Source organism: Schistocerca cancellata, chromosome 2, assembly GCF_023864275.1.
Source record: "Schistocerca cancellata isolate TAMUIC-IGC-003103 chromosome 2, iqSchCanc2.1, whole genome shotgun sequence".
In the NCBI taxonomy this organism is placed as follows: domain Eukaryota; kingdom Metazoa; phylum Arthropoda; class Insecta; order Orthoptera; family Acrididae; genus Schistocerca; species Schistocerca cancellata.
The window spans coordinates 1,080,004,810-1,080,076,898 of NC_064627.1; positions in this window are offsets into that span (position 1 = coordinate 1,080,004,810).

Consider the following 72,089-nt stretch of genomic DNA (forward strand, 5'->3'; position numbering starts at 1 on the left):
GCGGCTTGCGCTAGGGTCTTCTACTTGCATCGCTGATATCGACATTCGGCTGTCTTGCTATCTTTGACTGCGCCCCCGGTAGTTTCCCGCGTGAACGTGTGACGAGTGAGTCTCCGTTCGGCGTCCAACGAGCCAACTTGTGTTGAAACCAAGCCGTCGTCCATAACCGTGATGCATGGGCCTCGCCGTGCCCACCGCCCTTGTGTTTTGTCGCGCTGGATGTACGGTGCCGATCGTTGGGCGCCTTGAGTTGCAAAATTGTTGTGGGCTCGTCGTCTCACGCCGAACAGCTTACCAGCTCGTAATTTGCAAGCTCCCTGTTACGTATGACTTTTATTCTGTGTTTAACTAAGAAGATTGTTGAAACTTATTGCAGCATGGGTAGCTGCCGGAGATGATTCCACAGTAGCTACTATAAGGAGGCTGATGTTCCTCATTTCGTTTCTCATCATCTGTGGAGTGTGTGTTTTAAGTGATTGTCTTGCAAATTTTAACTTGTTTTAGGACATATTGACCGCTTGTGGACTGGTTGCCGTTGTGTAGCCACCCGGCAGCCGTAAAGTTAATCTATGTTTATTTAATGTTGGAAGTGCCTTAAGGCAACTGGAAATGATCTCTAAGTTTCCTGCTAATTTACTAGGAGACGGTTAATGTTAGATTATTGTTCCATAAGAATTTGGGAGCATGGTTATTATATATTCCAGTGCGGCTGTGATTTGGCCTTGTTTTCACTGCAGTCTATTTGTGCTGCAGGCCATTTCTTAAGTCTGTCTCGTTTCCTGGCGTCGGTTCGGTTATGGATTGTCAGGACCGCTCTCACTGTGAGGCCGGTAGCACTATATAAGTATATACCGCCTGTTAGTGAGCCTCTGCACAAGCCGTGGAGAGTCGGCGCTCGTATTGTCTGCTGGCCGTAGCGTTACTGCTTCCAAATACCGCTGTGGGCCTTAACGCCGTTCTCCAAAGTTAAATGAGGCCACTTTGTTAGTATTAACGTTTCTGTAAGTTATTTTAGTGGTTGAGTTATTACTATCAATTCTTATTTAACACTTATGTTAATCATTTATGTATCTTTGAAGAAAGTGCTACTTGTTATTTTTCCTGTGCGCCACTTTTGCGACCTTTGTTGGCCCACTTTGCATTTTTAGTATATGCACGTTTCACTGTGGACCTTTATGTGGGCAGACTAGGTGTTGTGTGATGTCCTTCGGTTAGTTAGGTTTAACTAGTTCTAAGTTCTAAGGGACTGATGAACATAGATGTTAAGTCCCATAGTGCTCAGAGCCTTTATGTGGGCAGTTCAGTTTTATTAAGCTTTAACATCTTTGCTTGTTTTTTTTTTTTTTTTTAATGAAGTTGTGGTATTATGTGGCTTTGTAACTTTGGGTTGGAAGTGTATAGTGTTACTAGTCTTTGAGATATGGTTAAACAAGAAAGATTGTTTATGACTGATTATTCACCGTACCTGCTATCTATGATTTTGGTTGCAGACGGAAAGTGAAGATTTGTATATTGCATCAGTAAGAGGGCAAATGTCCGAATATAAGTTTATAATAAAGTCTGTTTTGAATCACATTAAAATTGTAAAACAATGACATGCTTGTCCATCTCCAGTGATCCCGGTCTTCCTGTGTCCTTTAAATAACTGTAATGAGATTGTAATTTGGATTTTATAAAGAATTGAGTAGTACAACGGTTCACACGACACCATGCAGCGCGGTACAGATGGGCCCAACAACAAGACGAATGTACCGCTCAAGATTGGCATCACGTTCTCTTCACCGATGGGTGTCACATATGCCTTCAACCAGACATTCATCGAAGTGTTTGGAGGCAACCCGGTCAGGCTGAACGTCTTAGACACACTGTCAAGCGAGTGCAGCAACGTGGAGGTTCCCTGCTGTTTTGGTGTGGCATTATTTGGGGCCGACGTACACCGCTGGTGGCCATGGAAGGCATAGTAACGGCTGTACGATACGTGAATGCCATCCTCCAAGCGATAGTGCAATCATATCGGCAGCATATTGGCGAGGCATTCGTCTTCATGGACAACAATTCGCGCCCCCATCGTGCACATCTAGTGAATGACTTCCTTCAGGATAACGACATCTTTCGAATAGACTGGCCAGCATGTTCTCCAGACATGAATCCTATCGAACATGCCTGGGATAGATTGAAAAAGGCTGTTTATGGACGACGTGACCCAGCAACCACTCTGAGGGATCTACGCCGAATCGCCGTTGAGGAGTGGGACACTCTGGACGAACAGTACCTTGATGAACTTGTGGATAGTATGCCACGATGAATACATGCATGCATCAATGCAAGAGGACGTGCTACTGGGAATTAGAAGTACAGGAGTGTACAACAATCTGGACCACCACCTCTGAAGGTCTCGCTGTATGGTGGTACAACATGCAATGTGTTGTTTTCATGAGCAATAAAAAGAGCGGAAATGATGTTTATGTTTGACCTCTATTCCAATTTTCTGTACAGGTTCCGGAACTCTCGGAAACGAGGTGATGCAAAATTTCTTTTGCAGTGTGCACACTCACCATCATAGGATAAATAATGACCAAATAGAGGAAGCAGTTTTTTTCGTTTGTTACATTTACCATGTTAATAAAGGAGCATAAACCAGTTTTAAAAAAGGAAGACAGAATATAGTTAATGATAATCATGATTCTTTTTTTTATTGTTGAACAGAACTGTTACGGAGTCTCATGCATATACATACAGTATTACCCAATCGCAGTCACGGGAAAAACCGTCACTGCGTAGTTGCACAATACATTCCCTTCACGTCCACAAGTTGCCTCTATTTATAAACTCCGTGTGCGTGGAGCTTGGTAGAATTTTTTGACCACAACATTAGGCGCACTGCTTCTAACATTTTTGTGCGCCGTGAGACATGCACACTGGTCGCCCCTTCCTCCTTTTCTCGCTGTTTTTATTGCTTGATAGTTGTTGTAAACTGTTAGTTCGTTTGACAGTATTGTTTAGAGCGTTTTAATGTACAGTATATTTTCAGATTTGTTGTTTGTACACGAGCTGACATTGCTTATTCTAATCAGTTAGTGTGTAACTCACATATGAGTTTCGTTTCTGGTTTTCAGGACTCTAAATGGAATCTCATCGTGTGATAAAGTTTTCTAGTAGTGCCAGCAAAAGCAAAGCACAAAAGGAACTAGCTGAGAAAGTGCCAAAATTGACTTCGTATTTTATGAATAAAGATTATTCCACTGGTAACGTTAGTAAAGCTTGTACTGAACCAGAACCTCCTATACCGAAGAGAGTGTTTGACAACTTTCAGTGAATCTTAAATTGTTGTAGAGCAGTATTTTGTAAGTAAGGTTATGATAAATGCGAATGTAGAACCAGCTATCACAAAACCGAAACCGGTGACAGTACTGACAATGAGTTAGAGAAGTTCCCGACATTGAAGAAAGATCCGACCAAATGAAAAACGTGAAAAACAAATTCGTAGAAATCTATTCAGTGAAGGGCTTAGGCTGCTTTAAGAACAATTTACACAATCTATGTAGCTGTGAACATTTCTACACATCACAAAATAAATTCGCACACAAAAATTTGTTCTTTAGAAAACGAAGAGAAAAAGGAAAGAAAATGGCCTTTTTACCTCGAGTCTACAGGAAATGTATTTTGCATTTTCTATGTTATTGAATGGCAGCTTGGTCTTGACAACATGAGTACTCATTTTTCAACCTGTCGATTTTCTGACTAGAAGAAAGGGGAAGAAAAGTGACGTCTCATTAAGACAATAATCATCGCAAAAATTCTTGCGACCGAAGAACGAGGAATATATCTACAGTGGATAACAGCATACGATTAAGGCAGAGGAAAATTATTGGCAAGAAGTGCTTCGGCACGTGGTAGCAGTGGGTAAGTATTTGGCAAAAAGAGGAGTTGCTTTACGTGGTGGTAACAAAATTTTTGGAGCACTAAATAACGCTAACTATTCAAGTTCTCTTGAAATATCTTGTGATTTTGACCTATTTTTGAAACAAAACATCCAAAAATATGGCTCTAAAGGTCGTGGTCAACAGTGATATTTGTCCAAGACTATTTGTGAACAATTCGTCGGCCTTATCGGAAACAAAGTACTGAGCAAAATAGCTGGCGAAATTTAAACAGCAAAATACTACTGACTACTATTCAACGGTAGACAGGGCAGATGAACCTCAATTAGCCCTTGTGGTAAGGTATTGGTTGAGTGAAGAGTTCACGAAAGATTTTTGTGTTTGTTGCCATATATAGTCATTGGAGAGAAAGTGTTAGGAAATTTATATCTGATCTAAAGGAAAATACAGTATTAGGATAGAAGATCGTGAAAGGAGTCTACTGGGATACACTTGTATGTGATACCCGAATATGATAATATAACGTCAGCATTTATGTCACGTAAAACTAGACAACTCTGAGACACAAAGATGATTCCTGTCCAATTTTTACTGTTAAGATCAGCATTCATGTATGTAGGAAGGCCACTTTGAGCCTCCGATTGATATTTTCTACACAATTGATTTAAATATTAAGATTAGCATGTATTCCATGTACAAGGACATCTGGAGCCGTTCAATTCTTAATTTTACTGTTAGGTTTTTTTTAAGTAATTATGTCACAATATTCTATATACAAGACCACTGAGAGCCACAGCATAATATTATGAACCACTGGTGTTCTCAGTGTTATTAGGTTATTCTGTGTCTAATTGGCAGCCTGATGGCACACGTATAGATTTTGTGTTATTCAGAGTACACTTTCAGATTTGCCAATTCACTCTGATGTAAAGCATTGTTGCGTCATCCAGTCTGTAATTTCATTAGGGTACTGAACTTTTTATGATCAGGTAGATTAGTTGATGCTGACACAGGTAGAAATGGTCACGTTCCAATACTAACGTTTGCTACCTTTTCATACCTTCCATTATCCGGTCTCCTGCCTCGGTTCATGGTATTGGAACAATTTATTACTGGTATTTGTATTTGAACCATATACGTATTTTGGATCTCAGAAGAATCTCTAATAAGAAGAGCTGTGATGATGCTGGTCATCACAATACAGCCAATACGATGATCACCAACTATGTTGTTGTTGTTGTTGTTGTTGTGGTGGTCTTCAGTCCTGAGACTGGTGTGATGCAGCCCTCCATGCTACTCTATCCTGTGCAAGCTTCTTCTACTGCCAGCAGTTACTGCAACCTACATCCTTCTGAATCCGCTTAGTGTATCCATCTCTTGGTCTTCCTCTACAATTTTTATCCTCCACACCGCCCTCCAATGCTAAATTTGTGATCCACTGATGCCTCAGAACATGTCCTACCGAACGGTCCCTTCTTCTTGTCAAGTTGTGCCACAAACTCCTCTTCTCCCCAATTCTATTCAATACCTCCTCATTTGTTATGTGATCTACCCATCTAATCTTCAGCATTCTTCTGTAGCACCACATTTCGAAAGCTTCAATTCTCTCCTTGTCTGAACTATTTATCGTCCACGTTTCACTTCCATACATGGCTACACACCTTACAAATACTTTCAGGAAAGACTTCCTGACACTTAAATCTATACTCGATGTTAACAAATTTCTCTTCTTCAGAAATGCTTTCCTTGGAATTACGAGTCTACATTTTATATCCTCTCTACTTCGACCATCATCAGTTATTTTGCTCCCCAAATTGCAAGACCCCTTTACTACTTTAAGTGTTTCATTTCCTAATCTAATTCCCTCAGCATCACCTGACTTAATTCGACTACATACCATTATCCTCGTTTTGCTTTTGTTGATATTCATCTTATATCCTCCTTTCAGGACACTGTCCATCCCGTTCAACTGTTCCTCCAAGTCCTTTGCTGTCTCTGACAGAACTACCATGTCATCGGCGAACCTCATAGTTTTTATTTCTTCACCATGGATTTTAATACCTACTCCGAATTTTTCTTTTGTTTCCTTCACTGCTTGCTCAATATGCGAATTGAATAACATCGGGGAGAGGCTACAACCCTGTCCCACTCCCTTCTCAACCAATGCTTCCCTTTCATGCCCCTCGACTCTTATAACTGCCATTTGCTTTCTGTACAAATTGTAAATAGCCTTGTAACCTCCCCCTCACTTATCGACCTTAATGACAGTGAAAAATTAAACCGCGTGTACCTAATGGAAATTTGGGAAAAGCAATCGTACAATGCCCCACATATCTCGAAGTTGACAAAGATCTGTTTTGTGCCGGTTTACTGGTCTTCCCAGTAGCACCGATAATTTTCACTCCTGTTACTGGCATAACTACGATGCCAGGTGTGTCTTTCAGTAACTCAAATATTTTCCCAGATACAGCAATCAATTCTGCACCGGTGTCATTCAACACGTTTAGTTGTAGTTCGTGCATATTAACAGACACTACTATCTGTCTACTCTTATCCTCGACTGTTTCTTTATTTTCCCACAGTAAATCCTCGTCTATATCCAGGTCATTCCAAAAAAACCATCCGGCTTTGATCCTAAAGCCGGCTTATCTGGCGGCCTTTTCAGTCTCTGTTCACATACAGTTTTAATTTCAACACGTTTGTCCTGAGGCTTAGCCTGTAGCTTCGCCTCCAATACCGAAACCTTTTCCTGTAACTCGTCAACTAGTGAGTGTTGCTTTGCTATCAATTCATTAATTGTCACCTTCGTTGATTCCACTTTGGTCAGATTGATCTCACCTGCCAATCTACCTGGAGGAATGTGCCCAGTAGTATCTGCAATTACTTCCTCTGGATCTGCGCAACCCACACTGTTACCGTCTGACCGTATAACGTCAGCTCTAACCTCATACACGCTGTAATCTACGTGCATTTCTACCAATCGTGTCCGGCTATCACTAAAATTTTCGTAATTTTTCTCCTTAATACTCTCGCAATGTTTAAACTGGAGATTTGCGTCGGATGGGTCGGCTACTTCTACCACTATAACTTTCGGTAAAGTCTGCCGGTTAGGGCCAGAACTTTCCGTTACTACTTCAACATCCAACTCCTGAGGGACGAAACACGACGAATCTTGCTCGTGCTCCCCATTAACATCAACTGTTTCTGGTAAAGTCTGCCTGTTAGGGCCAGAACTTTCTATCATTTCACAAACACTATCTTCCTGCGGGACGAGACGCGGAAAATTCTGCACGCGCTCCCCGTAAACACTTCTCCCATACAGGCCCCTATAATCTCTCAGTTCGTCGTATAAGCGACCGAACTGCCTTAACCAGACCTCATCCCTCTCTGCATCCCCTCGCTCGATGACGGACGTTTTATCCGACATCTGATCTTCTCTCAGCACTTGCGAATCATTCTTAAACTCAATCTCCAGCTCCGCTGCGGGTATTACAGCTGCCACTTTATAATCGATTTCCGGAACACTACTTAAATTGTTCTCACTGACAGTGAATGTACTTCCTACTGCCGTGTATACAGCTGATCTACTACTTGTGGGCGCACTCCTTTCTCCTAACACTGGCACACTCTCCCGCTGTTGATTATTCCACACGGAATTTTCGTAACGACGACACCTGGGTTTTCTTCTGTTATTGGGCCGCCAAAATTTCTCCACGCCCGGTCGGCCCCTCACCGGCGCGGCTAATGGTTTCCCTGTCTCGTCCCAGCAGATCTGCTCCCCGGATGCTGCTGAGGCGGCTTATCGCACCCTCTGGCGTTATTACTATCCTGTGAAGCCCGTATCACGTTAGTGTGATACTGGTTTCCGTCATTCCTGTTATTATTTGCATTGTACCGATTGTTATTACGGTCCGAACCATTATTGTTATTGCTGCCATGGTTGCGGTATGCATTAATCCCATGGTTATCGTTGTTGTGGTTGTTGTGGTACCCGTTGTTGTTACCACGGCCTCCACCACTGTCGCGATTATTGCGCCAATTGTCCTCGTCCTCTTTCCAGGAAATCATTGATTGTCCTGTAATTGCTTCCTACGTAGCGTTTTGTATCATCTGGAAGCTTCTTGTAGAGTTCCCAGACTATTTCGCATTCTGTGCGGCGATCACGCAAATATTAAAACTTGCGGATCCAGACCTCACAAAACTCCTTCATCGAGCCGCGCGAATTCGCATCGAAAGGCCTCGATACGACAAATTCGCGCCAGACTCTTTGTTGTTTTTGCTCTGACCAGTATTGAGCCAGAAACAAATTTTTAAATTCGTCGAAAGTCAGGTTCGTAATGTCGAGGTTTAAGCCCCAACGCTTGGCATCACCAGGCAACACGTCAATAACCGCATTAATCTTCCTCTCATTAGTCCATGATCAGGGTAAAACTCTTTCACAATTTTTAATGAAATCCGTCGCATGTATACCGCCTTTATTCAAGGGGTCGAACCGCTCCTCTTTCGTCAGCAATTCCGAACTATGTGCACAGATTGGCAGATAGCTCTGTTTTTCGTCAAGTTTCTTTTCTAATTCCGACACTCACGTAATTACTTGGCAAGTGGTTGTCGCAAGCGTTTCTACTTCCCTTTTTTTTCCTTCGCCGGTATTAGCCCGCTTAGTCACTTTGGTATCTACTTCGGATACTAAAGCCTTTAAAGTTTCCACCTTCTTTTGATCCTCTTTTTTCACTAATTGAATTTGTTCTGTCACCTTATTCTGGATGATCGGAGCAACTGCTTCTCCTACAATTTCCTCGATTCTGCTAATTTCGGAATAAAAACGAGTATTTATGCTCGCAATTACCGCTTGAACGCCTATCATTTCCTGTTTAAGATTACCGATTTCGTTTTAATCGGAACAAAATCTTCTTTGATTTAATCAACTTTTGTGTTAACAACTCCAACATTGTTGTTAACAACATTAATTGCTTTATTCTGATTGTCTAGCTTCCGTTCAATTTTTTCAGACTTACTTGTGATTTCGTTAATCAAAACATTCAGTAAATCAGTTAAATTCCCGGAAACTACTGGTTTTACTTCCGTAGCGGCTTCCTCTTTAATTGTCCCCCCGTATTCGTCATCAAGGGATTCACATTTGATTTTCACTTCCAATTCCGAAACATTTTCTAAAGTTTGGAATTCCATTTCAGCTCTTTGTTGCGTTTCGGCGGGTCGCGTCTTTCATGCTAGCCGCCTGCCCCTGAACAATGGGTACCGCGGTGCGCGTTTCCCACTGTTCGACCGATTGTTCCGTATCCAAGTCTACCAAATTTTGGTAATTGTTGCCTTCACTCATTTTAATAATTTTCAATATAAATGATAAATCTCAAATCTAATTAGGATTCCTCCCACTACTTAATCTCGCTGACGTAACAACCTGTTTGTAAGCAGTACTTTGTTACGAGATTTGCACAATACAAAATTCGTGTCCAGAACAACCTCAAATCTGAAGATTGTCCTGTCACCAGGTCGCCACGTGTAACCTCCCCCTCACTTATCGACCTTAATGACAGTGAAAAATTAAACTGCGTGTACCTAATGGAAATTTGGGAAAAGCAATTGTCACCGAAGTTAATCTTTCGCTAAAGAGGGAGGAAAGGGTTACATTTAAATGAAAGGAAAAATGCAAATGAAATTGATGGAAATTAATTTTGAGTAAAGGGTAAAATTAATAAAGAAAGTAAATGTGCGGTCGTCACGTTAACGATTAATTGGCGTTAATTAGATGTTTGAGATTTGGGGAAAATTACGGTCGCCAGTCCTATGGACAACTACTACAATAATTGTAAAAGAAAGGTTATTGCACATATAATTAGCACTAGAAGTACGGCAACTGAAGGTTGACACGTGTAGTGTGTAAACTGAAAGTTTGTCAGAAGTCTATATTTCGATACACTCTGACTTAATTTAGCAAAAGAATTAATAAAACCGGAAAATTGAAAGTTAATTTAGTGACTAAAGTTAATAGTGAGCTTTGTTTCTGAAGCACATCGAAATTCAGTAAAATACGGTTAGTCTTGGACTACCTCAACAATCATTTCAAAAGCTACTTGAATCTACGCAATTTAGAAATAAGAGATTTAACTTTGAACTTGAATTAAATGACTCTGAACAATTAACAACAGTAAAATTTAGTACGTACCAAGCTGAGCTGCAGTCACAGATAAGCTAAAATACGGTAACAAAACTCGCACTCTTAATTTGTGCTTGTGTATTCTAAATATTGCAGCCAGCTATGCATACCTTAACTGGACTTTGGAATTAAAGCAGTGAAATCGAAATGATGCTGGCGTTTGAATTTCAACGACACTCGGGTTCATTCCGGAAAGGGAAGGGACCCTGCTTGGTAATGCAATCGGGACAATGAGCAACAAAGGTTCATGCTACATTGCTGTAATTTTGTGATTTGAACAGTTTGAAAAGCTGAGGACTGCCACACAGTTCTAAAACTTTACGTGCTTCCAGTCTTCCATGTTGGTTGATTGTAGGTTTGAAGCCGTCGATTGAGGAGGTGGCGACAGTCACTCATTGTCGGCCGTTGCTGTTGCAGAAGCTGGATGTTGGCGCGCCTTCTTCTCGACACGGTCACCAGACGAAACGGGCTCTTGATGTGCGCCAGCTAATGCTTCCCGTCCGCGACACCATGTCAGAAACTATTATCGCAAGTCGAGCGCAATTACATGCTGCCCAACCCCGAAAGCGCGGCAACTCGCGGGAGCTTCCCACAACACACCTGCTCCACTCCAGCCAGAACCCCTCTGCTCAGCCCGCGCTCAACGAGGCAGAGTTAACACTACCAAAGATCCTACACACTTTGATTCTCCACACGACCTATCGATGTAATCGTTCGATAGCAGTTTTCCCTAGGCAAGACCCAGCGTAAAAATACAAATAATATTTACGAAACAAACCAATTATACATCGACATAAATGCATAAATATATATATATATACAAATAGTAAAACAATTACAATATGTAAAGACACAGAAATGTCATATATCCAGGTACCAAAAATAAGGAAAACAAATTTAAAGTACAATAGATGGAAATAGGAGGATGTGCATTTCCGGCGTTACAGCCTTACGCTCCCTGTATTTTACCCCTGCCACCTTTAAAATTTGAAAAGGAGTATTCCAGTCATCATTGTCAATAGCTTTCTCTAAGTCTACAAATGCTAGTAACGTAGGTTTGCCTTTCCTTAATCTTTCTTCTAAGATAAGTCGTAAGGTCAGTATTGCCTCACGTGTTCCAACATTTCTACGGTATCCGAACTGATCTTCCCCGAGGTCAGCTTCTACCAGTTTTTCCATTCGTCTGTAAAGAATTCGCGTTAGTATTTTGCAGCTGTGACTTATTAAACTGATAGTTCGGGTAATTTTCACATCTGTCAACACCTGCTTTCTTTAGGATTGGAATTATTATATTCTTCTTGACGTCTGAGGGTATATCGCCTGTCTCATCCATCTTGCTCACCAAATGGTAGAGTTTTGTCAGGACTGGCTCTCCCAAGACCGTCAGTAGTTCTATTGGAGTGTTATCTACTCCCGGGGCCTTGTTTCGACTCAGGTCTTTCAGTGCTCTTTCAAACTCTTCACGCAGTATCGTATCTCCCATTTCATCTTCATCTACATCCTCTTCCATTTCCATAATATTGTCCTCAAGTACATCACCCTTGTATGGACCCTCTATATACTCCTTCCACCTTTCTGCTTTCCCGTCTTTGATTAGAACTGGGTTTCCATCTGAGCTCTTGATATTCATACAAGTGGCTCTCTTTTCTCCAAAGGTCTCTTTAATTTTCCTGTAGGCAGTATGTATCTTGCCCCTAGTGAGATAAGCCTCTGCATCCTTACATTTGTCCTCTGGCCATCCCTGCTTAGCCATTTTGCTTTTCCTGTCGATCTCATTTTTGAGACGTTTGTATTCCTGTTTGCCTGCTTCATTTACTGCATTTTTATATTTTCTCCTTTCATCAATTAAATTCAATATTTCTTCTGTTACCCAAGGATTTCTACTAGCCCTCGTCTTTTTACCTACATGGTCCTCTGCTGCCTTTACTACTTCATCTGTCAAAGCTACCCATTCTTCTTCTACTGTACTCCTTTCCCCCATTCCTGTCAATTGTTCCCTTAAGCTCTCCCTGAAACTCTGTACAACCTCTGGTTTAGTCAGTTTATGCAGGTCCCATCTCCTTAAATTCCCACCTTTTTGCAGTTTCTTCGATTTTAATCTACAGTTCATAACCAATAGATTGTGGTCAGAGTCCACATCTGCCCCTGGAAATGTCCTACAATTTAAAAACTGGTTCCTAAATCTCTGTCTTACCATTACATAATCTATTTGATACCTTTTAGTATCTCCAGGACTTTTCCATGGATAACCTTCTTTCATGGTTCTTGAACCAACTATGGTTGTTGGTAATTTCTTGGAGTACCTAATGTTATCTACGCACATAACTGAAGCAAATAAGACGTAGTTCAGATGTCTTGGTACACTGAATGCAATCCACAGATGTTGAACCTGCAAAAAAGAAAATGATTTGATGATGCAGTCACTTCTACATGCTCATAGGCTTCCGCCTTAACTCTTCCTTTCCCTTGCCCGACTCTATACCATTATCTTGACGTTTAGGATTGTATACTGATTTTGCTTTACATGATTTATTTGTCAGCAACCTTGTTTACGAGGTAATTTACTCATATTATAACCAGATTATGATTACTACTAGTACACCTGAGCAGTCTGAATACTTTCAAGTTTAATTATATTACACAGCTAGATTTTTTTGTACATTCATGGCATGTTACGTTTTAACGGTCCTTAGTATTACACTATAATGGTTCTATACTACAAAAGATTTCTGCTTATCAGTAATGAGATAAATTTACCATGCATTTGTTGTATAAGTTAGTATATTAGTCAGCTGAAAATTTGTAATTGTTGAGTAACTTCGAATGCACGGAATCTGATTTCACCTTAAGGTTAGTTCGATATTTCCCTTTTGTAATGTTTCTAAGATCTGTTAAAACAGGTACATGTAATTTAATGATTCGTATTTATGCCCTTTTAGTGAGGTTAGATAAAACTTGCTTTATAAATCTCATTGATTGTGAATTAATTAGTAAAAACATGTAATGTTTCTGCGTTATGTAATTTCAGATGTCAGATTTTTTGAAAAGCCAAACTTAACTTGGAATACAATTTCACTAAACAAATCAGTGCTACTAATTCACCACAATCAGTACCGCCTCCCTGTCCAGGCCATATGTTTTTCAAAGACGCTGGATTTTTCTTAAATGTATTCATTCAGCAGCCATATGAATTTCATGTACATTTCAAAATATTACGGCCAGCATTGCACATTTCAGAGCCTGTAGCAAACACATTTTATTTTCTTCATGAGACCTGAATATATCGCGTTCCACCGTTGCTGGTTTAGAGGTAAGACAATTTTATTTATTTGTTACGTGCACAGGGATCAGTTTTGAACAGGGCCAGAGGATTCATTGCCTAAGGGGCTGAGTGTGTTTTGCAGTGACGGTATTTCTTTACTGGTATTGCGAGTTGCATTGACCAATCAATTCGTATGAAGTTTTTGCTAACAATAACACAAAGTACGCCACCTGCAGCTATAACACGCTACACGGTCACTCGAGTTTAGTATCCATTCCTCAGGCACACATTCATTAAGCGTGCACAAAAAAGAAAGCTTTTTGAAGAACGTTACAATCGCTGTTCTCGATCCTAAGATAACGCCAATTACTATGTGGGAAATACTTAGGTTTGACTGCAAAGCTAAAGGAATTGAATTCATTTGCTTTTTACGTGTCCTGTGTTGCGCACTAGTTAAGCCTCGTGGTCCATAACTGTGCAGAGGAATCCCTGTAATCAACAGTTCTTTTAAAAATTTTACGACGACTATGTGACTTTTTTGTAGCTACTACACATCGTTGGCACATTCTTGTAAAGAATAATGAGCGACTTACGTCATTGTCGGATGCTAGATGGTCGCACCGTGGGGAAGCAATATCAGCTTTTGGACGGAATCTCGATGTCGATTACGTATCACTTAAAAAAATCGCCGAGAACAAAAAAAAAATATAGCAACAAGAAATGAGGCTGAAGCGCATCGGAAAATAAATTAAAAAACTAGAGACACCGATATTGGCTGTTTCCTGGGAAGACGTGTTGTCTTGAATGGGCAAAAGTAACAAATACACTCCTGGAAATTTAAATAAGAACACCGTGAATTCATTGTCCCAGGAAGGGGAAACTTTATTGACACATTCCTGGGGTCAGATACATCACATGATCACACTGACAGAACCACAGGCACATAGACACAGGCAACAGAGCATGCACAATGTCGGCACTAGTACAGTGTATATCCACCTTTCGCAGCAATGCAGGCTGCTATTCTCCCATGGAGACGATCGTAGAGATGCTGGATGTAGTCCTGTGGAACGGCTTGCCATGCCATTTCCACCTGGCGCCTCAGTTGGACCAGCGTTCGTGCTGGACGTGCAGACCGCGTGTGACGACGCTTCATCCAGTCCCAAACATGCTCAATGGGGGACAGATCCGGAGATCTTGCTGGCCAGGGTAGTTGACTTACACCTTCTAGAGCACGTTGGGTGGTACGGGATACATGCGGACGTGCATTGTCCTGTTGGAACAGCACGTTCCCTTGCCGGTCTAGGAATGGTAGAACGATGGGTTCGATGACGGTTTGGATGTACCGTGCACTATTCAGTGTCCCCTCGACAATCACCAGTGGTGTACGGCCAGTGTAGGAGATCGCTCCCCACACCATGATGCCGGGTGTTGGCCCTGTGTGCCTCGGTCGTATGCAGTCCTGATTGTGGCGCTCACCTGCACGGCGCCAAACACGCATACGACCATCATTGGCACCAAGGCAGAAGCGACTCTCATCGCTGAAGACGACACGTCTCCATTCGTCCCTCCATTCACGCCTGTCGCGACACCACTGGAGGCTGGCTGCACGATGTTGGGGCGTGAGCGGAAGACGGCCTAACGGTGTGCGGGACCGTAGCCCAGCTTCATGGAGACGGTTGCGAATGGTCCTCGCCGATACCCCAGGAGCAACAGTGTCCCTAATTTGCTGGGAAGTGGCGGTGCGGTCCCCTACGGCATTGCGTAGGATCCTACGGTCTTGGCGTGCATCCGTGCGTCGCTGCGGTCCGGTCCCAGGTCGACGGGCACGTGCACCTTCCGCCGACCACTGGCGACAACATCGATGTACTGTGGAGACCTCACGCCCCACGTGTTGAGCAATTCGGCGGTACGTCCACCCGGCCTCCCGCATGCCCACTATACGCCCTCGCTCAAAGTCCGTCAGCTGCACATACGGTTCACGTCCACGCTGTCGCGGCATGCTACCAGTGTTAAAGACTGCGATGGAGCTCCGTATGCCACGGCAAACTGGCTGACACTGACGGCGGCGGTGCACAAATGCTGCGCAGCTAGCGCCATTCGACGGCCAACACCGCGGTTCCTGGTGTGTCCGCTGTGTCGTGCGTGTGATCATTGCTTGTACAGCGCGTGTGATCATTGCTTGTACAGCCCTCTCGCAGTGTCCGGAGCAAGTATGGTGGGTCTGACACACCGGTGTCAAAGTGTTATTTTTTCCATTTACAGGAGTGTATTTGCAAACACCTGGACTGGACATGATGACCTGGTGTCAAACGTTTCGGTCACTGAATACGTTTTTCAGATGTTTAGGGAAAATTTTGGTGATAGTGAAAACCAAGCTACAAGCTTAAATGAGCATGTGTATCATGATATAGCGACGAAAGGAAACATGAAGTAAGAAGAATTTCTAATGGTGAAAAATCACAAAAACTGAGTGGACATGACGCTCTTATGACAGTTCCTGATAAGCTAAAAGGGGAAGTAAGAAAGTATGAAGAAAAGTACTGCGATGTAGTCGGTCTTTTCCCACCTTTAACGAACATAGTAAAGAAAGAAGCTAAAGTACTCTTTACAGAAACGTCAAAACTTCGTGAAAAATACTGAGGTGACCTCGATGAAGAAGGTTTTCTTTGTGAAATTCTTCATTTTAGTGAATATTTGAAGAGTTCCCTTAAAGAAAGGCTGCTAAACATTTCACTAGTCGAATTATTTTAATTAATGGTTGGAAATGATCTTGGCGATTCTTTCTCCAAATGTAATTGATTACAGAATTTTTCTCTGAATTCAAATCGTTAATTGTGAAGCTGAGGGCGGTTTATCCCAACTAGCCCTTATCAAGACCAAATTTCGTGCTGCAGGGTAAGAAGAACGCATTTCCGCTCTCCCCCCGTTATCAGCTGAAAATGAGCTGACCAATCCACTTGACTTCCAGGATGTGATAGAGGACTTCCCCAGGACGAAAGTGAGGAAAAGAAGTTTTTGACATACTCGTTTTTTGTCTATTTACATAATAGGGCAACTTCGTGAGTTCTTTCTGTAAACACAACTGGAAATTTCCTATAGGTATAGTATCATCTAATACATAGCGTATTTGATGCCGTAGAAGTATGTGCATTCTCTTACCTTTCCTACTGTACTTTCACAGAAGTTTATTAAGCATATGCGAGGTAAGCAAGGGACACACATTTTTTGTAGCTCCGGGCCTCCACTTGGGCTAACCCGGCCCTGGCGTGCGGTTAGCACATCTCTCCCACGGCAGTTGTCGGGTTTACAGACGCAGTGCTTCTCATTCAAGTATCTCCTCAGCTAGCATCACAAGAGTGAAACCCGTGCCACTCCTCCCATTGAGGAAAGTCGCCTGGCAGTACCGAGAATCGAACACGAGTCTTCCGTGTGGAAGGCACTCGCTCTGACCCCTCAGCTACAGAGGCAGCCCATACTCTCATTGCTTTCAATGTAAAGTAATGAAGTGTTCATCTGGCCACCCCGTAGTAATTCTGTTTGAATTACGTTACCCATTTAAACCATAACATTAAGTCTCTTAATGGTTCTAGCTCACCCTCACATCACGACGGTTAGGAAAAAGAAAATGTATAATCAGTATTAAATTTTTGTATTTACTACTTTAGTAGCACGCCCGCTTCCACATTTCTTCCAAATTATCATACGAAGTGACTCAAACACAGCACAAATTCTCTGCTGTACGTAGTACTAGAATCTTATACTGGGACTTCTCTACAGACGTAATAGACATTGCCCACCGGATAAGCTCTCATTTCGACAAACTGACTTAGCAAATTCATTCAATAAATTACCAAAAACTTTTCAGCGTGTTGTGTTCTATTCATTCAGCTGATTTCAATGTGTACATTCAGTCCCAAGTAGCTTTATAAGTTCCGTAAATACATATTTGATGTGAGTTAATAAAAGGAACATTGTCAACTGCATAATGATACTTCTGTAGATTTTCTCTCCTACTTATATCTGACTTCCCTCCTGATGTTGTAACGCATACCCAGTCCTCTTGTCTGTAGTTGCAGTTTTAGTTTGCCACATATCCACATCTACATCTGCACACATACTCCTAAAACCAACGTACAGTTCACGGTGGAGGGCACATTGTGCGACTACTAATCATACACCTCCTCGAAGCTTCTGTGAATATCTTCTTCATTCCTTATCGCATCAATCCTGTCAATTTTCAAGACCACATTTGAAACTCTTGTATTACGTTTTGATTTCCCCCTTAGTCAGTGATTCATTGACATGCGATGTTGGGCTGAAAACACACATTCTCAGAAATTTCTTGCTAGCTTTATGGTATATTTCAATATTATCAAATTTCTTTTGGCGTGGATTCTCTAAGTCACTCATTATTCCTACTTTCATAGATTCATCCATTATTTGTTATTTTTCTTCGAATGTAATAAAATTGCTGTTTTTAGATGTTGATCTATAATTCCATTTCAGTTATTCCTTCCTTCGTTTACTCTAAATCCATATTCTGCACTTCGCAGGCTGTTCATTCCATTCAGAATATTCTGTAATACTGCCTTGCATGCACAGAGTACAGCAATGTCATCCGTGAATCTAATCACTGAAGTCCTTTGAAGCTGAATTATAATGCGATTCCTGATCCTTTGATTTATTACCTCCACAAGTTCTTCGGTATAGACGTTGAACAGTAGTCGCATTTCTGCCTCACACCCTTATTATTCGAAGAACATTTTTTGTAACCTGCATTGTTACTGATTCCTTTTGCTTTCTTTATCTATTGTGTATAGCCAATTTTTCCCTCGTTTGAATAAATTCACATTAATATAATGTGTGTTTAGAGACCTCTCCACTGTACCTTTCCTTCGGATAAAGTTGACGTGATCACTACAGAAGGTTGGTCCATTCTTCCGCTCTCCAGGTAACGCTGCTCAGCTGTACGTCCAAACGCCAAGAAGTCGCCCTCTGTGGACAGGTAGTAAACGGGGTCCAGTGACGCACGGCGGACGTCTCTTTTCCACGAAATGTTTTTGCTTCTCAAAGGCGGCTCCCGGCACGGGAGCAGACTGCGATGCTCGACTTGTTCTGAAAAGGGGGAACGACAGAAGTGCCGGCGACTGTTGCTCCTCTTCAGGGCTTCCTTTGCAGACTCCCGTGTGCTTGAATTGCAAGCACTCTGAGTAGGAGCGCGATACAGAAGTCGAGCTCCTTTTGCAGACGTACCTGAACTGCTCAGATTCAACTCTGTATCATTGACTCCGAAGGTCTCCACATGGTGGAGGAACTATCTGATGACGTGGTAGTAGGAAAACGGGGATTCAGTATTAGAGATGGAGTTTGAAAGACTTTTGGAAGATATGCTATCAGACATTGCAAAAGGCGTAGATAACACTCGTATGGAATTTTATAAATCATTGGGGGTGTGGTAACCAAATTTTGCTCATGTTAGTGTGTAAAATCTATGACGCTCAAGATATACAATCAGACTTTCGGAAGAATACCGAAAATAATAACGGCAGATAAATGCGAACCCTTCCATCTTAACAACTCACAACCGAAAATTGTTTTGACTAGAATAATATGCAGAAATATCTGATTTTAATTTTTACTTCTCCTGTTTGCTCAATCAACCCTTCCTACAACAAACATTTTGCTTTCGATTTCTTCACATTTTTGTTGTATACATATTGATTTTGCTTTCCTGCACTGCTTAAGGTTACATTCCTAAGATACCTACGCTGCTGTACTTTTCTGAACATTTTTCTGTTCTCTTTCTTCGTCGATCAATTGTAGAGCAGTTATTATCGTCCTTGGTTCCTTCGCATTTACCGTTCTTGTACATATGTCTCTGTCCAGCGTCTGTTATTACTCCTTCCTGGAATTTCACTCCTCTTAATCTAAAATGCCTACTGTGGTATTCATTATCTCCACACAGAACTTCAAACACAACTCTTCATTCCTCAGTGCTGCTTCTGTTTCCTGCTTGTTACCACTCTGACCTTTTCGGACGATTCACTGAAACTTGAGTCTGCTGATCATTGTTCCTAAATTGTAATTTGATTCTATAATCTTACAATCCAGTTTCTGATTCCCCCTCTGTCATCAATATGTAATCCAGTTGTTAATGTTTCTCCAGTTCTCCAGACCACTTACAAACTCAACTTCTACTCTTGTATTCCATACAGAGTAGTTACTGTTCCTGGATAGAAACTGTTGAGATCTCCTCTTCATTATTACTACTGAGTCCACTTTCAACCCGTAATTCAATCTGCTATCGTTTCAGTGTCTCTCGTTTAACAGATTTTCTTCTCTCTACAAACTAGTAGTAGTGGAACGGGAATCTCAATCTTTTGACGTTGCTATAGAATAATGTAATGTGAAAAGCATGACCTCGATGTCCATATATAAAACCTGATTCTGTCAGTGTGGATTACATAACACGGCCTTTTATTCTGGGTAAAAGTTGTAAGCTCATTGTCTAGTCCCTTGTTTGTATCCTTGTATCACGAGATTATTGTGACGATATAAATATGTTTATAGGATAATTTCCATCATTGTTCTATAGGTTTGTATACCAAACTATCCTGATCAAGCAAATTATGAGGATGTGTCCCGCACTTTTGGGGCTGTACACTAATCAGCGTATTTTGTTATGGTTTGAATTGTGTGGTATACTAATAACTTGCTGTTTCCATCTATGCTTTGACGTAGCTCAGTCTGGTTAAACGGAAAAGAAAGGAAACGAAATGTGTATGGGAATCGGCTACATAACCTAATCTCTTTAGCTTCTTCTCCCCGCTCTCTCTGCCCATCTTGGCCTCCTCCCTCTCTCCCCATCTACTCCTGCCCCCCCTCCCCCACTTTTCATCCTCTCTCTGTCCATCTCCTCCCTTTCAGTGTCCATCTTGTCCTCCCCCATTTCTCTCTCTACATTTTCTCCGGCCTCTCTCTTTGTAGATATCGTCCTTTCCGCTCTCTATGTCCACTTCCCCCCATCCTTCTGTACATCTCCTACTGCGCCCCCTCCCTGAAACTGAACTCTGTTTGTTGTTAGTACTAATTCAGATTTTGTAGTACTTTTCTAATAATAAGCCGAACTGATGATAAGCTTTTCCGTTTGCTAACAACGTTTGACTGTTACATACTTTATATGTGTGTATATTTATTAATAATTTATAAAAATTACCGACAATTGTATATTCCTAATAATTTATTAATAAAAATACCAACCCTCTATGTGTCCATAATTTTACTGCAGTAATGTGAAACAATATGAAATAAATCGGTCTACAAAATTTTGTAATTCTTGCTAACGAAGTTACCCCTTTATTTCATATGTATTAAAAAATATATATAGCATATAACTGTCCAAATATTCACCAAAGTACTGTCTAAAAGTTTGAAATAAATCGGCCAGGAACTTTTCGAGACTTTTGTAATAAGGTATATACACTAATGACCATTAAAATGCTACACCAAGAAGATATGCAGATGATAAACGGGTATTCATTGGACAAATATATTATACTACAACTGACATGCGATTACATTTTCGCGCAATTTGGGTGCATGGATCCTGAGAAATCAGTACCCAGAACAACCATCTCCGGCCGTAATAACGCCCTTGATACGCCTAGGCATTGAGTCAAACAGAGCATGAATGGCGTGTACAGGTACAGCCTCCCATGCAGCTTCAATACGATAACACAGTTCATCAAGTGTAGTGACTGGCGTATTGTGACGAGCCAGTTGCTTGGCCACCACTGACCAGACGTTTGCAATTGGTGATAGATCTGGAGAATGTGCTGACCAGGGCAGCAGTCGAACATTTTCTGTATCCAGAAAGGCCCGTACAAGACCTGCAACATGCGGTCGTGCATTATCCTGCTGAAATGTAGGGTTTCGCAGGGATCGAATGAAGAGTAGAGCCAAGGATCGTAACACATCTGAAATTTAACGCCCACCGTTCAAAGTGCCGTCAATGCGAACAAGAGGTGACCGAGACGTGTAACCAATGGCACCTCATACCATCACGCCGGTGATGCCCCAGTATGGCGATGACGAATACACGCTTCCAATGTGCGTTCACCGCGATGTCGCCAAACACGGATACGACCATCATAATGCTGTAAACAGAACCTGGATTCATCCGAAAAAATGACGTCTTGCCATTCGTGGACCCAGGTTCGTCGTTGAGTACACTATCGCAGGCGCTCCTGTCTGTGATGCACCTTCAAGGGTAACCGCAGCCATGATCTCCGAGATGATAGTACATGCTGCTGCAAACGTCGTCGAACTGTTCGCGCAGATGGTTGTTGTCTTGCAAACGTCCCCATCTGTTGACTCAGGGATCAAGACGTGGCTGCACGATCTGTTACAGCCATGCGGATACGATGCCTGTCATCTCGACTGCTAGCGATACGAGGCCGTTGGGATCCAGCACGGCGTTCCGTATTACCCTCCTGAACGCACCGTTTCCATATTCTGCTAACAGTCATTGGATCTTTACCAATGCGAGCAGCAATGTCGCGATACGATAAACCGCAATCGCGATAGGCTACAATCCGACCTTTATCAAAGTCGGAATCGTGATGGTAAGCATTTCTTCTCGTTACACGAGGCAGCACAACAATGTTTCACAAGGCAACGCCGGTCAACTGCTGTTTGTGTATGAAAAATCGGTTGGAAACTTTCCTCATGTCAGTACGTTGTAGGTGTTGCCACCGGCACCAACCGTGTGTGAAAAGCTAATCATTTGCATATCACAGCAGCTTCTTCCTGTCGGTTAAATTTCGCGTCTGTAGCGCGTCATCTTCGTGGTGTAGCAATTTTAATGGCCAGTGGTATATATGCACAAAAACAAGCGCATATTGGAATTCAGCGTTGTGTCACAGTTTCAAAGGAACTGGTGAAGAATTTTCGTAGGTGGACGATTTTTAACAAACGAACATTTATATAAACTTACATTTCTGTACTTCTTAGACGCATTTTTTTTATATTTCAGGTCTGCAGATTGGTTATAGATAAGCCGAAAATAGTAATCAATAAAATAACGTCTGCGGTTATGACTATTATCTGTAATCTGACCACGTCAAATAATGAAATAAATCACATTTCTGCATCAAACACGTCCCATAGGAGAAATAAAGCAATTAATGTCTGCAGAAGCATTTTTGACTGATAGCGCAGGGTGCCTGTGAGCAGAATAATAAATAATTGAGGTAACAAACACAGTAATGCTGCCACATACTCTGCAGACAGGTGCAACACTGTTGCCCAGTTTGTAACGAAATGTGCCTGGGCTTCTGTGTACTGCTGACTAAGCAGAGTTGTGACTCGGCAGGTAAAAACCGACCCTGGGCTGTACTCTGGGCTCTGAGTAGCTGTTGCCTTCAGTAGCCTCTCAGTTTCCGTTTGATGGTACCTTTCCACAGCGGCGCTGATGCGCTCACAGAAGTCTCCATGGCAACCATTCAACCCATCACGCCCTTTCGCTCGGTGAAAAATACCTGAAAGTTCCATTACGTTCTTCTGTCTTAATATCTCAAAAGTTGGGGACCTTTAAGGAAAGATAATCATTAAAGGCTCTAAATCAGTCTTTGACTTTGTGCAGCGAAACTTCTTGGCAGTTTAAATACCAAGGCGAAAGTTAACCCCACTAACTTGCCTTGGTCGTGGAAAGCTTAAAAGGTGTAAGAGAGACATTTACATGCTGAAACGTAAAGTCAAGTCACACTTTCAACGTATTTAACATATATCATGATCTCCTTATCTCCTTCTACCCGCTGTTTCTATCCATCTTCTCCTCCTCTCTCTCTCTCCATCTCCTCCTGTCCCCTCTCCCAGGTCCCCTTCTCTGCCCATTACCACCTCTCACCTTCACAAGGGAACTCGAACCTCACCTCTTGATATATACATCGCGCAAAAATCAAGAGGTGAAGTTCGAGTTCCTTTGCGAAGAAAATGTTCTAACAGGTAGGGGTATTTAATCATTTCATCGTTTATACATCTGTTAACTGACTGAAGCCAGAGGCAGCTAACACAATCCAGCAAAAGTTCATTCATAACCCATGAATTTTTCGAGGAGTGGTTATCTCTAAATAACAGCGGACAATGGGGAAAATTTGCGGACGTTCGCAAGTAACTTTAAATGTTTATAGACCCCAAAAAAAAATACGAACTACGAAGATCGAACGCTTATCCCTCCCGTATGCCACCCCCACCCCCCACGCCGAAAACACGCACACACACACATACAGAGACGCGCACACATCAGCTGAATGTTGATCTGAAGAAAGACAGAAAAACAAATCTGTACCGCGCCAGTTGAATGTGTACGCAGATACGCTGAGGGTCAAACTTCATATCTATTAAAACTATCACAGCTATTTCCCTTCTATTTGAGCTTCCAGTTTCGCTGTTTGGTTTTTCTCGAGTTAGCAGTCTAATTTCTTTTCTAAGCTAGCCTTCATTCCAAGGCGTACGTCCTCAAACCGTGTGCTGGTCTCCAAAGCATACGATTCTTCCAAACACGTGATACAGGCGATACATTCATATATCCATGACGTTCATGAGCTTATATAGCGCCGCTTGTATTCCGTCCGCCATTCATATTTGCTTTTCACTGAGCAGCGTTGGAGGTTAGAGTGTCTTTCGAGTAAATACGAAATATTGTGGACCTATTAAAAGTATTGCAATTCTTAATAATTTAAACAGTTAACACTTTGTTTTGCGATGATGATAAAATTACAAAGGGAAGTGTGGTTATTTCATTATTTTCATTGCAACATATTGAGCCTATGTTGCGTTGCCACACACTTGCGAGAAATGGATAGTGTAACGAAAATGCGCATTGAGCGAACGATTTTACGTCTGGACAGAAACGTTACCGCTGTGGCATACAGAGGCATTTGAAGTCATAACTTGGCCAACCAAAATGTTACAATTAGCAGCTCTTCGGGCGTAATGCTAAGGATTGTGGATACAAAATATAGGGCAAATACAATGGGAAAATTGAATCGTTAAATGCCAGCAGAAATGTTTCTTCTGTCGGGAAGCGTTTCCAAAAAACAGCAATATACACTCCTGGTATTGAAATAAGAACACCGTGAATTCATTGTCCCAGGAAGGGGAAACTTTATTGACACATTCCTGGGGTCAGATACATCACATGATCACACTGACAGAACCACAGGCACATAGACACAGGCAACAGAGCATGCACAATGTCGACACTAGTACAGTGTATATCCACCTTTCGCAGCAATGCAGGCTGCTATTCTCCCATGGAGACGATCGTAGAGATGCTGGATGTAGTCCTGTGGAACGGCTTGCCATGCCATTTCCACCTGGCGCCTCAGTTGGACCAGCGTTCGTGCTGGACGTGCAGACCGCGTGAGACGACGCTTCATCCAGTCCCAAACATGCTCAATGGGGGACAGATCCGGAGATCTTGCTGGCCAGGGTAGTTGACTTACACCTTCTAGAGCACGTTGGGTGGCACGGGATACATGCGGACGTGCATTGTCCTGTTGGAACAGCAAGTTCCCTTGCCGGTCTAGGAATGGTAGAACGATGGGTTCGATGACGGTTTGGATGTACCGTGCACTATTCAGTGTCCCCTCGGCGATCACCAGTGGTGTACGGCCAGTGTAGGAGATCGCTCCCCACACCATGATGCCGGGTGTTGGCCCTGTGTGCCTCGGTCGTATGCAGTCCTGATTGTGGCGCTCACCTGCACGGCGCCAAACACGCATACGACCATCAGTGGCACCAAGGCAGAAGCGACTCTCATCGCTGAAGACGACAGGTCTCCATTCGTCCCTCCATTCACGTCTGTCGCGACACCACTGGAGGCGGGCTGCATGATGTTGGGGCGTGAGCTGAAGACGGCCTAACGGTGTGCGGGACCGTAGCCCAGCTTCATGGAGACGGTTGCGAATGGTCCTCGCCGATACCCCAGGAGCAACGGTGTCCCTAATTTGCTGGGAAGTGGCGGTGCGGTCCCCTACGGCACTGCGTACGATCCTACGGTCTTGGCTTGCATCCGTGCGTCGCTGCGGTCCGGTCCCAGGTCGACGGGCACGTGAACCTTCCGCCGACCACTGGCGACAACATCGATGTACTGTGGAGACCTCACGCCCCACGTGTTGAGCAATTCGGCGGTACGTCCACCCGGCCTCCCGCATGCCCACTATACGCCCTCGCTCAAAGTCCGTCAACTGCACATACGGTTCACGTCCACGCTGTCGCGGCATGCTACCAGTGTTAAAGACTGCGATGGAGCTCCGTATGCCACGGCAAACTGGCTGACACTGACGGCGGCGGTGCACAAATGCTGCGCAGCTAGCGCCATTCGACGGCCAACACCGCCGTTCCTGGTGTGTCCGCTGTGCCGTGCGTGTGATCATTGCTTGTACAGCCCTCTCGCAGTGTCCGGAGCAAGTATGGTGGGTCTGACACACCGGTGTCAATGTGTTCTTTTTTCCATTTCCAGGAGTGTAGTAAAAACGTACACAGAGACGGATTGTTGCTTGGTAGCTTACTTGACTAATAACAACTATAAATTTCTAGCGGGTACAGAGGCACACGTATCAGTTGTGAGTCTGGATCTCGTGGACAAAACTGAAAACTACGAAACGCAAATTAGAGGATAGATTCGGTAGGGACACCAAACTCAAGTTTAGGGTAGGAAAAACTTGTTTTAGTGAGCAAATGGAAGTGTTGTCAACTGCGGAGCAGGAATTTTGTGCTATGCTTGGTCCAGACCTTCTAGTTAGGTATCACGCCAAATTTCATGTTTGGCCCCAAACTGTTGAACTCAATGGGAATTTGTTTCCGATGAGTACAAAAATGGCAAATATTGCTGTGTCACGTTGCACTCCCACTGCTAGGCTATTACGAAAAGCTGTTTCGCATGACAGAGTACCTGCAGGGAATGGGAAGCTAATTTGGGTTAAAGCAGATCTAGGCCTGCCAGATGTAGGCCTACCACGACAAGCTTTATTTCTGATAGTACCACTGTCGAGTAATGACGTTTTAGATGAACTGCATTGTTTTATACGAGGAACTGTGGCAAATAGACAGATTATGGCGCCAATAAGCCTGGACTACTTCGGAATGGACGAGCTGAGTCTTCTGAAAGGCTTAGTGATAACTACACTGGAAGTACTCGAAGAAGACACCGGTAGGTCAATGACACAGAGCATAATGTTAAGCACACCGTCAACACATTTGGGTTCTGTAGTAAAGTTAGTGATTTATAGGATAACAGTCTGTCAGTCATAGAGCAACTCTTAGTTCAATATATAGATTTATTTTATTCTGATGGTCAGTTCATACAGCAATGGATACACAACAGTATACCAAGAGCAATATAGATTACGTAAGCACCTCCACCCATTGATAGAACAGTACACAGAGAAGGCATAATACAACATCATTATAGTCCTTGGTCAGACACTTCAGAGGGTGAATTACTTACAACTTGCACCGAAAATATTACAGAAATGGTGAGTGCTATTAACTTCAGGTTTTCACAGAATGGATGGACTGTTAGGGTCCCGTATTGTTAACCAATAAACAGATAGTAATAATACTTATGAAGAGTATTTTTCGTAAATACAAACTTATTAAAGTGGGACAGTGCCTATTGGCATTAACAAACTAAAAGTGTGATAAATCAGAATGTTAGTGGTGTTTGTTGCAGGATTCTAGAGCTGGTCGTTTGGGAAATATCATATTTGGAAAAGGTACCACACTGGCACTTGTACAATACTGGTGGAAGTAGACAGTAGAGAACAATACAACTGCATACTCTAGTTATACCAGCAACGAGACAACTGACCATCACAGGTTGTGTTCAAAATGCCACCCACAGTGGCAAGACGAACTTCCAGTCTGGTGTGGAACGACTGCTGCACACATGTCAGCATTTCAGCGAAGACGTCCGAGCAGGCTGCAGTAATACGTCGTCGAATACGACTGGATGTAGTTGGTATGTTATTGCAGGGAGTGCCTTTCAGCTTTCCCCACAGAAGAAAACTCACAGGCGTCAAATCTAGGGAACTGACCGGCCAAGGTGCGGGTCTTTTGTGTCCAATCCAACGATCTGGAAACAATTCATGAAGACATGTTTCAACACTTCGTATATTATGCGTTGGATAGCCATCACTTTGGTATCACAGGTTCCTCCTAGTCTGCATTCGTGGAAGATGCTCTATTACGAGACTGTGATACCTGAGCACGTTCAATGTCCCATCTCTGAACAAGGCTGTGAGCTCATGGTTCACTATACCGCACTTCACGTTTACACTTCATGAATGCTAAAATTCAACCTGATGAAGCCTAAAGGGATTGCCAACAGACCAATAGTGCATGTTTCGGTGGATTATCTGGCCGTTATTGGCAAATGAGACTTCGTCACTGAACAAGGTACATGCTGCATCTGGAGTATCCTGTATTAATCTCCATGTACAGACGTTAACACAATACTCATCATAGTATCCATGTAGCTCTGGATAGAGAAAGATGTTATAAGGATGGAACCTATGTTGGAGGAACACTTTCTTGACTCATGCCACTTCCTGATGAGATTGCGTGGGGGCTAACACGTGGATCAGCTGAAACACCAGCAAGAACATTAATTTCCGCCTCATCTGTCGTCACTTGTTTCCTTTAGTAACGTCGTTTAGGTGTTAGACTACCAGTCTGTCATAACTGGTTGGAAAGTTGATAAGTAGCTGCCGTGACGGTTGACGTGTATTGAAATATCTTGCCTCATGTACCGAACAAAAATGAATTGGATCCTTCCTACACTCTCCATATACCATGTCGGCTTTTTCTCCATTGGTAAATTCCATCGTTCTGTAACACCCTACTACTTCCACTGTCACACACTAACTTACTAGCAAGTCGCTATGCACTCAAGGAATGAACAAGCACAATGTAGGCAAATATAACAGTATTATACCTAGCAACTACACAGTCCGAATAAATGTATGTGTGAAAACTTTTCGAAATACGATATCTCATAAACGACTCTTACTAGAAAAACGACTCTTACTAGAAAACTGCAACAAACACCAGTGACATTCTAATTAACTCCACTTTACGTTTTTTAATCACACGTCAGTAGCACTTTCCATTTCCGCAATATTTGTGGCGCAAGTTTTAGGTGACTCGTCCTGTAGTAATTGTAATCAAACCGTTACCTGACAGAATGAAGAAATATCGAATCTGTTGCGCTTACAGACGTTTAAATGAATGTACAGTAATAGACACACATCCAGTTTCTATCAGAACCAAACCTTTGGGGAAACTGGTACAGTATAAATTTATTTCCACGAAACGTTTAAGGAGTGGTAACAAGCAAATTGAAGTATATCACGAAGATAACGCACCATTTACAGCACCATCTGGCCACTATTAACATCGCAGAATGCCTTTGGTTTAAAGAATGCGCCTGTAACAATTGAGCGCTTGTTCGATGAGTCCTTAGGGGTCTGAAACAACAAAAATTCAAGGTTTTTTTGGATAACATTATAATTTTACTGAAGATTTAGATGAAAACATAAACCATCTGTGGGGAGTATTCGATAGGTTAAGGACAGCTCATCTCATGCTGAGCACTGACATGTGTCATATTAGCATTCCCTCTTACCTTGATCACATTACTATCCTAAACAAAGTGAGAACAGATTCTCATATCTTTTCAGCTATATGTGAGTTTGCAGCTCCACGAGCTGTAAAACACTACTATCACTTCTTTCGTTAACAAATTATCACCGAAAGTTTGTCAAAGGGTTAGCACAAATTGTACAAACACTGACTACATTACTAAAAAAACTAAGTTACATTTCACTGGATATCAGAATGTCAAATTTCAAACAACATTTCAAAACGTAAATGAGATATTAGCGTCAGATCCTGTATTATTTTGCTGATTTTACCACATAAGTTATACTTTCTTGTGCTGGAAATAATACAGCTTTACGTGCCATTTTATGTCAAACTACAGATGGAAAGGAGCATCCATTGGTGTATGCGCCTTGTCACCTAAGTAAGTCTGAGTGCCACTTTTCGACTACAGAACAAGAGATGCTAGCTTTAATGTATGGTATTTCGTATTTCCGTTGTTACCTACACAGTTGCTATTGGAGTTCTTATGGATCATGCATGCTTGAAGTGGTTATTGGGACTAAAGAATCCTTAATGTCGACGAACGAGATGGGCACTGAAGTTAAGTGAGTTTCAGTATGATGTAGTATTGGGACAGGGAGGTAAAAGAACTACTGACAGGGAAATTACAGAGAGATTTGTGGTGGAGAACATGACAAAGCAACGTGGAGCAATACGTTAGAAATTGCATTCCATATGATCCATGACAAGACTCAAGTGACAAAAAATACAGCTAAAAAGGTTGTGTCAATCAGAGAAACCATTTCAAATGGTAAGAACTGACATTCAAGGATCATTAAATAGGTCTAGCAGGGAATAAGGTACCTAATAATGATAGCGATAACAGATCAAAAAGGAAGCTCTGTGGCTCAAGCCATTATTAACAACTGGCTACTTCAATGTGGAGTATATGGAGCTATAAAAGGAGATCAAGCAGTTATGTCGTCAGTTAAAAGTGGAGAAGCTGCATTCTAGGCCATTTCATCCACAAGCAAATAGTCGTACAGAGCGAGTACACGAAAAAATGTTAAGTTATTATGTGAATAGACAACACTTAGATTGGGACAGATATCTAAGGTGTATGGTGAGTGTATAAAACTCGAAAATCGGCAGAGGAACAGGCCTTTCGCCTGACGAGCAGTAGACAGGTCGAAGATGCATTCACCTTTCGACGTGATCCAGTCAAAGTAAGGTATACAGAGCAAATATGTGAAGCAGTTCTCAAAGACGTTCAAAGACGTATGGCAAAAGGTAAAACGTGCTAATACGAAAACAATGGAGCACAAAGAATGCATTGGATGAGTTACAAATGAGTTACGTCAGTACAGATTAGGACAATGTGTGTTAATGGCCGGCCGAAGTGGCAGAGCGGTTCTAAGCGCTTCAGTCTGGAACCGCGCGACCGCTACGGTCGCAGGTTCTAGGGGACTGGTGACCTCAGCTGTAAGTACCGTAGTCCTCTGAGCTATTTAGTGTTAATGGTTCAAATGGCTCTGAGCACTATGGGACTTAGCTTCTGAGGTCATCAGTCCCCTACAACGTAGTACTACTTAAACCTAAGGGCATCACACACATCCATGCCCAAGGCAGGATTCGAACCTGCGACCGTGGCGGTAGCACGGTTCCAGACTGTAGCGCCTAGAACCGCTCTGCCACCCCGGCCGGCTGTAAGGACATCACACACATTCATTCCCGAGGCAGGATTCGAACCTGCGACCGTAGCGGTAGCGCGGTTCCACACTGTAGCGCCTAGAACCGCTCTGCCACCATGGCCGGCTGTGTGTTAATGAAGAAAGTTTATACGCCAATGGGTAAAACTATGAAATCCTTAGTGTCGTTAGAGGGACGATATCAGATAGTGGAGGTAAGTTCACTATCTATGAAATATGTAATTGCCGATGAAAATGTCGATAGCGCTTGTCAGTCACACAAAGCCATTTAAGGGTACCACTGATGTGTTACCACAGGAACCATCAGTTACTGCAGAAGACTAAGTTATCACATGGAACGAAACTAACACAGAATGTTCCATATGGCCATGGATAACTACTAGAGTGTCGGGTTATATATATTTAATTTTGAATTGGTTTACCTACGTCAGTACTGTTTTATTTAGTTTGCTGTAGTATATGTAGTTTTCGTTGAGATGAACCTTCATCCTGGGGAAGGAGAGGATTCACGATAAAACGTCTCCTAGGTCGTGTCAAAGATGATGTTAAAACGCATTATTGTGAGCTTAGTGTTTTTACGCTTATGTGAGGCAGAGGTAGCTTAACCGTTGGAAATTTGAATCTTATTAACACAGCAAGCAGACGTTTTTCTCACATACGACGAGTAGTCGCTACAACTCACATTCGGCATCTGGGAGATAAGATATGAAGTACGACGCTTACATTGTGTGTTCATTGACTTACCTGCTGAAGCAACCAAAGGGGGAAATGCTAAAGTATGTACAAACCGAAAATTCCTGGCAGATTAAAACTATGTGCCGGACCGAGACTCGAACTCGGGACCTTTGCCTTTCGCGGGCAAGTGCTCTACCAACTGAGCCACCCAAGCACGACTCACGCCCCATCCACACAGCTTTACTTCTGCCAGTACCTCCTCTCCTTGCTTCAAAACTTTACAGAAGCTCTCCTGCGAACCTTGCAGAACTAGCACTCCTGAAAAAAGGGATATTGCGGAGACATGGCTTAGCCACAGCCTAGGGGATGTTTTCAGAATGTATAAACCGAATATCAGAAACTGAACTTCTTCCACGAGAAGCTAAGAGCTCAATTGCAATTCTTGAGTCGCTAGAGCGAAAGAAGAGATGTTGGTTAGATTCTTACAGAAAGCAGCTGAAAACAATCTTTAGGACGGCAGATTATTAGAGTATAGTGCATATGAATAATACACTAAGGGTGGTAAAGGAAATAGCCAGTAACACAGAAGAACTACATGTCGGTATGCAACACAGATCACAACTATGGAACAGGGAATGCTGAAAATTACTAAAGCTTTGCACAAAATAACAATAGAGTTGCAGCAGTATGGAAGAGGAACGATGGAACCGCTAAAGAAAGAGTTGGATGGATATAAAATCTTTAAGGACACTAGATGAGATTCTACTAGTAGCCAGACTATTACGTGAACTACATAATATCATGGAAGGCGCCATTATAGATACTGAATGGCTTTTTTTCGCTTTAGCTGATATGTTGAGCGATTTTGTTTATTGTATATTTTCCAATATTCATCTGGTATTTAAACAGGTTTGTATTGCATGTTAGTACTTTTTCTAAGTGATAGTTCTCTTGGAAAGTGAGGAGATGTCTATTTTCTATTGATTTTAAGGCTATGTCTTTTTCTTTTGTGCTTGACCAATAATACTGTAGTGGCGACTTCGGCCACCGAATGTATCAGGATGACCAAATGTAGCGGGAAGAGGCAGAAGGCACTATATTAAGACTTTTCCATGCTTTCCAAGTGATTCATTGTTTCCAACTACGGTCTGTGTCACCAGATCCCGCAATGCTGAGGACACCACTTCACTGTCTGTGAAACGGCTGGACACGGAATGGCTGTCTCAGCAACCCGTGCACTCACTGTGTGTCGGCCTCGTATGCCGGCGGAATTGCGGTGTCATCAGATTGCCGACAGTTGACTCGGTGGTCTGCGTCCCTATCGACTCAGCGCCGGTCGGTGTGAGCCGCAAACAGCCAGCTGCATCCTTCTCGCCGGTGTGTCTGATATCTCAGAGACAATAAGCTCTCGTGATTCGGCATCCAAATCTGAAGCTCTCGCCTTGGAATGCCTCTGGCTTTGTTGGAATCCAGGACGCCTGGCCGTGGTAGCGAGCCATAGAGTGTCCTGCTGCTGGCTTGCTATGGACCCCACATCGGGCTCAGAGGGTCGAAGCAGTGACCTGCCTTGGACTTTGGGCCAGTGGGCCAGTGGGCCCCTTCTCCCTGTGATTTGCGACATGCAAAACCGCTACATACACTCTTTCAGCAATTTGATGGCCCTCAGGCCTCTATTCTACTTCTCAACTGTTGGTATGCGTAACTCACTGCAATCTGGCCCGCACCTGGCTGTTACATGTTCTCAGAATATTGAACAAAACTAACTTTCTCTATCCTAAACGCTGGTGCAGCTAAAATACTGGCGTTTAATTCGGTCTGCAAAATTAAAATGGTTTGTACAGTATTTTCATGCCATGGTGTGTTCTTTATACGTCATCATGGGTCGTGCCAGTAGTCCTGACATGCATTTTGTCACTGTCTCTGTAACTGAGCTGATACATAACAGATCGTTTGTTAACTGTCCTGTTTTTCTTTCAGTTTTGGGACTATTCTCTGTACTTGTTTGTTTATTATTGCAGATAGCTGGCAATATTTTAAATTAATAAACGAAGTGTAGGTAGTGTCATAGGAGCTTCGAGGACAGATTTTAATTGGCTTTAATAATTTTAATGCAATAGAGGCCATATGGCCACACAAATAAAGATATTTCAGTTTGACCACTTCTAAACTGAATAAATACTAATTTTGTGTGAAACAATGCAATTACGAAAGTCTGTGAAAACACTGGAAAGAAGTGGAAGCAGACTGCACACTCAATCTTTGGAAAGAGTAAGAAAAACGTATTGCAATGTGGGGATTACAGACAACTAGGCAAAGCAGCAGCATGTAGACGCAATGCACCACTTCAGATAGCGCCGCATTAATTATAGTGGAGTTGTGATAGCCGCACAGAGAACTTGCCGCTCTTGGGAACAGAGTCTGGGTCGTGTACTGTAAACAAGTAAACAAGTGAGAGAGGGGTGGGGAGTGGTAGGGGACAAGTGTTCCTCTGTGGTTCCGCTGTAGTTGCAGTTCCCTGTGGAGCAATATCTCACCTGCTGAGTGAAACACCAACTGCTGACTGCCCCCCTGTGGTGAGAGACAGAACCGGTTACCAGTGAAGGGACAACCAGGTTGCTGCTGCTTTTTGTAACTGCGAATCATGCAGTACACATAAACCATTTCCGTTGGCGTTGAATCTGTTATGATAAACTCTATGCAGAAGAACAAGGAGTGTATGAACATTGCAAATGGAAAAATTTGTAAGAGCCGAATCTCACATTTGTCAGCAGAAGGAAAAAGTAATGTGTCTCTGTTTGTACATAACTGATTGCATCAACAGAACCCAGAAGTTCCGGAATTCTGATACCACGAAATTTTACTGTTCATCAATTCACTGCATATAATAATGAGACAAATTAAATTATCAAGGAAGTTCTAAGTGCCATACCGGGAAACCGACTGGTTCTAGGTGTCAATAACAAAGATTTTTCAAGTTGATTCTTTTGCGAAGAAAACAGGAACTACCAACTGTTGATCTGTCCACTTTACATCACATTTGTAGTTGTTTAGATCAGTTGTAGGTTGCCTTTTTCAACCACACACCTATTAACGAATGCTGGAAACGCTTTCTGCTCTAATTGACGCCTGGATCAGTTCTTATGGAATACAACAGAGCACCGAGAACACGATAGCACTGAAAACGCTGTTCATGATAAAATAACACTTTGCACGTTTTCTGTTCTCACTCTTCATATATACAGCCTTGCATCTCGAACGAGAAGCACTTTTACGTCTTACATTTTGTTATTTGTGCTGCCAATGATAACGGTGGAATGTTTTTTTTTGTTATTAGTACAAATAGTTCTGCATTATGGTTCTTGTAACCTATATTCATTTCGAGCTATTTTGGTTTGTTTCCATCCTCATGCAACAGTCATGTTTTCATTTATTGGGACATTATGTGAATATTTACCTGATATGTTCAGTACCGAATATTTTTAGTAGCTATTCTTAATTTAGCACTAACATCGAAATTGTTCTGCGCTAGAATCTACCAGTCGCACACAAGTAGTACATTTATTATGTGAGGGAGCTGTGCATATCTACAGATTCTGGAAACAAATTTTGTAGTAAATATATATATTTTTTTGTAATATCTTATGACACAAATTCAACTGAAGTTTTCGCTACCCCTAAAGTAATTTTTGTTTCTCATCACATTCGATAAATTTAGCGTGTAGACTATGATATACGTTTTCGTATGACTCTGTTTCCTCTTATAATTAATAGTCGGTTTTCCTCCCCGACTATATTTATCTCGGTTTGTGGTTTCTTAGTCGATATCGGTAAGATGTTAAATTGTAACCCGGTTTCTAGCATTAGGAATGACTGTGGTTCAAGTTCCCTTAGGGCCGCCAACATTTATATGTTCCATAGTTTCCCTAAATCAGTTAAGGCTTATGGAAGGGTAATTCCTTCGAGAAAGACGCAGCCGACTTCCGAGACTTATCTCTGTCTACTAGACATCACTGTTTATTGGACGTTAAACCATAATCTTCATTTCTTCGTTCTAATATTATTAATTCCCAATTTTTTTGCACTATGTGAAACTTATTTACATGCAGAAAGAATGTATCACATATTCTAAATTGCCGGAAACCACGCTCTCACGAAAAATACAAATTTTCGCTCTTCTCTTACAGAAAGTAGCGTACAACAATTTGCATTATAAATAGCAGGGCTAAATAGTGTAAATTCCTCTTCATCAATCAACGTATACTTATTTTACCCGTAATCGTCAGTGCGAAAGCCTACAGGAACAGCAATCGATTCATATGCGACTCGATTAGTAACAACTCTGGTGAGACTGCATTACTCGAAATACAGCACATCATCAATTGCTATCTCCTACCAAATGGAGCTGAAGTACTGTCGTTCTAAAATTGAGATGGGAGAGTGTTTTGGAAGGATTGTGGCAGCGAACTACAGTGAAGAACGTAGTTATTTTGCTGCAGTTGAGATGTTATGTCGGAATACGGGTGGAGGTTTTACCATTTTATCTTGATCTAAAAGGAAATGGGAAATAAGACTAACTGCTTATGCACCCTAGCTTCGACTATATAATGCACCATAACACGGAGGATATGGTTCCAGTAAATGACATAATAGCATGATTGCTTTTTGTATAACTCAGAAATGACGGGATATTCTGACTCGTCAAAAAATTTTCGTTGATAAGGGCTGTAGTGAAATAATTCCCTAAGTATCACGTAACTAAAGAATGACGGTATAAATGACGTTCGTAACTGCGTTAAATGGGCATTTTGTGCATATCATGAACAGCTGTCATCACCTGAGTGTCAAAAACATAGTTACTGCAGTGAAGCGACAGATTCTAAGTCTTTCTGACATCTATTGTTCGCAATGAAGTAATGTGCTGTCGTTGTTACGGATCGCACGGCAAAACACAGAAAAACTATCTGCTCCAAAATATGCACACAGAAAACATATAAATATGCGAAAATACAAAAAGTAACTCACTGAAGCACTGTCTCATAAATCATGTTACAGTGAGCACATTATTAGTAATGCTGGTTCACAAAGTCGATTCGTGTAAGACGCAATAACACCTCAAAAGGGCAGGTTCTGCGATGTGGAATACCAACTCTGATCACATTCTGCAAGGACGTTCTGTACTGAAAATAATAAGGTACGTGCTTCGGCTTTTTGTTAGACACTCCCTAGTTTTTCACAAAATTCAATTTCACGGCATAAAATCGTATTTTGTGTGGTATACATCGACAGATCGTCTACAGAGACATGATTTTATACGCTTGGTACACATCCAAACTAACATTTGCCATATGTACCGAAAAACATGCGAGTGCGGTGAATTTCCGTTCGTGTTTTTCGCATGCTACGAGAAATATGAATGTTTTTCCTGTTTCTCTGATGAGTTTTGTCTCACTGATTTCAAGAAAGCTCAGTAATAGACGATCAACTATAATTACTCAATAATATACTTAGGTGCATTTTTGTACTATGTATGACATTGAATACAACTGCCCGTACGTTATATATACTTATTTGATTATTCATCACACCTAGAATATTTTAAGTCAAAAAGAGGCAAAGAAAAGTATTCAGATTATCATAATATTATCAGATACACCCAAAAAAGAATCGAATGAAAGTAAGCCACGACGAAGAACCGAATATGGACTTGCAGTATGGTAGCCTAAAGCATTTGCGGTTCCACCTGAACCGCTCTCTGCTAGTCGCTTAGAATGAGGGGTATCCAAACTACAACATAAAATCACATAAACGTTAATAGCTCAAACGTTATTAACTTTGGACCACATATTATATTAACAAAAAGTCTGATTCTTTAAAGTTCTTTCTTTGTAGAGTTTTTAAAAGCACGACTTTTCGCCATTAGCTTTAAAACCGATTTTCTCAGAAACCAGGAAGTTTCTACGAAAAAGCCGAAACACGTGTCTCCTTATTTTCAATATAGAACGTCCTTTCAAAAACTTAATCAAAATCAGTGACTCACGCGTCAGGCCCTCCCCTTGCCAGCAAACAAACAAAAAAAATACAGTCAGCACAAAAAACAGATTCATACTCATTTCAAAAAATGGCTCTAAGCACTATGGGACTTAACATCTGAGATCATCAGTCCCCTAGACTTAGAACTACTTAAACCTAACTAACCTAAGGACACCACATACATCCATGCCCGAGGCAGGATTCGAACCTGCGACCGTAGCAGCAGCGCGGTTCCGGACTGAAGCGCCTAGACCCGCTCGGACATCCATTTCGTTAGCACGAATACACGTCGTTCACATACTCTCAGCCACACAAAATCGAGCACTTAAATTGGTAATGAGAATGAACAACGCCACATAGGTAAGTGCAAAGTGGTAGCCAAATCTCGTCTTATTTTCATACCACAAACTGCCAGATGTAACGCAGCGTGATAAATATTTTTGGCTATTAAAGTGCAAGCAGATTTCTAACACAATTCATTTGTGTGGCCATATTGTCCATAGTTGCTGTACAATTCCCGAGGGTCTGCTAGCAAATCTTTGGTTTCATTTTTCATTAGACACTGGTAGTTGCTATCAAATATCTCTCTGCTTTGCACAGCACATTTTTTTTCATACACCACTGTTTACTGGTTGTTTCTATTTTGTGACAGTAAGCAGTGGTGTATGAAAACGTGCGCTGTTTAAGACGTAATCAGTGTCTAATGAAGCAAAAGACCCAAGACATTCCTTCAGGCAGCATTTCCTGATGTAGACGAGAAACCAAGCAGAATTTATCACCATTGATGATGCTTTACTTCAAAAATGCGAAAATCATATGGTGAGCAAAACACAAATTTTCTTGTAATTGTAACGACATAAGAAAAATACCCTCCGAATTTCTAATACTTCGCTCATTACCTGACCACTTTAAGTTCTAGATCAATAACGCCTCCTGCTTTTTAACGTTACACAGGACATTGCAATAGATGTCAGGCAGGGACAAAATTGTTCACACTAAAGCAAATTCACTGCACACACTATATTCTGAGAGCAAGAGTGTCTGAAGTTACCGAGGAGTAACCTGACAAACTAAGCAGGCCCTAACTGAACCACAGCAGTCCGTCGCCATATCAAGTACAGGTATCAGCATCTTTCAAGAACAGATCATCCTCTTGATATTGCTCATTAGACCATGCCAAGTACTCCGTAACATGTCCACTCACTTTCGAGGCTTCTGTGGTGTGACTTACTCTGAGGATGGCCGGACGATAAGCGGCCGAATTATCAGTGAAAGAAATGTTATTGGCGCGGCTACATGTCCGAAATTTAATGGATTAAAGCATATGTTGTTTGCAGAATTGCACAAAGTCTTACAGTTTGTTTCCATGTGCTCATGACACGCCAACGTATGTATCAAATACCATTCGTATACGGTTTTAATTTTCTTTTTATTGGTTTGATGCGGCCCGCCACAAACCCCTCTCCTGTGACAGCCTCACCATTTCAGAGTAACGCTTGGAACCCACGTCCACAATTATTTGCTGAATGTATTCCAGTCTCTGTCTTCCTCTACGGTTTTTACCCTCTACAGCTCCGTGTAGTACTATTCAAGTTACTCTCCAATGTCTTAACAGACCTCCAATCATTCTGTCCCTTCTTCTCGACAGTATTTTCCATATATTCCTTTTTCCTCCGATGCTGCCCAGAACTTTCTCATTCCTTACCTTATCAAACCACATAATTTTCAATATTCTTCTGCAGCACCACTTCTCAAAACTTTGATTCTCTTCCGTTTTGGTTTTCATACAGCCCATGTTTCAATATCATACAAAGCTGTGCTCCAGACGAACATTTTTAGACAATTCTCCCTCCAATTAAGGCCTACCTTTGATACTAGTAGCCCTTTCTCGGCCGGAATGTCTTTTTTGCCATTGTTAGTCTGCTTTTGATATACTCCTTTCTCCGTCCGTCATTGCTTATTTTTCTGTCTAGGTAGTAGAATTCCTTAACTTCATCTTCTTCGTGACCGTCGATAATGTTGCTAAGTTTCGCGCTGTTCTCATTTCTGGTACTTCTCATTACTTTTCTCTTTCTTCGATTTACTGTCAATCCATATTCCGTACACATGAGACTGTTCATTCGATTCAGCAGATCATGTAATTCTTCTTTGCTTTCACTGAGGATAGAAATGTCATCAGCGAATCGTTGTAATTGATATCCTTTCACCTTGAATTGTTATTCTTCTTGTTTTATTTCCATTATCGCTTCTTCGGTGTATAGAATGAGCGACAAGGCCGAAATACTACATCCGTGTCTTACACCCTTTTAATCCGGGTACTTATAACCGAATAATATTGTATGTATTTTGCATAGTTACATTTGTTAGGTATTATTTATGCACAGCTGCTAAGGCAAAAAAATATAAGCGTTACGATTGTGATGATGATGTTTTGGTTTGTGGGGCGCTCAACTGCGTGGTTATCAGCGCCCGTACAATTTCCCAACCTTTGCTCAGTCCAATTTCGCCACTTTCCTGGATGATGATGAAATGATGTGGACAACACAAACACCCAGTCATCTCGAGGCAGGTGAAAATCCCTGACCCCGCCGGGAATCGAACCCGGGACCCTGTGCTCGGGAAGCGAGAACGCTACCGCGAGACCACGAGCGGTAGATAAAAGCATTACGATTGCACGCTCAGCTACGTTTACTTGTATAAACCCGTTAGGTGTGATACTGTATTCTCTGAGGCTGTATGCAAACAAGGCCTGATAGGATAATTTTGAAATCTGGCGATTTATAGAAAAAAATGTAAAATGTGATGAGTATGACAGCGAAAGTAGTGTACACTGAAGAACTCTGAGTATCCGTTAACATATTTATTGCATAATCCCAAACTAAATTTGAAGCCCTTTCACCTAGGAGTGATGTTTCAACAAGGCATGTAGAAACATTTTGCCGAATTCCGGAATGCAGGAGTTTTGTCTGCTAGAAGTGATATACTGGATTTGGGGGGGGGGGAGGGGGGAATGGGGGGGGAGTCGTTTAAAGTCGTACTAGGATAGCTCAGTCGATATGTTTTCTTTGCTATAAAAGAGGATTGCTAGTTGCTTTGGAAGAAGAGTACTGCTTGTTTCGGAAGAAGTACCACCTTTGCGTTTTGAAGAGGAGTTCCTTCTTTTTGTTGTGACGACGAACTGTGGGTGTTATATGACGGTGAAGAGGAATATTACAGGTTGTGGCTAAACTAAACTCAGAATGTACTGTGAGAATATGGCCTTCACTGTGCAATGGAGATATGGAAATTCTCTATTGCTAATAAGGAACACTAATGCGAGACACGAGCAGCACCAAGAGGAACCACGAATGACTACAGAGGGTGCCTCGTGCCCCGAAAGATGCCTCACAGTATGCTGGAGGGTGTTCAACGGGCACAGGCAGTGCTGGTGGTGGAGCGCTATTTCTGGAGGGGGTGCTTTCACACCGTTTCAGTCGGAGGCAGTAGCTTGCACCGGTTGTGCAGAAAGTGTGGGAAATACAAGTCGTTGAATCGAGCTGAATGATTTCGTCGTTGGTACATAAAATACAGAAACATTCAGTAATATTGTAGCTCATCAGCTGTTCAAGTGAACTAAAGTGACTAAAACCAACCGCTGTCTCTTGAATTGCTCTTGCAAATCAAATAATATTCAATTGTGGGTCAAACCGAATTAGTATGGAAGTCTAATGACTAAAAGGCTGACATATGTATGTTGACTTCGACTATAAAACTGCATTAGTATGTAGAACAGGAAAAATTGTCCAGTGACAGGCCACATGGTAAATACATCAAGAACAGCGACGTAAATAAATGTGTCCGTAATTTGTTTGAAATTATTCACTCCTGGCTTTTATTAGGGAAACCGGGTTTAGTCTCAGTCAAATCGAAGTAGCTTATAGATAACCTGATTTTACTCCAAACATTCACTCTTTTAATATGACGAGTGTCTTGATCAGTATGTTTCGCCCTCGCCCCTTTAGTTCTCTCTGCTTCTATGACCTACATTTCGTTTCTCGTTTCTCTCCACCTACGACCTTCCACTATATTCATATACTGTTGCGTACGGATTTGTTCGCTTATTCCAATTGTTTGCCAGTCTCCATTGATTTCTTTCATCCAGTTCTTCCTTGTTAAGAAGTCTTGGTCAACGTGTCGTCCTACATCCTTATGAAGCTCCCGGCAAATCTCTTCCGTACCATGACTGAAACAGATTTAACACTCTCATAAAGTTGCTGCCTTGATCCACCTGTGCAGACTTCACACAGTTTTTACGTGCTCCAGGTGTATCTCAAGATCTTGTCGCAGATGCCTGTCTCCGTTGCGTAGGGTGAAATATTTCTGACTGTAGGCATACAATGTTTCAGTTAGGAGTTCTTGAACAGGTGATATCACCAAAAAATTAATCATTTTGTGTGTGTTTAGAACTGCCAGTGGTAGTGTGAACACTTATTTCCATAAATTAACAGAAGTTCTAAATACGTCTCAAGTACAAAGGTCAACATAAATCTGTGTGGGGACATTAACATGAACACTAATGTCGTACGTGAATCCAGCAGCACCACCTATTGGGTGGTGAGTGTGAGAGAATGCATTAGACGCTAGGTGGAATGTGGAACAACTGTCTCACTTAAAAAATTGATCTTAGAAATTGTTAAGTAACCACTGGGAAACGACTCACAGAAGTTATTTATTTAATAATATGTGTTAGTAGTGACACGAAAAGGTTTAACCATCTGTAATGCTTGATGTAAGAATTTGATGACTGACTGCGTTGTCATCAATAACGAAGCAAATCTGGATGTACACTTTGTGAATTTAGTGTATTAAAAGTATCTCCCGATGCGGTGTTATGTATAAAAAGGACAACAGGGTACAATTTAATACCTCTCTCGAAGTATGGATTGTTCCACGGAGTCTCAGGTGAACTGCGGATATGTGTAACCAGCTTCCACGATATTTCAGCTAGATTCTTTTGGCAGATACAGAGGGTACTTCATACCTACAAACGTCAGAATAAAGAAGAGACTGAGGCTCTCAATTTGACAGTTCGCTCAACATCCATCGGAAAAGTTCCTACGAAACTGGAAAGAATATTAATAAGGCAAAGCCAAAGCGACTTTTCGTCCTCCATCAAAAATGTCAGCACCTGTGGGATCTGTCAAAGATAAATCTCTGTAAAGGAGGTGTCTAGGAATCCGTCCAATGCGACCAATCTCATATAAGGGCTGCAGCGTACGGTAATGTGGCAAAAGTAATGGGATAGCTCCTAATAAATTAGATTAGATTAGGTTAATACTTGTTCCATAGATCATGAATACGACACTTCGTAATGATGTGGAAAGTGTCAGGTTAATAAAAGTTGTCTGTACAAGATATTACATTACACAAAATATTGCATGACACTAATATTTAAGTTGTGTTTTTTTTCTTTTTTACCCTCCCCCCTCCCTAATTTATATCTAAAAATTCAGCCAATGAGTAGAAGGAGTTGTCCTCTAGAAATTCTTTTAATTTATTTTTAAATGTTAGTTGGCTATCTGTCAGGCTTTTGATACTGTTTGGAAGGTGACCAAAGACTTTTGTGGCAGCATAATTTACCCCTTTCTGTGCCAAAGTCAGATTTAACCCTGCATAGTGAAGATCATCCTTTCTCCTGGTGTTATAGCTATGCACACTGCTGTTACTTTTGAACTGGGTTGGATTATTAACAACAAATTTCTTAAGTGAATATATATACTGTGAAGTTACTGTGAGGATCCCTAGATCCTTAAATAGATGTTTGCAGGATGACCGTGGGTGGGCTCCAGCAATTATTCTGATTACACGTTTTTGAGCAATGAATACTCTTCTACTCAACGATGAATTACCCCAGAATATGATGCCATACGAAAGCAGTGAATGAAAGTAGGCATAGTAAGCTAATTTACTGAGATTCTTATCATCAAAATTTGCAATAACCGTAATAGCATCCGTAGCTGAACTCAGACGTTTCAGCAGACCATCAAAGTGTTGCTTCCAGTTTAACCTCTCATCAATGGACACATCTAAATATTTTGAAAATTGTACCTTAGCTACAGACTTCTGTTCAAAGTCTATGTTTATGACTGGAGTTGTGCCATTTACTGTATGGAACAATATATACTGTGTTTTATCAAAATTTAAAGAGAGTCCATTTGCTGAGAACAACTTAATAATTTTTTGAAAAACACCATTTACAATTACATCACTTAGTTCTTGGTTTTTGGATGTTATTACTATACTTGTATCATCAGCAAAAAGAACTAACTTTGCATCTTCATCAATGTGGAATGGTAAGTCATTAATGTATATCAAGAACAGTAAAGGACCCAAGACCGAACCCTGTGGAACCCCATACTCGATAGCCCCCCAGTTTGAGGACTCAGCTGTTGATTTAACATTACATGAATCACTTATTTCAACTTTCTGTATTCTTCCAGTTAAGTATGAACTAAACCATTTGTGCACTGCCCCCCTCAAACAATAATGATTTTGCGTATCTAAAAGAATTCCATGATTTACACAATCAAAGGCCTTCGAGAGATCACAAAAAATACCAATGGGTGATGTCTGGATATGCAGAGCATTAAATATTTGTTCAGTGAAAGCGTATATAGCATTATCTGTTGAAAAGCCCTTCTGAAAACCAAACTGACATTTTGTTACTACTTTTTTTTATAAATATGGGAGGCTACTCTTGAATACATTACTTTCTCAAAGATCTTTGATAGAGCTGTCAGAAGAGAGATTGGGTGGTAGTTGTTGACATCTGATATAGCCCCCTTTTTATGCAATCGTTTTACAATGGCATATTTCAGTCTATCGGGGAAAACACCCTGCTCTAAAGAGCTATTACATACGTGGCTGAGAATCCTACTTATCTGTGGGGAACAAGCCTTAAGTACCTTGGTGGAAGTGCCATCAATTCAATAAGAGCTTTTACTTTTCAGTGAGTTTATTATTTTACTGATTTCAGAGAGAGAGGTAGGTGGAATTACAGTTGTTTCAAACTGCACAGGTATGGCCTCTTCTATTAATAGCCTTGCCTCTTCTAATGAAGATCTAGATCCTATTTTCTCCACAACATTTAAAAAATGATTATTGAAAATATTTTCAATTTATGATTGTTTGTTAGTACACTTGTCATTCAGTTTTATGGCACTGAAGTCTTCCTGTGCTCTTGGTTGCCTGTTTCCCTTTCAATAACATTCCAAGCTACTTTAATTATATTATCAGTGTTACTGATCTCAGACCTGATACACATGCTTCTGGACTTTTCAATAACTTTTCTTAGTACCGCACAGTACTTTTTATAATATTTAACAATTTCGGGGTGAGTACTCCCTCTTGCTGTTAGATACAGTTCTCTTTTACAGTTGCTAGCTATTCTTATTCCTTTAGTTAGCCAAGGTTTTTTAATGTTTTCTTGGAATTATGTTTAACTATTTTCTTGGGAAAACAATTTTCAAATACGCTTAAAAATGTATCATGAAATAAGTTACATTTTAACTTTGCATCGGGTTCCTTATACACTTATTCCCAGTCTAGCTGCTGTAGTCTTTCACTAAAGTTTGCAATATTTATGTTGTTAATTGAACACACTGCTTTGAAAGTCTGATTTGATATACTGCATGGAGCTATGTCATGTACTGTAAGTAGCTGTGCCCCATAATCTGACAGACCATTCTCAACAGGATAAGCGTTTATGTCCTTAAACTTATCTTGGTCTATAAAAAAGTTATCTATCAATGTACTGCTGTTCTGTGTTATCCGAGTAGGAAAATCAATGACGGAGCTCAAATTGAAAGATCTGATTAATACTACAAGGTCAATCTTCCTATTACACTCTTTCAGGGAATCAACCTTAAAATCCCCACAAATGATAGTTTGCTTCCCCCTGTCTGACAGATAGCACAATAAAGCATCCAAGTTTTCTATAAATAGCTGGAAATCCCCTGAGGGGGACCTATACACTGTTACAATTATGAAAGTGCCATCATTTAGTTTAAGTTCAGTGGCACATGCATCCATATGTTGCTCTACACAAAATTTTTTAGTTTCTAAATTTTTTGCACTGTGGAAGCTTTTGACATAATATCGTGTTGGACCTCCTTTTTGCGCCGCTTAATGCTGCAACTCCATGTGTCACGGATTCCACAAGTTGTTGGAAGTCCCTTGATCCATGCTGCCTTTATAGCCCTCCATAACTGCTAAAGCATTGCCGGTGCCTGATTTTGTACACGAATTGATCTGTCCATTAGGTCCCATTAATGTTCGATGGGACTCATATCGGGCAATATGGGTGGCCAAAGCACTCGTTCAACCTGTACAGAATGTTCTTCAAATCAATTGCCAACATCTGTGATCAGGTGACATTATAACTTCCCAACTACATACGTTTCTGTATGAAATTTAATCCAGCTTTACCTCCCACTCTATGCCGACCGTGGTGGACGAGCAGTTCTAGGTGCTACAGTCTGGAACCACGCGGCCGCTACGGTCGCCGGTTCGAATCCTGCCTCGGGCATGGATGTGTGTGATGTCCTTAGGTTAGTTAGGTTTAAGTAGTTCTAAGTTCTAGGGGACTGATGACCTGTGCAGTTAAGTCCCATAGTGCTCAGAGCCATTTGAACCTCCCACTGTATAAAAATTCTGCATGTTACCAAAACTATGAACTCCCAAGCTGTTATCCATGTTAAACTCGTATGCTAACAGAAACTAATTTGAAGTCAATTGTAACTCGTCTCAATACAACTTGTCTTTATATTAAATGCGCAGCTGAAGTAAAAGAATGATCTGATATTAATCAAAATGTCCACGTACCTCACGTATTGACAACATTGTTGCACATTTATCGAAAGCACAACAGCAAACAACAAACAGGCAGTGAGTAAGCTAGATTTCTATTTATAAGTAAATATTCGCAGTGTTGCCTACCACACAGTGTATTGCGATAATGCCTAATGATAAACAGTAGGGCTGGGGAGAGTAACTATTCCTATGAAATGATATTCCAAGATGACGATTTTAGAACGAACTATGTATACAAAAATACAAATTAAAACTCTGATCTTTACACGTAACATTAGTCTGAACAATGTGCTTAACAAAGTAAATAATGATTTAAAAAGGTATAATGATAACAGGGTCTAATGTTAGACTGTCGATATATTAATTTATGACTCAGGGAAGTGGGGTTGTCTTTCCCTCTGCTCTGAGCAAGTGAACAAAGTTAACTAGCTTCCAATAATGATTTCTCCAAATTAGGTCTGCAGTGCTGCGGTCTTACCTCAAACTTCTGCTCTTCAAAAAATATTAACATTATTCTAAATTCATACTCTCATTTCATCGCAGTATATAGGCTACAAGTTATTCATCCTTGCTGTCCCTTGCAATAAATATTTCTTCATCTAACAGATACAATCTCAACTCAGCACAGCACTACTAAATACGTCCATTACCTACCACACTTCAGCTAAAAATGTATCAGACTTCATAGACAGCAAAGACTGCGCCACGACAAGACCAAAGATTGTTCATCAGTATCGTAACTTGATCTCTCTCTCTCTCTGTCTAAAGCGCTCATCGTTAACATACCAAAATCGGAAATGGCATGCCCACCTTACATATCTTCCACGTTTCCCTAGCAGTATTTTGTATTTTGGTCATTTCAGATAGGAACGGGACGAGGGCCAAATTCTAAACATTAGTGATGGGATCATACAAAACTAGCTACAATTATAAAGAGAAAAATAGCTTGACAAGAACTTGAGTTAAAGAACTATAAATAAGAAATATTTACAAAATTACATGTGATGTACGTAAACCATTGAATGCACCGTGGGTGGGTTGTCATGTGTTATGATGTCTATGAGAAAGTTCTGCACAGGGCTTTTGTGGAAGTTTGTAAGTCACATTTTGTACTGTAGTAGTAATGGTGAATCACGTGAAACAGTGTCCAGGAATATATATGATAAGGAACGATTATTAAATGTGTGCAGAATGACTTAAAGAAAATTCTAAATCTGTTCGAAGATATATGTATGAATATTCGTCATTCAAATATACAAAAGTGTAGGGAGTATGGTAGAAAGACACGCGTAAGGATAGGGATCACATAACAAATAAACGTATAAGAATTGAGGTAACAGACACACAGATAAGAAGAACACAAATGTATAACCAGGAAGAACATAGATTAGGGAGTAACCAAGGTTAGTCAGTGATTCGCATGCTATCTAGTTATAATACATCCTTTAGGTTGTGCACCTCTTAATCATTCTGAAGCATAATTTTTGTCAAACTTCCAACAAGTACCACTGTTTACTTTATCTCCTTCCTTCTTTCTGTCATATATATCATACGTTCCCTTAAGTTCACACAATTTAGCTCCATTGCCCTACCTAACCGTCTGTCATCTTTGCCCTACCTAACCATTTGATATCTCAGATTCATCTTTGTAACCACTTCTCTGCTCATGTATATGTTGTAGAACTTCCTTTCTTACCATTTTCTCTTTGCTTCCTCCTTAGACATCTTTCATGACTTCCTATATATCTTTCATGACTTATGAGAGCTCCCTACAGTATAACACTTAATGTAGTTATTATACTAAAGTCGGTGCATCCTATAGTACCAATTTATACAGAGAATATGCATTACAAAAACACTCAATAAATTACAAAAGCATAATAGGCAAATTCTACGTAAAAATTTCTTAAACTAAATCAATGTGTGTTATTATGTTACATCATATGTCCATACAAGAAGACAGTAAGTCTGCAACGTCACACATGTTAGTAGATAAATATATACGAAAGAATCTTATCCTATGCCATGGCAGAAAGAATACAGCTGAAAAGTAACGAAAAAATCATCAGTTGTATCACTCATACTTCCTGCACCTGATTTCTCTTACTGCCTTCTTTTTCTAAATATATTGTCTGTCCATGTCACGCCTCCCGAGTGGAGAATTTCTTCTTCACCTCTACGATTTCCCAAACATCTAGACTGACGGACAATTTTGTTATGACATCGTTTCGTACACATGTTAAGTTTATCTGTTAGACAATGAGAAGCAGATTAGCTTTACAGAATTCAGTAGAACTTAAATATAGCTTGTATATAGCTACATACAAATCAGAAAACCTCATTCATCAATAGAAACAAGGAAATAGACACTATCACAAAGAAAAGTCACAAAAAGTTCATTGAGGTACCATATAGTAAAAGAGTATGTCATGGTACAGAGCAGCAGTCAATGCTGGGTCACGTCTTGGCAAAATATTTTTCGTGCAGAAATGGAAACAAAAAGGTACACTTCTCGAATTAGGCGTAATTGTTACATGTTGTGTTGTTACGACGAAAAAATTGAGCTTGTATGTTAATAAAACTTTCAATAATTAGCACAAACTCCGGATCAAAGAAATAACTGTGTTGTCTCAAAGTCACGTTACCTTCATTCACTGTTTTCATCCAGCCACATCTTTTTAAAAACTTACCTTTTACGCTTATAAAAAGGGAATGCATCCACATGGTAAAATTGACTATAACAAGAAGCAGAGTCCGCATATCCACACTATTACTCACTATTTCTCTACATTAATCCTTATAATCATTGCATCATTCTATTGCAGTATGCATCATAAATCTCATGATTATCATCTGATTTACCTAACCAAAAAGAAAGTCTCATTACCGTACATTAATCATATTCACTGTCTTCGTCCCAATATACACTTCAAATAACAACTGCCTGCTCTGTTTTCGGCCACTGATTTCCATATAGACAGCGCCCCAAAGCTATAATTATAAATATTACAGTTCATTAAACCCAGCTTCACTACCTCACAATATATCCTGAAAAATTTATCAAAATAGGTACTATTGTTCTTTCCAGACACACTATTAGAGTCATAACAACCTATACATCTCATCAAAATTGGTAGAAAATGTTATATGTATCTGTGTTATCATCATTGTGTACAGCCAAAAATATTTCTCATGTGAACAAAACAGTCCTGATAAAATGTATATCCACTCAAAACTGATTTAAAAATACTATGAGTCCTTTTTATTTGAAATTATTTGTTCTTATTCGTATTGTAGATGAAATTTCGATTTGCGTATCAGATTGTTCAGCGCACGCGTTGTTGCAGCAAATCGTTCGATTAGTTGCGCGATAAATGAAGTTTGTTGCGCGACGATAGTCTTGTCAAAAGTGGCGCATTGTTTATTGTTGACTTTTGCTGTGCACTGTAGATCAAAGAAATATTTTCGAAATAGGTGATATGTAGTTCTACCATCTCTGTACAACTTTAGTAAATAGTATTATGTATATGGTTTGATATGCGACGTATGATGAAGTGCCTTGCTCTTTCACGTCCGAATAGTTTCAATGTCGTCCGCTATTGTTTTCCCGTCGCTGATTGTCTGGTGGATTTGCTGATCTGACTTCAGTTATTTCTGACTGCTGCACTGGGCTTGCCCATCCAGAATTTTGCCACTGTGAAATATGGTGTTGATTGATGTGATTGGGTTGGTTTTGACTGTGTTAGTTGCTATCTGCGTAATTGTTGTTGTGACATGTGTTTTCCGGATTTGATCTATCTGAATTCCGCCCTTCAAACTTAGCGCAGTTACCATTGATGTTAGTGTATTGTCTTGGATCATATTGATTTTATGGTAATTCTGATTATGCATCTATTAGTTACTGCAATATTTATGATATCCGCTAATTTGTTCATTGTCACGGTTCCGGAAATGATTCATATTACAATATCATTATAGAGTTGCGAGATTAGGTGGGAACTGTCGGGAGAAACGGGTAATATACAATATGTACAAATGCGAAGAGGAAATAGTAACAGTGGAACACCAAGAACTTAGCGCTCGAATTAAAAATGGTATAAGACGGGGGTGTAGTCTTTAGCCTACTGTACAATCTGCACATCGAGGATGCAATGATGGAAATAAAAGAAACGCTGAGGAGTGGATTTAAAATTCAAGTTGAAGGATATCAGTGATATATTCGCTACTAATATTGATATCCTCAATGACAGTGAAGAAGAATTACGTAATCTGCTGAATGGAATGAGAAGTCTGAGTACAGAACCTGGACTGAGAGTAAACCGAAGAAAGACGCAAGTAACGAGGAAAACTAGATATGAGAACAGTGAGAAACTTAACCTCAGGATTGGCGGCCACGAAGCAGATGAAGTTATGGGATTCTTCTACCTACGAAGGAAAATAACCAATCACGGACGGAGAAAGGAGTACATAAAAAGCTGACCAGCACTGGCAAAAAGGGCGTACCTGGCAAAGAGAAGTCCACTAGTGTCAAACATAGGCCTTAATTTGAGAAAAAAGTCTCTGAGAACGTACTTTCGGAGCACAGCATCGTATGGTACTGATAAGTAGACTGTGGGAGAAACGTAGCAGTAGAGAATCGAATCATTTAAGATTTGGTGCTACAGAACAGTTGAAAAATAGGGACTGTTACGGTAAGTAATAACGACGTAGTGTGTAGAGTAGGAGAGGAAAGGGTTGGGTGGAAAACACCGACAAGAAGAACGACAGAATGATAGGATATCCGTTAAGACATCAGGGAATAGCTTGCATGGTACTAGACTGAGGTATGCAGGGTGCTCCAATGATCGCGACTGGGCCAAATATCTCACGAAATAAGCGTTAAACGAATAAACTACGAAGAACGAAACTTGTCTAGCTTGAAGGGGGAAACCAGATGGCGCTATGGTTGGCCCGCTAGATGGCGCTGCCATAGGCCAAACGGATATCAACTGTGTTATTTTAAATAGGAGCCCCCACTTTATATTACATATTCGTGTAGTACGTAAAGAAATATGAATATTTTAGTTGTAAAACCTTTTTCGCTTTGTGATAGATGGCGCTGTAATAGTCACAAACTTATGGCTCACAATTTTAGACGAACACTTGGTAACAGGTAGGTTTTTAAATTAAAATACAGAACGTAGGTACGTTTGAACATTTTATTGCGGTTGTTCCAATGTGATACATGTACCTTTGTGAACTTATCATTTCTGAGAACGCATGCTGTTACAGCGTGATTACCTGTAAATACCACATCAATGCAATAAATGCTCAAAATGATGTCCGTCAACCTCAATGCATTTGGCAATACGTCTAACGACATTCCTCTCAACAGCAAATAGTTCGCCTTCCGTAATGTTCGCACATGCATTGACAATGCGCTGACGCACGTTATCAGTCGTTGTCCGTGGATGACGATAGCAAATATCTTTCAACTTTCCCCACAGAAAGAAATCCGGGGATGTCAGATTCGGTGAACGTGCGGGCCATGGTATGTTGCTTCGACGACCAATCCACCTGTCATGAAATATGCTATTCAATACCGCTTCAACCGCACGCGAGTTATGTGCCGGACATCCTTCATGTTGGAAGTACATCGCCATTCTGTCATGCAGTGAAACATGTTGTAGTAACATCTGTAGAACAGTACGTAGGAAATCGGCATACACTGCACCATTTAGATTGCCATCGATAAATTGTGGGCCAATTATCCTTCTTCCCACAATTCCGCACCATACATTAACCCGCCAAGGTCGCTGATGTTCCACTTGTCGCAGCCCTCGTGGATTTTCCGTTGCCCAATAGTGCATATTATGCCAGTCTACTTTACCGCTCTTGGTGAATGACGCTTCGTCGCTAAATAAAATGCGTGCAAAAAATCTGTCAACGCCACGTAATTTCTCTTGCGCCCAGTGGCAGAACTGTACACGACGTTCGAAGTCGTCACCATGCAATTCCTGGTGCATACAAATATGTAACTGGTGCCATCGATGTTGATGTAGCATTCTCATCACCGACGTTTTTGAGATTCCCGATTCTCGCGCAATTTGTCTGCTACTGATGTGCGGATTAGCCGCGACAGCAGCTAAAACGCCTACTAGGGCATCACCATTTGTTGCAGGTCGTGGTTGATGTTTCACATGTGGCTGAACACTTCCAGTTACCTTAAATAACGTAACTATCCTGCGAACGGTCCGGACACTTGGATGATGTCGTCCAGGATACCGAGCAGCACACATAGCACACGCCCGTTGGGTTCAAATGGTTCAAATGGCTCTGAGCACTATGGGACTCAACTGCTGTGGTCATAAGTCCCCTAGAACTTAGATCTACTTAAACCTAACTAAGCTAAGGACATCACACACATCCATGCCAGAGGCAGGATTCGAACCTGCGACCGTAACGGTCGTGCGGTTACAGACTGTAGCGCCTTTAACCGCTCGGCCACTCCGGCCGGCACGCCCGTTGGGCATTTTGATCACAATAGCCATACATCAACAGGATATCGACCATTTCCGCAATTGGTAAATGGTCCATTTGAACAAGGTAATGTTTCACGAAGCAAATGCCGTCCGCACTGGCGGAATGTTACGTGATACCACGTACTTATACGTTTGTGGCTATTACTGAGCCATCTATCACAAAGCGAAAAAAGTGGTCCAACTAAAACATTCATATTTCATTACGTACTACACGATTATGTAATAAAAATGAGGGTTCCAATTTTTAAAAACGCAGTTGATATCCGTTTGACCTATAGCAGCACCATCTACCGGACCAACCATAGCGCCATCTGGTTTCCCCCTTCAAGCTAGACGAGTTTCGTTCTTTGTAGTTTTTTCGTGAGATACTTATTTCGTGAGATATTTGGCTCGGTCAGTATCAATGGACCGCTCTGTAGAGGGTCAAAAATGTAGAGGAAGGCAGAGACAGCAAATAATTGAGGATGTCGTTGCAAGTGCTACTCTGAGATGAAATGACTACACAGGTGTAGAATTCGTGGCGGGCCACTTCAGACCAGTTAGAAGGCAGAACAAAAAAAAGTCCAACCAATACGCTCGCGGGCCCAGGAGAAGCGCTGCGGGCGATGCCGTCCTGTTAGCAAAGCAATCGCCTCCGTCGTCTTGTGCCATAGACCATTAATGTCAAATTTGGCAACGCTGTCCTAACGAATACGTTCGTCGTACGTCTCACATTGCTCTCTGTCGTTATTTCACGCATTGTTGCTTGTCTGCTAGCGCTGACAACTCCGCACTCACGCCGCTCCTCTCGTTCGTTAAGTGAATGTCGTGCGCCACTGCGTTGTCCGTGGCGAGAGGTAATGCCGGAAATTTCGTATTCTCTTCACAATTTTGATATTGTGGATCTGGAAATATTGAACTTCCTACGGATTTCCGTTATGGAATGTCCCACGCGTCTAGCTCAAACTACCGTTCCGCAGTTAAAGTATGCTAATTCCCGTAGTGCGGCCATAATAACGTCGGGAAAGTTCTCACAAGAATCACCCGAGTAGAACCAACAGCTCCGCAAATATACAGCTCTTTTGTACGTTGCGTACGCGATACCACGGCCATTTGTATATCTGTATGTTGCTATTCCATGACTTTTGTCACCTCAATGTACAAGCAATGCATCTCGACTCCGATGCTGGCGTATCAGCATAGACATATAGGCACGGTATGTGTGTGGCGTTCGTACAGGGTGTTTCAGAAATGACCGGTATATTTGAAACGGCAATAAAAACTAAACGAGCAGCGATAGAAATACACCGTTTGTTGCAATATGCTTGGGACAACAGTACATTTTCAGGCGGACAAACTTTCGAAATTACAGTAGTTACAATTTTCAACAACAGATGGCGCTGCAAGTGATGTGAAAGATATAGAAGACAACGCAGTGTGTGGGTGCGCCATTCTGTATGTCGTCTTTCTGCTGTAAGCGTGTGCTGTTCACAACGTGCAAGTGTGCTGTAGACAACATGGTTTATTCCTTAGAACAGAGGATTTTTCTGGTGTTGGAATTCCACCGCCTAGAACACAGTGTTGTTGCAACAAGACGAAGTTTTCAACGGAGGTTTAATGTAACCAAAGGACCGAAAAGCGATACAATAAAGGATCTGTTTGAAAAATTTCAACGGACTGGGAACGTGACGGATGAACGTGCTGGAAAGGTAGGGCGACCGCGTACGGCAACCGCAGAGGGCAATGCGCAGCTAGTGCAGCAGGTGATCCAACAGCGGCCTCGGGTTTCCGTTCGCCGTGTTGCAGCTGCTGTCCAAATGACGCCAACGTCCACGTATCGTCTCATGCGCCAGAGTTTACACCTCTATCCGTACAAAATTCAAACGCGGCAACCCCTCAGCGCCGCTACCATTGCTGCACGAGAGACATTCGCTAACGATATAGTGCACAGGATTGATGACGGCGATATGCATGTGGGCAGCATTTGGTTTACTGACGAAGCTTATTTTTACCTGGACGGCTTCGTCAATAAACAGAACTGGCGCATATGGGGAACCGAAAAGCCCCATGTTGCAGTCCCATCGTCTCTGCATCCTCAAAAAGTACTGGTCTGGGCCGCCATTTCTTCCAAAGGAATCATTGGCCCATTTTTCAGATCCGAAACGATTACTGCATCACGCTATCTGGACATTCTTCGTGAATTTGTGGCGGTACAAACTGCCTTAGACGACACTGCGAACACCTCGTGGTTTATGCAAGATGGTGCCCGGCCACTTCGCACGGCCGACGTCTTTAATTTCCTGAATGAATATTTCGATGATCGTGTGATTGCTTTGGGCTATCCGAAACATACAGGAGGCGGCATGGATTGGCCTCCCTATCCGCCAGACATGAACCCCTGTGACTTCTTTCTGTGGGGACACTTGAAAGACCAGGTGTACCGCCAGAATCCAGAAACAATTGAACAGCTGAAGCAGTACATCTCATCTGCATGTGAAGCCATTCCGCCAGACACGTTGTCAAAGGTTTTGGGTAATTTCATTCAGAGACTACGCCATATTATTGCTACGCATGGTGGATATGTGGAAAATATCGTACTATAGAGTTTCCCAGACCGCAGCGCCATTTGTTGTTGAAAATTGTAACTACTGTAATTTCCGGTCATTTTTGAAACACCCTGTATCTTTCCCACTTGCATGTGGTAAATGCTTGGCGTCGTTATTTCCAAATGCGTCCAAACAGGGCCGATGTGATGTCATTCTTTTCTTGGCTGGCAAAGAGCAAACAGCGGTACACGTTAATCGAATAATGAAGAAAGTGTATGGGGCATGATGTCTGTCGATACGTAGCGTTGTAGAATGGTGCTCCAAGTTCCGTGCAGGTCGCCATTCGATGCCATATCGAAAATGTCGTTACGTAGAAGTTGCGCCAACTGAAGGCGGAGGCAACTGAGCACCCGCCCTGTAGTCCTCATATCGAATATCACGGCTTCGATCCCTTAAAAAAAGCCGTTGAATCGTCGACGATTCCTGTAGAACGAGGCCGTGCAGCCAACAGTTACAGATTTCTTCACGCAGCAGGACATAGGATTTTACCAAACAGGTGGCTCAATCTGGTGCGTCCTCACGGCAGTTTTGCGTGATTGGCATACCGACTCTGGACTCTGCGGCCTTAAAAACCTCCATCGCGCTTTACATAAGGCAGAAACGAGCACTGATCGGAGCGCATCAAGGAATGCCGGCGGCATATTCGTTCTCCTCCACGCGAGCAAATCCTGTCGCAAACATTTTATTTCTACTAACTATTCGAAGAAATACATTGACTTAAAATTGACGCCTATAGGTCTAATTTTTCGGCTCCGTCCTTAATGATTAATTGGAAATACCACTGTCTGAGGCCATTATCAATCAGAATGGTAATTTCCGCGGCTCACTACGAACGCCTCTGGCTGCGCTAAACTTTTCTTGTCAGAATAGCACTAGCACTCCCCCCATTGAGTTATTCGCTGGATATACAGTTCTTTGTCTTCCCCTACAGCTCTTACCCTCTACAGCTCCATCTAACATCATGGAGTTCCCTGATGTCTAAACACACGGACTATCATTCTGTTCCTTCTCCTTATCACGGTTTCTACACGTTCCTTTCTTTGCTTATTCTGCAGAGAACCTTCTCGTTCCTTATCTTTATCAGTCCATCTGATTTTCGACATTCTTCTTGCCACATCTCAAACGCTTCGATTTTCTTCTGTTCCGAGTTTTGCTACACTCCATGATTCACTACAATACAGTACTTTTCTCAAATTAAGTTCTATTCCTGATACCAGCAGACTTCTCTTGGGGAGGAATGCCCTATTTGATGGCGCTAATCTGCTATTTATGTCCTCCTTGCGTCATCCGTCATAGGTTGTTTTCCTTCCAAGACAGTTGAATCCCTAAACTTTGTCTACTTTGTGTTCACCAATTTCGATGTGAAATTCTCTACATTCTCGTTTCTCCTACTTCTCATAACTTTTGTCTTTTTTCGGTTTATTTCCCATCAATACCCTGTACTCATAAGACTGTTCTTACCGTTCAAAAAAGTCTGTAATTCTTTTTCACATTCACTGAAGATACCAGTGAACGAACGAATCTTATCATTGATACCCTTTCACCCTGAATTTTAGTACCAGTCTTGAATGTTTCATTTATTTTCCTGGCTGCTTCTTAGGTTGACAGTTTATACGGTAGGGGCCACAGACTCCATCCCTGTCTTACACAGTTTTCAATCGTAGCACTTCGTTCTCGGTCTCCCGCTCATATTGTTCCTCCTTGGTTATTGCACATATTGTGTATTACCCGTCTTCTATATAGTTTACCCCTATAATTCTCAGAAATTCGAACATGCTGCATCACCTTACAATGTCGAACACATTTTCCCGGTCGAGCATGCCTTGGTAATTCTTCCGTCTTGCTTCCATTATCATGCTCTAGGTCATAGCTGATTCTCCGTTACCATTCCTGAGCCGAATCTCTTTATCCATTGATCTGTATATTTTTCCGTTCACTAGATTGGATACATAAGCTGTTAACTAACTATCCGATAGTTCTCGCACTTATCTGCTCTTGCTATCCTCTGCATGGTGTGGATGATATTTTTTCCGAAAGTATGATGGTGTGACGACTCTGGCTTGTCACAGTTCACTAACACTAAGCGAAAAAAATATACAACAATTTTATGTTGTTGTGTCGTAAATTTTCTGAGGTGAAAAGCGGGACCTATAACTTCTGGCATGTTACCTCGTGTTTTCCTCAGTTCGTGAAATGTGGCAAGGAGTGCCACCTGCAAGTCTTATTCTCAATAGCGGAGACAGGTTCGCCAACAGGAGTTCTCGCGAGCAGTAGTCGCGCGAGTAAGCCGCTTTGAGTGTCTCTTAAGCAGAGTGCTACAAAAGCACCTTCCGAAGCCGTGCTAGCCACGACAGTTCCTGGGGCATTCTAACAAAGCCCGTAGGTCGTTCGAGAAGACTGAGGCAATGCCACCCAGACATTACCACTAACAGAGTGGGAAGCGGGCTGCATTTATGCGCCCAGATATTGTGCAGCCAATCGTAAGGCGAGGGCTGGTATTCTGTCAAGTTCAGCGAAGTTCTTAACAGCGAATACAACTACCGTTGGATGAGAAAATTCAGCGGGCTTTCCCTCTACGCAGAAAGAAAGAAGCAGATTTTCGGTTGTCGCTGTGGCAAACCTTGTCATTTTCTCCCCTCCTACCGTAATTTTGAGAGGTGTGAGACTAATTCTAGTCGATGTTCGCTTAGAATTTGGAGGTGGAGACTTTTGAATGAGTACACAGCCACTACTCGTGTCTCAATCGGCCTTTGCGATTTTCACGTAAGAGTCGCTTGTTAGCGTTTGCGTTTGTCTTTGCACGAAATAGCTTAAAATTTGCGAGTCTCTTTCGCCACTTGTGATTGCATTTTACCGTTATTTCTTAATTGGAACGGGATGTACAGTTGATGCTGTCCAGTATAGGTGCGTTTTGTAAGTCGCCTAGACTTTTGAAAGTGGTTTGCGTATCAGCCTGCAGTCTTCCGGAGAGCTTCTTACAAAGATACGGTTTTCATTAATTTGAATGTGATCACATAGGGGAGCAAATCAAAATTAATTTTGACAGAATACTGTCTACGCTAGTCAAATTGTTTCTTTTAAAAACTGAAACCTTACCTTGCAACTTTACAGAAAGCACCACCTCTTCTGTCAACAATCGGTATTAAAGGTATAATTTCCTTATGAATCTTAAGCTGTGCCGTAAGTGAGGATGAACGTAGGTACTGTATTTCTCCAGGTGGAAAAAATTCTCCTCTTTTTTTTTTAAATATGACTTTAAGACACTGACCGTTGTAGTTGTTTCAGTAAAGTTATCAGGAAATGTCTCAGTTCTTTAAATATACCTTTTCACTACAGTAAACAATATTTTTTTAATATAGTTGTGATCAGGCCAATAAGATTCGTAACATACCAATATCACCAGACTCGAAATTTATCTCCTTAGACCTAGTAAATCTATATGTTGATATTCCAGTTAACAACATTACTGACGTGATGAAGAAAAATGGAAACAAACTGAACAGGATGAGATTTTCACTCTGCAGCGGAGTGTGCGCTGTTATGAAACTTCCTGGCAGATTAAAACTGTGTGCCCGACCGAGACTCGATCTCGGAACCTTTGCCTTTCGCGGGCAAGTGCTCTACCATCTGAGCTACCGAAGCACGACTCACCCCCAATCCTGACAGCTTTACATTTGCCAGTATCTCATCTCCTACTTTCCAAACTTTACAGACGCTCCCTGCGAAACTTGCAGAACTAAAGTTTGGAAGGTAGGAGAGGAGATATTGGCAGAAGTAAAGCTGTGAGGACGGGGCGTGAGTCGTGCTTCGGTAGCTCAGATGGTAGAGCACTTGCCCTCGAAAGGTAAAGGTCCCGAGTTCGAGTCTCGGTCGGGCACACAGTTTTAACCTGACAGGAAGTTTCATATCAGCACACACTCCGCTGCCGAGTGAAAATCTCATTGTGGAAACATCCCCCAGGCGATGGCTAAGCCATTTCTCCGCAGTATCCATTCTTTCAGTAGTGCTAGTTCTCCAAGTATCGCAGGAGAGCTTCTGTAAAGTTTGGAAGGTAGGAGAGGAGATACTGGCAGAAGTAAAGCTGTGAGGACGGGGCGTGAGTCAAGCTTCGGTAGCTCAGATGGTGGAGCACTTGCCCGCGAAGGGCAAAGGTCCCGAGTTCGAGTCTCGGTCCGGCACACAGTTTTAATCTGCCAGGAAGTTTCATATCAGTGCACACTCCGCTGCAGAGAGAAAATCTCATTCTGGAAACATCCCCCAGGATGTGGCTAAGCCATGTGTCCGCAGTATCCTTTCTTTTAGGAGTGCTAGTTCTGCAAGTTTCGCAGGAGAGCTTCTGTAAAGATTGGAAGGTAGGAGATGAGATACTGGCAGAAGTAAAGCTGTGAGAACAGGCCGTGTGTCGTGCTTCGGTAGTTCAGATGGTAGAGCACTTGCCCGCGAAAGGCAAAGGTCCCAAGTTCGAGTCTCGGTCCGGCACACAGTTTTAATCTGTCAGGAAGTTTCAAACAGAACAGGCTTTCTAGATTAGAAATTAATGAGTTCATGGATGATTTATCACTAGTTCTGAGGTACAATTATTTTAAATTTAATAACGAAATACAGGGTGTATCAAAAAGGGTCATCTAATTTTTAAAGAATCATAACTATTATGTTATTTGAGATATGTGCGTGAATAGTATGCCATTGGAAAGAGCCAACTTCCGAGATAGGTAGCAGCAGTGTGCACCCAGTTCCGTTCTAGTAAAAATGGTATCTGGACAACAGAAAGTGTTTTGTGTACTAAGTTTTGCTCAGTGAGGGTCAGTAACAACTGTTTAGCGTTACTTTCGTACTAGATATGGTATGGATCTTCCTACAACACAGCATGTTAGACGATGGCCTGAACAATTCAGAGATACAGGTTGTTGGTGTAAAGGCAAATCGCAGGGCTGTGCATGAGTGTCTGACGCATACGTCGAGCGCGTTCGCCCTATTTTGACAATGAGGCCGCAGAAATCTGTTCGCCGTGCAGCTCGACAGCTCAATATGTCCCCCATGTCCGTCTGGCGTGTGTTGCGTCGACGTTTACACATGAAACCATACAAAATTCAGCTACTGCAAGCTCTTCGTGAACGTGACAAACAACAACGCGTGGAGTTCAGTAATTTCGTTCTTGACAATATCGGGGTTGACACTTTTCTTTCAGGCTTAGTGTTAAGTGATGTGGCAACATTCCATTTAAACGGAGAGGTGAACAATTATAATGTGAGAATACGGGGTGCACAACAACCACGTGAAGTTGTACAACATGAGAGGGACTTTCCATAATCAATGTCTTTTGTGAAGTTTCACAGGAAAAGGTGAATGGTCCATTTTTCTTTGCCGAGAGCACGGTTACAGGAAGCACATATCTCGATATGGATGAGAACTTTCTCTTCCCACGTTGGAGAGATTCGAACGACTTCATTTACCAACATGATTGGGTACAGCCACACTGACATCTGGAAGTGCGGAAATATTTAAATCAAAGGATTACTGAACGACGGAACGGTCGCACTCGACCAAATGATACAGCCTCATATTACTGACCTCCAAGGTCGCCGGACCTGATTGTATGTGGTTATTTATTGTGGGTGTTTATAAAAGACTGTTTATGAGCCTCCGTTACCAACCATCATGAATGAATTGGGACATCGTATAACAGCGGCTGTGGAAGCTGTAACCCAAGACATGCTCGCTGCAGTGTTGGAACAATTTGAATACCGCACTGACAATGCCGTCCATTTCAAGAGAGGCATATTGAACACCTATGAAAAGCTATGAATTTCTTTTTCAGTTTCTCGTTCATCAAGAAACAAAATTCATTATATATGTTTATTAGTTTCAGAAATATGGACGTTCCAAATCGGATAACTCTTCTTCATACACTTTGTTCATCTGCAAATTGGCGGACTTGTCATGAGAAGCTCCATTTCTGGTCTGCTGGCCTATGTCTTCATCAACTACTTTGAAAATAAGTTATTTTTATTGAAAATCCCAGTTTAAGAGAAAAATAGCGAGCTATTTCAGATATGTAGTCGATACGCTTTTGTTAGTGCATGGCAAGATCACTGTATTAGGGATACCGCCACTAACTACTATGATTTACATGAGAAACTCTAGTTTACATGTGAACTGGAGGTCAGTACCTTCATTACTTTTTTAGATCTAAGCATCAGGATGGAAGTGGAAAACTTGGTTTTTAGATCTTCGGGGAAAAGTACTTGTGCAGACACTATTGTAAATCATCATTCAAACCAACCAAACCAAAACAAAAACTTTTTTCCCCTTTTTGCTATTAATGACCTACTCAAGGTCAACCTTAAATAGAACTTGCTACTATTAAATACATTGCGGAAGTGAATGAAAATCTTCCACATTATGTGAAATTTATTGTTAAACTGAAATGAAGCACGAACAAGATATGTGACCTATTACTAGCAATAAAAATGTTAAAGTATTGAGAAGAGCAGACACAGGTTGAGACCACTAGTTAGCTAAACTTAAAATCAATTTTACTCCATTAAAAAAACGAATGTAAAAACTAATAAAAAAGAAGGAGGTACGACCCACAGCAGATAATTAGAATGACAAATACTAACAGATAACACAAACCATTAAAGTAACAGATGATCTAGAAAAACTGGTACCGAGTCTCAATAAACAAGCCGAGAATCTAGCTACCATGATCCCACGAAGAAAAACTCCCATGGACTCCTGAATGTGACATATTCCATGAAGAGAGACCCCAAGCATGTATAAAGTTTCAAACACACAAAACAGAAGAAAATATCATAATAAACTCTGTAGAGGATAAATATCACAAAACCAATTCCAGGAACTACTACAAAATCTATGGGAAACAGCTAGAACAATATAAGCCGCGTATCCTAAATGACTCTGAGCACTATGGGACTAAACATGTGAGGTCATCAGTCCCCTAGAACTTAGAACTACTTAAACCTAACTAACCTAAGGACATCACACACATCCATGCCCGAGGCAGGACTCGAACCTGCGACCGTAGTGGTCGCGCGGTTCCAGACTGAAGGGCCTAGAACCGCTCGGCCACACTGGCCGGCCGCGTATGCAAATACTGAAATTTGAAGATAAAGGAATAGTATAAAGTTACAAAATACATGCTGAAATCATGGCAAAAACATTTAATAATCTTTTGAATAGTGAAGAACCCAAGGAACTCTTATAAATCGACGAAAATATCCTCTTAAAGCCGTATCTAAGGTATTAGAACCCCAAGCTTTCCAAAACATGGAAAGAGTCCTGAAAGGCAAAAACATTATAAGGCAAGCGGAGCAGACCACGCTTTTGTTGAAATACGGATTTATTCAAGTGACACAGTCAAGACCTCCTTACACAAGGCTCTAACAAAAATTTGAATAACAGAACCAATCCCTGAACATTCGGCCACAGTCTTCATACATCCATGACACACGAAGGGTGATAAGAGCAATCCTGGTCACTAAACAGGAATCTCTGCACATAGAATATTCTATCCAAGGTCCCACATGGAAGAATTAAGGAGCAGCTAGAACAAGCCTTAAGAGAAAATCAGGGGGGTTTCAGACCATGGAGAAGCTGTGGAGAGCAGATAATTAGTCTGAAATTGATAATGGCATACTACAGGAAACGGAACAAACCTCTGGCAATAACATTTGTAGGTTTTCCTAAGGCATATGACTGTGTCCATAGACCTTCAGTACTAAAAATTTTAAGAAATAATCCAAAACTAATAAAATTAATTCAACGTACTCTAACCAACACCAAATCTGAAGTGACATTTAGAAAAGATATTTCCTAAGCATTCCTTTTAGATACAGACTTAAGAGTTGCTGATTGTCTGTCAGTATTACTGTTCAACTGTGCACTGCTAACTAACGCAAAACTTGCAAAAAATTACAACAGGTGAACAATAAATCCAAATTAATGATAAAATTGAACTTTTAAGTGAAACCGTAACTTAAAATCTAAATGAGAATCCAGCATGCCAAAAAGAAGTAAAAAACTGTGAAAAGCTAATTACATTAGCGTAACTTCATACAAGAAAAAATGTTAATCCATGAACGAAAAGTTAAAATATTATAAAACAGTTACACATCCAGAAATAACTTACACACCTGAAACCATCTTCAACTAATGTAGTAGAAATGGTCAAAATGCTATAGACAGAAAGACGAATAATTAGATAATGCATAAATTAAACACTATCAAGTAAATGGTCTGTGTGAAATCTTATGGGACTTAACTGCCAAGGTCATCAGTCCCTAAGCTTACACACTACTTAACTTAAATTATCCTAAGGACAAACAAACACACACCCATGCCCGAGGGAGGACTCGAACCTCCGTCGGGACTAGCCGCACAGTCCATAACTGCAGCGCCTGAGACCCCTCGGCTAATCCCGCGAGGCGTAAATGGTCATTGGAGAATAGCTTCAAATGAAGCATTATACAAGAAAACAGAACCGGTAATGAGCACAACCAGGAATATACGTATCTCATTCTTTGGACATCTGATGAGAGCACCAGAAAACAGAATTAGCAAGGGAATAATAGTATAACTGTGGACTAATAAGAGCAATATTAAATGGACCACAGAAATTAAGGATGATTTAAGAGAACTTTTAATTACTGTACATGACCTTAAAACAAAACATAGAAAACCAGAATACTGCAAAACACACAAACCGGACTACAAACAAAGATCACTATAAGGACTACAGGAAAGGTATTTTCAGTCGAAGAAAGAAAGAAAATATCAGAAAGACTGAAGTATTGGGCAGACAGAAGGACAAACACTCTTCATATAATAATAAATAATAATAGTCATTTTATAATTACATACTATTGAATTGTTTTATTGAATTATTATTGAACTATATCGTATTATTGAACAACAACGACCTGTATGAATCTTTCTGTAACTAACTAGAGTGGTCCAACGAATACCAAAAGAAAAGAAAGCTAGCAACAAACTGGAAGACAGCAACAATAAAACCTTTTTTGTCTTACTGCGGTAAAACTAATAAAGGATAGAATAATTTTTAAGGAAACATAAGGCAGTGGTTTAGTTCTCAGTCGCAAAAAGTCTTGGGTGTATTTTGACTAACAGTATTGACAGAAGAAGTATTTTTCACTAATGATCAGTGCACCAATCAAATTGTTCAGACTGTGAAGCCTGTTGTGGCAAGCATGAGGAAGACTAGAAGCTAGGTTTCATGAACATGTGGCCTTGGACAGGTGTGATATTCGTCATCTGAGATTTGATATCCACCTGCTCAATGAGTGGGAGGTGACTGAAGGCAACCACTTTTGAGAGCTTTCCGATAACTACATTCTTGGTGGCAGAGGACACCACAACACTACCTAACAACTCTCCTATTTATATGACAACACTTAGCAATTCACAATATGAGAACAAAATTTATTGCTTCTTGTAGTCAATGGTAGTCTTCCACTTTGTATCTTTTGTCTTGCATGTTGATGCTTTTAGCTTCAATTGCACCCAATTTACATTGATTGACATACTAGTAATTAAAATGTAAGGTAGTTTGTATACATCAGTTCTTCTCAACAGCTAAGGCACTGCAGTTCAAAGGATGATTTTCCGTTAGTTAATGTGCTAACATAATGTTAACAAATGGAAATATAATAATTATTGATTAAGACATATTAAGCTAGGCTTATGTCAGTATATAGTTTTAAAAAAATTATTTTTAAAATATTTTAAAGCCTTTTAACATTTGTGTCGTGCATAATTTCCCACAAGCTCAATGACTTTGTAATTTTTCACCATGTAACTACCTATATGATAAAATAATTAATTTTAATATGGATTACTTGGTTGTAGTATCTTTTTAAATTTGATATCAATTTAATGAAAAGACTGTACTGGTAACTTTGAGTTGATGTTGTGCTACAGAGGGAATTGCATTGCCCATATGAAGTAAGCTGAGGCTGCTGCCACTGCTCTGTAAGCAACAGCCTCAGCTAAAATCTGACAATGTACATTGTAAAATGGTATAACAACATGTGAGTTCAAAGGCTTACAGAGTCTGTATGATTCGATTTAAATCGTATGTTATGTAACTTTATCAAGGTGCTTTGAATTTACACCTTTTAAGTACTGATTATCGTGTACTTTCATCTTATTTTTAGCACTGAAGTTAGCTATTAAATAGCTAATATCTAGATCTGTATCAAAAAGAGTGAATTCACGACTGACTGCTGAAGCCTGTTTTTCCTTAATAGCTTAAAGACTTCGTCACCGAATCTAAACCGCACTGAGGAAAGCCGACGATAAACACTGCTGTCGCATGTGTCCGACGTGCACCCTCATCTCCCATAACCGTTGCCTACAACAGAGAGGATGTGAGGAGGGAGGTGTAGCAGCTCGCTGACTGTGCTTGAAGCCGTTCAAAGGAAGCGTGACAGGCGGCCTGGTTTACGGATAAAGGGTGCGGGATTATTTGTCACGGCGCGAAATCAATTATTTCGGTCCGTCGCTCCAGCATTTTCCGGGCGCCAAGCTAACAGCATCCCAGTGAAGGCTCAGATTTCAGCAACCGGTAGGCAGTCATTATTTATTTATGAGAAACAAGACCAGTGGAATCAATCTTCCGACTGAAGACTCTTCCGAATAATATCTTTCACTTTGCCATAGCAACAATGATTCCCTTAATTACGAACAATGAGGTAGTATATCATGAACCAAGTCGAAAGTGCCTTGGATTGTGTGCAAATAAATTTTCATTCCACTGAAAAATCACCCTGTTCAACTAAATAAAAACAGGTTGAAATGTAAGCAACGAGTTGATAAACCACTAAAGAAGCTCAATTCAACATGTTTTGCCCTTAAAAATGTCTCCTGAAAGATCTAAAGATATAGTAAGTACTCACATCCCTGCTGCCTTATGGAATTATGTTCTGCGGCAGTGCACCTGAAGTAAACACAATGTTTACTAAACGAATTGAGCGGGAAGCATATTATGTAAATTAGACAACCGCAAATCTACCACTGGCCTTTTTGTAGACGTTGGACTCCCGCAGAATTACTTGTGTGCACGTTTAATCCGTAATGAATTTTATTGCTGGTAATAAAAATTAGTTCTAGATCCACTGCGAAGACTGAACACACAAAAATAAGATTCAAGTAATCGCTGCAAAGGTACCCAACAAGCTCCTATCTAAAATAAAATAAGAAACGAGGAATCCCTACCAGCTGACAAGAAAATTAAAAACGTACACTATTAACCTCTCCTTGTATAAATGTCTAATTATCTGGTTAACAAGGAATGGAAAATGGAAATGAGCGTTTGGCTTCATTGGCCAGGAGACCCCTTGCGGGGCGGGTCCGGCAGCCTTTGTGCAGGTCTTATTACATTCGACGCCACATTGGGCGACCTGCTCGCCGGATGGGGATGAAATGATGACGAAGACAGCACAACACACAGACACTGAACGAAGAATATCCTCGACGCAGCCGTGAATCGAACCTGGGCCCGTTAGAACGACAGTCCGTCACGCTGACCATTCAACTACTGGGACGGACGTGTACAACGAATGAAATGCTTAATTATTACGTGTCAAGTAGCAGTTTTCAATGTACAGCAGCTTGGAACGCATTGTATTTACCGATTTAGGTAACTGTTTTATTTAAACATACTAGTGGACTCCGGCGAGAATATAGATTTGGATTTACATCAGCACTCCGCAACCCAACTGATGGTATGTGGAGGAGAATACTTCTAGTACCACTAACTGATTCCCACTTCATTCTTCCATTCACGAATAAGCTTCTGTAGTAGCAGTAATTTCTCGAATATTTTCCTCGCGGTCATTTCGCGAGATGTATTTGAGAGGAAGTGAAGTATTGTTCGATTCTTCCCGGAAAGTTGTCTCTCGAGATTTAATTAGTGACCCTCTACGTGATGCACAACGCCTCTTTTGTTGCATCTGCCACTGCAGTTTATTGAGCATCTCTGTAACACTGTGGCGCGAACTAAGCCATCTCGTGACGAAACACGCCGCTGTTCGTTCGATTTTCTCAATCTCCCACTTTCCTTAAAATGCTTCCTATAAATCTCAGAATGACATCTGTTTTACCTACAATTTATTTTATTTGGTTAGTCCTTTTAAGGTCAATTCGGATAGTTACTCCTAGACATAGTAATGCAAAAAAAAAGAAAAAAACGACCCATCACGAAGGAATTATACGAATGAGACGGAGATAGTGCGTGTACAGGTGCAGAAAAACAAATAATTACAATTTCGGAAGAATAGACGATTATTCACGAGAAAGAACTTTACAAATAACACTTCGGTGGACCTCTGGCCGTAAGCAATCATTAATTGGAACTGGAATTGATTGATGGAGCTATTAGATATCTTCTTGTCGAATACCGTGCCAAATTCTGTCCAACTGGCGCATCGGTCGTCAAATCCACGTGCAGATCGAAGATCGCAACCCATAATGGTCCCAATGTTCTCAATTGGAGACAGGTCCAGCGACCTTGCTGGCCAAGGCAGGGTTTGGCAAGCATGAAGACAAGTCTTAGAAACACTCTTCGTGTGCGGGCGGGTATTACCTTGGTTAAATAGAAGCCTGGGAAGGCTTACTTTGATGGACAATTAAACAGGGCATAGAATGTCGTCGATGCAACGCTGTGATGCTACGAAAAGAAAGGACAGGGTGGCAGCAATCTGCGGTTGTTTGCTCATGACGCTGTGGTTTACGGTAAGGTATCGAAGTTGAGTGACTGTAGGAAGTTACAAGACGAGCTACACAAAATTTCTAGTTCGTGTGATTAATGATAGATAGCTATAAATGTGAAAAAATTTAAGTTAATGAAGATGAATAGGAATAACAAATCAGCAATGTTCGGTTGCAGTGTTAATGGTGTCTTGCTTGACGAAGTAAAGTCGTTTAAATATCTGGTCGTAAAGTTGCAAAGCAATATGAAATGGAAACGAGCTCGTTAGAACTATGGTAGGGAAGGAGAATGGTCGACCTCGTTTTATTGGGAGAATTTTAGGAAAGAGTGGTTCACCTGTAAAGACACAGCATATACGATTCTGGTACGACCTACTGTTTGCGATCAGACCAGCTCGAATTGAAGGAAGACATCGAAGCAATTCTGAGGCGGGCTGGTAGATTTGTTACCGGTGGGTTAGACCAACACGTAAGTATTACGGAGATGCTTCGGGAACTCAATGAGTATCCTCGGAGGAAGGGTGACGTTCTTTTCGAGGAACATTATTGAGAAAATTTAGAGAACTAGCATTTGAAGCAGAGTCGCGAGCGATTCTACTGCCGACTAGAAGCATTGCGCGTAAGAACCACGAAGATAAGATACAACGAATTAGGGTTCATAAGCAGGCATAGAGACAGTCGTTTTTCCTTCGCTCTATTTGCCAGTGGAACAGGATAGGAAACGACAGGTAGGGTACAGGCTACCGATCGCCCACGCACCGTACGGTGGTTTGCGGAGTATCGATGTAGATGTAGATGTAGATATAGATGTAGATATTTCCCTCCAGTAAAGTAAAAATCAAGCGCTACAGACTGTCACCCACGTAGCTCTATATGCTCCAGAATATCTAGTACACAAGATGATGCGACTCATACACAAGATAACGAGAAAGACGCTGGGACCAGTCAAAAAAGTTAATGATTATAAGATGACCAAACCAGGAACACTACGAACACAGAAAAAATAATAGTTGTAGCTAAGAAGAGATTTATAACCCAGTATGAACATGTCTACATGATGCATCCCAACAAGGAGACAAGCAGACTAGTCAGCTTCTCCCGAGATGACAAAAGAGGAAAACGAAGTCAAAATGATTGATGGAAGTGGTGAAGTATCTCCAGGAACTGGTAGCTGCAGAAACAGACTTAAAAGACAAGGTATCTCGTAGGAGACTGCTTAAGTAAGTGCGGCTCCTGGCCAAACCACCAAGAGGGAGCACTGGTGTCCTCTGGGAAAATGAGAAGAAGGAGTAACCGAGCCAGAGGGTGCGCAACTACTTGGTGAACAACACCATCCACTCCGTACACGATAGCTGAATGTCTTGGCCCTCAGTTGGCGATTATGAAACAAGAATACCTAATAGGCTAGTCAGTAACAGCATGTGCCATCTAAAGAATAGATTAACGCTTAACTGTAACAAAACGCAGTGCATCCAGCTTCTAATTCTACTGCCCAAAAGCTGTCAAACAGTAAGTAAGTGAAGTCAGACATTTTAAAAAATGGTTCAAATGGCTCTGAGCACTATGGGACTTAACTGCTACGGTCATCAGTCCCCTAGAACTTAGAACTACTTAAACCTAACTAACCTAAGGACAGCACACAACACCCAGCCATCACGAGGCAGAGAAAATCCCTGACCCCGCTGGGAATCGAACCCGGGAACCCGGGCGTGGGAAGCGAGAACGCTACCGCACGACCACGAGATGCGGGGAGACATTTTAAAGAATTAGGACTGATAATAGATGTAAAGCTATCTTGGGATTACCACGTTCACGGTTTTGTGCAGAAGCGTAACTCCAGTGGACACACTGAACGCCAAGAGCTGTTTGCTTTTGTACTATCTCGTATGGGACAATTGCGTTCATTCACTGAAAACGTTCTTAGCCCAGAAACAAGTGGTCATACTGAAACATTTTTTATATTCTCTTATGATTTGCTAAGTCTTCAGCTGACTTTAACAATTTTGTTGTTAACAACAGAACAAATTTTACATCGAACGATTCCGAGAGAACTTAGAGCGTCAAACTGTAACTAAGAACTCTGAGAAAATATATCGTCTTCACCAGTCCTTATGATTTTATATTTACTGCAACTAGTTTTGGCGCTTCAATGAGCCATCTTCAGGCTGTAGTTGAAGCCGAAGGGGTTGACACGATCCCTTCATATAACGCATCAGTGGCCAGCATTACTGGATACGCAGACTATCTGAAAACTCTAACCATCAACTCAAAAATAAAGAAAACCACAAGGACGGCTGAAGGCGTTTCCTATTCTTTCAATAGTAAACATCCCTCGTCCCAAAGACCTCCTATCATAAGGATGGACATACAAACTAATTGAGAATGCACTGTTGGGCACAACACACTGTTAGGTAAGCGGCTCTTTACTGGCAGGTCCAGCATTAGGCATGTGCAAACGCTGCAATCACAAAGGGCCCCGGCATTCTAGGGGTCCTGAGCAAAACAGTAGAAAAGAGTTTGAAAATTGTCACGTGTAATTTTGTTATTACAGATAAATTGAAAAAATAAAGTACGATACTTCTGAAACTACTTGAAATGTAATGTAAACCAGTGATGTACATATTGTGACACAACTATGGCCACTGGAGTAGGTCTCAGAAAATTATGCTTGCATCGGTATCGAGAAAACCAGGGGCTATGACACTAATGCCCTACTGTAATATCTATTGTTGACATATGACTATTGCTCACTTGCAAATTAAGAGGTACGCCATCCATTGTTTCGTGGCTCCTATTCGCACCCTTTCTACTCATTGTTGTATCTAGGTATCAAGCATTACATTCTTCCGACAACAGGGGTTTCTCACACAATGATTTATTCATTGTCGTCAGATTAAACCTACGGTACATTTCCATTTCATGCCGTTTCACGTGTTGTGTATGCGCTAGGGTACAGTGTTTTTGTTTGTCCTGTGATATTCGAAGTGCCAAAAGGGAATGTCTTGTGAAAGGGACTGTTTATAAAATACAATTCAGGTGCATGAAAGACTAAGGAAAAGCTACAATATGAACAGTTTTCAAACTCACAAAAAAGTGCATTCGAAAAATTTCTTCGACCAGGAACTTCAGACAGTAAGACTAAAGTGTGCTTAAAGGACGAAGCATTAACAGTAGCCTCTCACCATGTGGTGCTTTAGGCGCAAGTGAGCACGAATCATTGGAATGCAGACCTCCTGTTGTCCTACATACAGGTAGGTCTAATAGTAGGAGTTGTCAAGTAACCATAAATTCGGATCCAGGCACTTGGTGTAATACGTTAATATCCTCCACGACAAATGCAATAGTACAGAAAGGCCCCACTAAAAATGTAAATTTTGAGTATCCTTTATATGAGAACAGAAGAAAATTTTCAACTCATTTTCACCTAAGAACTTTACCAAATGGAGAAAAACGGAATCGTAAATCTGTTGTGTAACCGAAATTTACTAACAAAGTCTTTTGTTTTTGTTGTAAACTTTTTGGGTATCTTCAAACAAGCTCTCAAGTGAATGGCTCTGTGATTGGGTTCATTTAGGAAATCGGCTTCAAGAGCATGAACTATAATTTAAACGCATAAACTGCAGAAAGAATGGATAGAATGTGAGATACGTTTCAAACAAAGAAGTTGTGTTGCTCAAATTAACCTTGAACTATTGGAAAAAAGAAGTAACATTGGCGTCAGGTCCTAAAAAGTATTACACTCAGCATCAGGTCCTTAGCTCAACATAATATTGCCATTAAAGGGAACCAGCGACGAGCTCTATCAAGAAAATAATGGTAATTTTCTTGGTTGATCGAAATGATAGCAGAATTTAACGGTGTTTTGCAGGAACATTTAAGGGCATAAAAACTCAAGAAATTCAGTACCATTATATCTGCGCAAACCATTCAAAATGAACTCATAAGATCGCTTGCCAACAAGGTAAGAAAAAGCATTGTT